General features: G+C 41.7%; 2 protein-coding genes across 5 annotated transcripts in view; both read right to left on the reverse strand.

The window, feature by feature from the left end:
• Positions 1–2,424: 2,424 nt before the first annotated feature.
• LOC127648312 (nuclear factor 7, ovary-like) lies at positions 2,425–35,713 on the reverse strand. 4 transcript variants are annotated; one of them, XR_007971153.1, is made up of 7 exons: positions 35,163–35,713; positions 31,950–32,045; positions 31,620–31,853; positions 31,517–31,539; positions 31,329–31,447; positions 29,343–29,984; positions 2,425–2,922 (listed from the first exon to the last, which is right to left on the reverse strand). XR_007971153.1 is itself a non-coding variant. In XM_052132970.1 (6 exons), the coding sequence occupies exons 1-6, from the start codon at positions 35,541–35,543 to the stop codon at positions 3,003–3,005; spliced, it is 1,398 nt and encodes a 465-aa protein (XP_051988930.1). In that variant the 5' UTR covers positions 35,544–35,713; the 3' UTR covers positions 2,427–3,002. The 4 variants fall into 4 exon arrangements, 3 of the variants coding, with proteins under 3 accessions (XP_051988930.1, XP_051988928.1, XP_051988929.1); XM_052132970.1 differs by lacking the exon at positions 29,343–29,984 and having other exon boundaries at positions 2,427–3,547; XM_052132968.1 differs by lacking the exons at positions 29,343–29,984; positions 31,329–31,447; positions 31,517–31,539; ... (1 more) ...; positions 31,950–32,045; positions 35,163–35,713 and adding exons at positions 5,589–5,707; positions 5,777–5,799; positions 5,882–6,115; positions 6,212–6,307; positions 11,975–12,587 and having other exon boundaries at positions 2,431–3,547.
• Positions 35,714–53,836: 18,123 nt separating this feature from the next.
• Positions 53,837–72,089, reverse strand: part of LOC127648188 (nuclear factor 7, ovary-like) — a 26,858-nt gene continuing 8,605 nt past the window's right edge. Inside the window, exons 3-7 of the mRNA XM_052132770.1 lie at positions 58,154–58,249; positions 57,823–58,056; positions 57,718–57,740; positions 57,530–57,648; positions 53,837–55,560 (exon numbers count right to left, since the gene is read on the reverse strand). Of these exons, the coding sequence (XP_051988730.1) occupies positions 55,100–55,560; positions 57,530–57,648; positions 57,718–57,740; positions 57,823–58,056; positions 58,154–58,249 (933 nt within the window). The 3' untranslated portion in view covers positions 53,837–55,099. The remainder of the gene's footprint in view (positions 55,561–57,529; positions 57,649–57,717; positions 57,741–57,822; positions 58,057–58,153; positions 58,250–72,089) is intronic.

The following is a 72,089-nucleotide window of genomic DNA, read 5'->3' on the forward strand; positions in this document are numbered from 1 at the left end:
TCACATCATAGCCTAGCTACACACCTTTAGCTTGCTGTTTTTTCCTTGTCCTCGGTTTTCCTCTTTTTACCAGAGGGATGTGTCCTTTTTTGTGTCATTGCTGTGTTGCTGTAATTATGCTGCTCTTTAATCAGCTAACTGTCTGACTGCAGCCCGTTAAACATAATATTACATTTAATATTGTGCTTTTGTGTAACTACCATTGTCCATTGACATTACACACACACACACACACACACACACACACACACACACATATATAATTATTTTTATTGCATTTTAACAAGAACAAAAAAGAATTTACATACAAGAGTACATATAACCATACATGTCAAGGGTAAAAAATAAAATAAATACATATAAAATAATAAAAAAAAAGAAAGAAAGAAAGTAAGAAAGGCATTTTTTACAGAAAAAACGTATACTTATGAAATAGCTGTAAAGTTTTCCTTGCTTTTAAGTTTTTACTTTTGGATATTGTTTCTAAATATATTTTAACATAATTTTAAATTGTTACAAATTTGTCATTTTTCCACTTGACTTTATGAATATAATAACAATTATAATAATTAAATCAAATATAAACAGAATATTTTTATCACCATCAAATGAAAAACATTTTAGCGTAACATCAACTTCTTCAAAGTTAACAAGAATCATAGTTTTACTTTGTGAATAATTATTGAGTTCTTTCCAAAACATTTGGATCTTGGGACACTCCCAAATAAATGATTAATAGTCTCAGGGGAAATTTGACCAAAAACACAAATATCTTCCATGTTCACTTTAAAACGCTGCAGCACACGTGATTTAACTGCGTAAACATGATGGACAATCTTATATGAAACCTCTTTCACTTTATTTGTGATGCAAGACTTATGAGGTGTCATCCAAATTTTACTCCAATCAAACCGTAAATTGAAATGATGACTTTACATAAGAGTCAATTAAAGTAATGCTTGTTTGTGGAAACTTGCAGGTTTAATGGGTATTTTGTTAATATCATAATCACATTTCAATATGAACTCTATACCAGCTACTTTTTGAAATATAAATGTAGGTGTTGTATATCATATACTTTACTTATTTTTTAAATAATTTTGGAGCCATTTTATTTTAAATATCATGTTAGAGGTCTTAAAATCTAAAACATTCAATCCTCCTTCAATTTTTGATTACAAATATTTTCTGTTTTAATATAGTTTGATTTGTTCTTCCAAACAAATCTAAAAGGTTTGGTGTCTATACTTTTAATGAATGATGGGGTGTATCTAACACTTGAGCAGTATAAACCCTCCGCTTTAACCAGTAACACACGACCAGTTAAAGAGATATCTCTCATCAGACAAGAACTCAAATGATTGAATGACAGGAGCGAAGTTTAACTCACTTCTGACTTCCATATTTTTAGCTAACTTGATCCCCAAACTTCTTTCACGGGAATATCGCATACTGCTGTAAAATTACAGGAACCTAGTGCCATAAGCTCACATTTATTCATATTCAGGGAAAGACCAGATACAGATGAAAATAACTGCAGACAATTAATTGCTTTTTCAATGTCAGTATAGTCTCTTAAAAAAAGGGTGTCATCGGCTAATTGTGTGCATTTAATCTCTGTATCTTCTGTTCTGATACCACGAAAATGATCTTTCTTAATATGAATGGCCATAACTTGTGTAACCAACAAAACAAGCAATGGACTAATCGGGCAGCCCTGTCGAATCCCCCTTTTATTTATTTATAATAATCAAGCTTTTATTTCATGTGCTCTTGGGGGCCCCTGGTGGCCACGGGAGACCTAAGCAGCCGCTTAGTTCGCTTATGCCTTGGGCTCTGTGTCAATCACGTCACAAATTAAATACAATTGTAAAACGAATTGCGGTGATCAACAGTACAATATTATTTCTCAAGCATAATGAAACCAATAATTTTCTTAAACAGTATAATTGTTAGAAAGTCCGCCCGGAACGGAAAACCGACAGTGGACCCGACGGACTGATATCAGAGTTGCTACTTCCGTTCAGACCAGAGGCGCCGAGAGCGTCAAATCCACCAGAAGTCATTCATTTCTATTTTAATATTTTATATTATATTTTTTCTATTTTAATGTGTGTATGTGTAGAGTGTGTGTGTAGAGAGAGAGAGAGAAAGTGTGTGTCTGTTTGTTTGTGTGTGTGTGTAGTGTGTGTGTGTGTGTGTGTGTATAGATTATTTCCATAGAATTAAGTGTGTTGAATCGTGAAATGACACACATCAGCTAATACTCAAAGTTTTCATACACTTGGAGTAATAAAGTCTAATGTAGGTTCACACACTCATACAGCCGGACAGGGCTTCTGTTAGAGCTGATATAGTTATTTAAACAATATTAAGACACATATACTAATATAAAACACTTTCACTGTCATTTATTAGTTCTGCATGTATTGATCAATATCATGTCAAAGCATCAGACTGCAGAAAACACACTGATGGACATTATGCAGAAATCAGGGGTCATAAGAGGGTCAGAGATGAGATCAGAGACACATGAGGATGTTTATAACAGACACATTATTTAAGACTGGCTGGAGGTGACGACATTACTTTCATATATGTATAAATATAAATATGTAAGGCACTTTTGTCTTATTGATGAAGTTGTTCATTTCCACGTACTGTAAAACACAATATAATACTTTTGTATAATGACTGTTACTGTAAGAAAAACTCTGAATTTTGAGGATTTCATGATTTTATTTAATCTTAAATTGTCTCATATTGTCATCAAGCGGTGTATCAAGACATAAAACAATTCAATCTAACCTTGATCACGCCTAAATAATTATGATTATTGGTTATTATACATCAGAATATACATTCATAAGACATGAAATAATGTAAAGAAGACAGAAAACTGATAATAAAGTCTAAAATCACCTCCTATCAGTCCTTTACAAAGATCAACAATTCACAATGATTTCACTTAAATTCTCTTATTTTATCATCGATAATCACAATCAGTCAGAACTGTGATTTTCTGTCACCATCAGTTTAACTGGTAAAATCCTCAGAGGAGTGAAATCAAAACTACAGAAGAATGGCAAGAGTGTGTGTGTAAATGTGTGTGTGAATGTGTGTAGATGTGTGTTAGTTACAGGATCAGAGAATGACACTTTTCCTCCGTCATAATCCAGATGAACTCTCAGACGCTCAAGATATTGTGTGACATGAAACACAGTGGAGGGATTATTGATGTATAGTGGGAATAATCCAAACTCATCATACTGCACACTCCAGACATCAGTGCTGAAGAAAACACTTCCCTTCCTCTGGTTTGATGCTGTAGTTACTCCAATAATCCAGAGTATATTGTCTTTAACCTCCACATCCCAGCAGTGTGTTCCTGAATTAAAACCCTCTGAACCCAGAACACACTCATAATAGTCAAATCTCTCTGGATTATCAGGAATCGGTTGAATGTTCAGGCTGTATCTCACCCTGGTCAGATCATGAGACAGGATCAGGCGTGGATTTGCAGTGTTTGGATCCAGAATCACAGGAGCTGATGACAGAAACAATTGTTAAATATGTAACAGGGTTAAAAAGGTGTTTCCACTTGCCTTGTCTATTATAAGTGTATGTGCCTTTAATTATAATCGACCCGCACTATCTCTGTTCATTGGCTGGTGTCTTGTTGAGAACTGGTTCCGGTTAGGTCATTCATTTTCGCGCCAGTCAAGAGAGTGTTTGTGGTGGGTGAGTGCTCTGCGAAAATGTATTTTATTTTTATTGCTGTTCTTATATTTTTACATGTATGAGAAGGTATTTGGCTTTCTTGCTGCCAAATCATATTGTAATTGTTAATGTGCACCCTTCATTACAGAACCTTTAAGAATGCTGTGAAACTGATCACCACATTTGAATGTGTTTTAACAGAAATAAATAATCCACCCAAGGCGTGAGATGGTGTTGGTGGTCTCTATTATTACACACAACGCAGATATGAAGTTAGGAACCGTTACACATACTGTGACATTTTCTGAATATACACAAAAACAAAGTATCAATTTGAAATGTTTGAGGGGTGACATGATGGGCACATGTGCTCTTAGAGGGGTTCAGGTTAGGGTCTGGATGATCGTTCATACATGCTGCACCGCGTCTCGCTGTTTCTTCAGTGTCTCACGGAGGACTGGCACATTTTTACACACTGGGTCAAGTTAATAAGAGCTTCAGGTTTCAAAGATGCATGCCGGGACACCTGTGTCCTGTTTCAGTCGTGGCACTGTATCTAGATCGTGTGTGTGTGTGTGTTTTTTATCCTAATAATAGATTTAATAATTAAGTTCAGGTTGCAAAGATACAGAAGCCCCGAACCACAATGTGAAAAACAAACAAACAAACAAAAAATTATTTGTTTCTCAGTTCTTTGCCTAAGTCAAAAATATGTTTTTCTCTTTTTAAAAATGTTTTTTTTTTTCTCTTTAAATTTTTTTTCTCTTCACTTCTGCAGTCGACAGTGTGTTTCAAAAGCATAGACAACTTTATATTAAAATATATTATTATAATTAAATTCCAGCATGAAAGTCTGCACATGACATCTGTGAGAGCATTAAAAGCACAAGATTACATGTTTACTGATAGCGGCACCTGCTGGCCAATGTTGGTACCGCATTACTTTATTGAAGAGAGAAAATTACTGAAGCTCAAAGAGGCCTTGCGTTATTATTATCTTTCTGTCTCGTTTTCTCGTGATAACAAAAAGTTGTTTTTGCCTTTAATTTTCTATACAGTTTTTAATTGACCTACAGGATTTACAATTAAAAGTTTATTACAAGGTATGAAGGACAATGAGAGATCCTTGGCAGAAAAGTACAATTTATTATATGTAAATGTAAAGTTATGTTAATTCATTACACTTTGCTTATAAAATATTCACCTGCCCTATCCAAGAGTCTTCTAACCAGTCACCTTTCACATAGACTAAATCAAACATATTAATAAACACCAGCACGTCACAAACACTTAATAAACGCTTTTTCATCAATAGAGTTGATGAAAGGAGGGGACACAGGGGCAGGTCTAGGGGAGGGGTCACAGGGGCAGATCTAGGTACGCCCCTGTGTCCCCTCCCCTGTCCCCCCTAGATCCCCCTGTGTCTCCTCCCTAGATCGCCCCTCCCCCTAGATCCACCCCTGTGTCTCCTCCCCTAGATCTGCCCCTGTGTCTCCTCCCCTAGATCCGCCCCTGTGTCCCCTCCCCTAGATCCACCCCTGTGTCCCCTCCCCTAGATCCACCCCTGTGTCCCCTCCCCTAGATCTGCCCCTGTGTCTCCTCCCCTAGATCCGCCCCTCTGTCCCCTCCCCTAGATCCACCCCTGTGTCCCCTCCCCTAGATCCGCCCCTGTGTCTCCTCCCCTAGATCTGCCCCTGTGTCCCCACCCCTAGATCCGCCCCTGTGTCCCCTCCCCTAGATCTGCCCCTGTGTCCCCTCCCCTAGATCCGCCCCTGTGTCCCCTCCCCTAGATCCACCCCTGTGTCCCCTCCCCTAGATCCGCCCCTGTGTCCCCTCCCCTAGATCCGCCCCTGGTTTTATAGACTCACTCTTGTGGACAATGTCTTGCATCTTCTTCCAGACTCTGAATGTCAGGTTGTCCAAGTAATGTGGCACATGAATGAGAGCTCCAGATGTCATCTGTGAATCCGGCTGTGAGATCTGGGCTCTGGAAGAACATTCAGGAGTCAGTACTGCAGTGACTTTCACTTCACAACCATAGAGAGGAGACACTTACCTTTCCATTGTCACATTAAAGTTCTGCAAAAGACAAAAAAACACTTGATGATCTCCTCAAATGATCAATAAGAGCAGAAATCAATGATGAGATTTTGACGTTCACCTTTAGAAATGACACATCGTCATTGGATTTCATCATTTCCTCCATGTGTTTGATTGTGTGTGAAAGAGCTGAGATGTGTGTGTTCATCTCCTCAAGCTTCTTCTTCATCATCTGACTCTTCTGCTCCTCTTCCTCTCTCAGTGAAGTGATTGTAGCTTCTTCTTCATCTCGGAGAAACTCATGAAGCTTCTTAAACTGCTCTTTAATCTGACGCTCTGTGTGCTCAGCTTGAGTCTGAAATCACATCAAATTCACTTCAATCAGTTCTGCATTCACACACATCACATCATTTATCACCAAATGTGTTTGATTCTTCATCTGTATCCTCACCTTGATGTGTTGAACTGCTTCATCACACTTTCCTTTAATGATTTCAGTGTGTTTGAGTTTCTTTTGTAAAGACTTCAGTGTTGTATTGAGTTCCTCCTGCAATTCAACAAAGTGAAAATCTGTGAAACTGAAGCTGCTGAGAGATGATCAGAATATGTTCATGAGGTCGATTATATGATGTATATTGTTTTTGTCATTAAAAATACATTTAGATATTTTTGTGAGGTTGAAATCCTTGAAAACTGTAATTAGTTTGGAAGAATCTTGAATTATTATTTCTATAACGAAATGAAGTTTTGTTTAAAATATCAATAATTCAAAGTGAGTGTGTCGTCAGCAGATCCTCGTCCAGGGATCGACAGAGTCTTCAAACTCAAAACTGCATAACAGGGTGAAAGAGAGAGAAATGAAATCAATAGTCTGCTATAGGGAATAGAGAGCGATCGATCAGTGTTTAAAGGAGGTACATAAATAAAAGCTAAAGACCGGATGATTAAAGTTTTCATTCAGAGATAGTCAATGACATGCATCAGCTGCATAAAGATAAAGATCTCCAATACACACGGGACGCCCCCTATAGCAGGACATATATACTGACAGAGCACTTTATTAGGAGCACTATGATCTTAACTGAGCTCCTGACCTGCATCTGCATGATTTATGCATTGCTGCCACACGATTGGCTGATTAGATAATCACATGTGTAAGTAGGTGTGCAGGTGTTCCTAATAAAGTGTTTGTGACTCTATTTGACTGAAAACATTTACACATTTAAAAAAAGACGAAGAACAACAACCATTTTAAGTGTTGGAGTAAAAATGAGTTCAGGCTCATCTTGTGCAGTTGCTGACTCTCATAAAAACTCAGTTCATGATTTCAATGTAAATAATCTCGAGACATCACTTCATGTCATCTAACACTGAGATGATCAGATATCTGTTATAAATCATGGAGCACTTTCAGAATAAATACATACAAGTTAAACTCAATCAACAGCATTTGTGACATAATGTGTATTACAACACAAAATAATAATTGTGTTTGTGTGTGTATGTGTGTGTCTAAGGAGTGATGCGCATTAAAATGGTGGACGTGACTCTCATGGAGAGTACGTCACGTGAGATTTCTGGCCAGAGAATTTGGCTGCAGATGTGGGCGGAGAGAAGCTGGTTTAATGGCGTCTGCCTGTTTACCGCGTGTCTCCGCTTGCAAGATAACTTAGGGACAAAGCTGAGTTCTATCACCAAGTTATCTACTAGTCAAATGTATGTGGTATGTTTGTGAGGGGTCGTGTGTGTGTGTGTGTGGTTAGTACGAGAGAGAGAATAAAGTGGCGGCACCGCAGCCGGTTTCGCGATCGTGGGAGAGAATAACAGCTGTTAGTTTATCACTCATAATAAACCGGCTCGTAAACCGTCTCACGGTCTTTGACTCTTTAATGGATAAAATCAGTGTGCCGATGGTGGAAATACACAACAGTCCAACGTGGTTGGATTACAACACAGCAAATCTCATTTGTGATAACAGTACGTTACAGTAATACCATGAGTATTATTAACAGCATTGACCGGACTCAGCAGCCCATAAACTTGCTATACAAGCAATGACCTTGATACACAAGAATAACACACTAAAACATTCTATCTCTGCCCAGACGTAACCTCTTACTTCAACCGCATGAGGACGCAGGTAGAATATGTGTTCATCCATCGTTTGACTCCGACTCGGTTCCTCGAGGCTGGAGTGTTGACGGGAGGCCGTTTCCTCGCTCTGTCGGCAGGCGGTACGGCTGCTGATTCTCGGCAGGCTGGCGGAGAAATTAGCGATGTCAACTTGACTGAAGAGGGAAGAGAAATCTTCTAACTTCACTTCTGCAGGCAAACGGATGAAGATGTGGATTGCTCGGCTGTCTCCTTCAGATCTGTTTGAGTGTTCGGTGGAACACAGAGTGATCAACTCGTCCAGTGAGATGGAGATTGTATGGCCACAGTTTCAAGTCGTACATTACTTCCTTGTGCAATGAGGCTACACCTGAGAGCAGCGATGAGATGTGTCTATGTCCGGCATGCAAAGTTGCTGGAAGCAATGCCCAGAATGATCTCAGAGGTATTTCTGCTCCCGATGACATCATGGTTGAGGGGCGTTCTGTCGTGCACCTTATCCAATAAGAGTTGACAGTTCGATCCTTTGGAATTTCACACATAGGTGTAAAGTGAGCAATGCTTCATGGGAGTTGTCGTCTGTTTTGTACTCCCTTTGTTTGATTTTGGCACGGTTTTTATCAGTTAGATTTATGACAGTGTTTGTAGGACCTTGCCTAGCAACCCGGCAAATTTGGTTGCTTAGGAGACCTGACTGGAATCACTCAGCACGCCCTTGATTCGAACTCGCAACTCCAGGTGTGATAGTCATCGTCTTTACTCGCTGAGATACCCAGACCCAAAAGTAAGTGCTTTTACAAATTTACAAGCTTCACATTTCTGACTTTAAACCCTCCAAACCTTGACACCATTCACTTCCCTTGTAAGGGCCTCTTTACCCGTTTTTCTTTATTCACACATACAGGTCCTTCTCAAAAAATTAGCATATTGTGATAAAGGTCATTATTTTCCATAATGTAATGATAAAAATTAAACTTTCATATATTTTAGATTCATTGCACACCAACTGAAATATTTCAGGTCTTTTATTGTTTTAATACTGATGATTTTGGCATACAGCTCATGAAAACCCAAAATTCCTATCTCAAAAAATTAGCATATTTCATCCGACCAATAAAAGAAGTGTTTTTAATACCAAAAAAAGTCAACCTTCAAATAATTATGTTCAGTTATGCACTCAATACTTGGTCGGGAATCCTTTTGCAGAAATGACTGCTTCAATGCGGCGTGGCATGGAGGCAATCAGCCTGTGGCACTGCTGAGGTGTTATGGAGGCCCAGGATGCTTCAATAGCGGCCTTAAGCTCATCCAGAGTGTTGGGTCTTGCGTCTCTCAACTTTGTCTTCACAATATCCCACAGATTCTCTATGGGGTTCAGGTCAGGAGAGTTGGCAGGCCAATTGAGCACAGTAATACTATGGTCAGTAAACCATTTACCAGTGGTTTTGGCACTGTGAGCAGGTGCCAGGTCGGTGCTGAAAAATGAAATCTTCATCTCCATAAAGCTTTTCAGCAGATGGAAGCATGAAGTGCTCCAAAATCTCCTGATAGCTAGCTGCATTGACCCTGCCCTTGATAAAACACAGTGGACCAACACCAGCAGCTGACATGGCACCCCAAACCATCACTGACTGTGGGTACTTGACACTGGACTTCAGGCATTTTGGCATTTCCTTCTCCCCAGTCTTCCTCCAGACTCTGGCACCTTGATTTCGAATGACATGCCAAATTTGCTTTCATCCGAAAAAAGTACTTTGGACCACTGAGCAACAGTCCAGTGCTGCTTCTCTGTAGCCCAGGTCAGGCGCTTCTGCCGCTGTTTCTGGTTCAAAAGTGGCTTGACCTGGGGAATGCGGGGATGTTTCTACTCCAGACTCAGTCCACTGCTTCTGCAGGTCCCCAAGGTCTGGAATTGGTCCTTCTCCACAATCTTCCTCAGGGTCCGGTCACCTCTTCTCGTTGTGCAGCGTTTTTGCCACACTTTTTCCTTCCCACAGACTTCCCACTGAGGTGCCTTGATACAGCACTCTGGGAACAGCCTATTTGTTCAGAAATTTCTTTCTGTGTCTTACCCTCTTGCTTGAGGGTGTCAATGATGGCCTTCTGGACAGCAGTCAGGTCGGCAGTCTTACCCATGATTGCGGTTTTGAGTAATGAAACAGGCTGGGAGTTTTTAAAAGCCTCAGGAATCTTTTGCAGGTGTTTAGAGTTAATTAGTTGATTCAGATGATTAGGTTAATAGCTTGTTTAGAGACCCTTTTCATGATATGCTAATTTTTTGAGATAGGAATTTTGGGTTTTCATGAGCTGTATGCCAAAATCATCAGTATTAAAACAATAAAAGACCTGAAATATTTCAGTTGGTGTGCAATGAATCTAAAATATATGAAAGTTTAATTTTTATCATGACATTATGGAAAATAATGACCTTTATCACAATATGCTAATTTTTTGAGAAGGACCTGTATAAACAAACACACAATTTCTCCAAAAAAACTCCACAGATAAGTCCTGGCATTAACCACCACTTGATATCTGGGTAACTTCCCCCTTTTCGATATGTTCTCTTACATTTTTACCACTTTGTCCATGTTAAGATGTGGATTGCTCGGCGTGTTCGGTGGAACACAGGGTGATCTCAACTCGTCCAGTGAGATGGAGATTGTATGGCCACAGTTTTAAGTTGTACGTTACTTCCTTGTGCAACTAGGCTACACCTGAGAGCAGCGATGAGCTGTGTCTATGTCCGGCATGCAACGTTGCTGGAAGCAATGCCCAGAATGACCTCAGAGGTATTTCTTCTCCCGATGACATCATGGATGAGGGGCGTTCTGACAATTCGATCCTTTGGAATTTCACACATAGGTGTAAAGTGAGCAAGGCTTCATGGGAGTTGTCGTCTGTTTTGTACTCCCTTTGTTTGATTTCGGCACGGTTTTTATCAGTTAGATTTATGACAGTGTTTGTAGGCCTCAGTAAGTCTTTACGACTGTGTTAGGCATGCCTTTGTCTTGTATCTGAATACATGAGGCCCAACACTACCTTGCCTAGCAACCCGGCCAATTTGGTTGCTTAGGAGACCTGACTGGAATCACTCTGCATGCCCTTGATTCGAACTTGCAACTCCAGGTGTGATAGTCATCGTCTTTACTCGCTGAGATACCAGACCCAAAAGTAAGTGCTTTTATAAATTTATAAGCTTCACATTTCTGACTTTAAACCCTCCAAACCTACCATTTTTCTTTATTCACACATATAAACAAACACACAATTTCTCCAAGAAAACTCCACAGATAAGTCCTGGCATTAACCACCACTTGATATCTGGGTAACTTCCCCATTACATTTTTACCACTTTGTCTTTGTTAATATTGTCTAATTTTTATCATATAAACCAACAAGCAACACCTGCAGATCGTGCACATTCAGAACTCATTGGTGGATGTGCCAACCCATATCTCCTCTGAACAGGATTAAACACATTTTCTGTTAATCAGTGTTCAATTTGATTGAATGATTGTGTGTGGAGATGTTTTCTGGGGGCGGCTGTAGCTCAGGTGGTAGAGCGGGTGCGCCACTATTCGCAGTTGGCGGTTCAAATCCCGGCCCACATGCCGAAGTGTCCTTGGGAAAGACACTGAAACCCAAGTTGCTCCCAATGGCAGGCTAGCACCTTGCATGCAGCTCTGTCGTCATTAGTGTATGTGTGTGAGAAATGGTAAATGGGACACAGTGTAAAGCACTTTGGTAATCGCTAATGTTAAAAACAAAATGCGCTATAAGTGCAGACCAGACCATTTTCTTTATTTTAGTTGCATGGGCAATGGAAACTCTAAATTTTATCATTTTAAAAACCCACTAACATCATTCCAAAGCAGCCCAAATTTTGACCACCCGCACAAGCACATTTTTCCCCACACAAATCTATAGAAAGTAGCCCAATTGGGAAGGAACCTGCCCAGTCTGGCAACACTGCAGATGTCTGATGAAGGATCTGAGGGTTTATTCTCATAAAGTTGAGACTTTTTTTTTTTATCATAAAGAGTGCAGATAAATTACATACATGGTTTATCCTTGGATGTCTCAAGAAATTTTTTAGTACCTTGTAAGATGGAAGAACTTCACAGATGGGTTTGAATTTATGATTGGTGTGTTTCTCTGAATCTCTGCACACGAAACACACCGGCTGTTTATCATCCAGACAGAAGAGTTTGAGTTTCTCTCTGTGTAAACTGCAGATCTCCTCACACTCTGATCTCTCCTTTAGGAATGAATCACACAAGTTCTTCAACACCAGATTACAAGGAGGGTCTTGATTTGAAGATCTTTTCCTGCAGATGGGACACTCTTGAGTTCTCTTGGTTTTCCAGAACTTTTGAAGACACTCTTTACACAAACTGTGACTACACGACAGAAAAACAGGATCCTTGTAGATTTCACAGCACACTGGACAAGAGAGATCTTCCACAGATAGAGAAGCCATTTTTACTGTTTGTAAAAGCTCAACGATCTGAACTTTACTTTCACTTTCTGAATTGTTGCTTTCAAGAACGAATAACCATCAGAATCATCAAAGATCTGCTGTCTACTCTGAAACTAACTTCACAAAAATCCTTGTTGAAAGTATTTCCCTTAGTTCTGCACTGATTACTGATCCAAATATTCACAGAAGAGTCAGTACGACAGCAAAGAGAGAAATGAGACAGTCACTTCCTGGTGAGTGTTGTATGAGGGAGGAGTTTCTGTGTTTGTGATCTCTGAATCTATCTTGTGTTCTTTGAATCTTTGTCTCATTTAACTCTGATCATTGGATCATAATGTTGTATATTCACATATATCCTCATTACAGATATACATGTGATTTATTAAGAGATTTATTCATTCTAGGGCTTAAATGAAAAAAAAAAAACACATGTTCAGCTTCTGAGGCGCTATGCAGGAAGAAAGGAAGAGAGCTCCCCCTTTATAAGGATCGGATACTTATAACGTCAATTGCCTTCAGAGCAGGCGACAAGATGGCCCTAAGAACAGTGAGGGCCAAATTGTCCCAGGCCATCAGATGCACACGCACAGAGAACCCACAGTCACTTCCAGGACAATGACAGGAAAGTGAATGGGTGCCAGAAATTTTAGTCCAAACTAGGGGTGCACCGATTGATTGGCCACCGATTGATCGCAATTGGCCGATATTCATCTTAAATCCATGAACGGCGATTGGCCGATCGTCCCTAAATTTAGGGCCAATCTTTTTTGCAGCAGGCAGAGATTCTAATGAATGAACGCTTTCTCAGCCATTGATGCATGACAGAATGGCCTCTGGAGGGTGAGTTGTTATTGTCTAAACTTTCAGACATGCTGTAATTCAGATGAATATGCCGGTTTGGTTTTAAAAATGTGTAAGAATTACACGTGTATGAATATTAAGCTGCCCATTTTCTCGAGTTGATACGGTAGTAATTCTGACTCGCTGCACAGTGAGCAAGAAGAGGATTAAGAAGCTGCTAATGGGTATAAAAAAGGATTAAACAACAAATAAACATGCAAATGCATCACGTGAGTCGTGACAATCAGACGTTGTGTTGAGCTATAGAGACTGTTAGACTTTTAGCTTCACTCCCTTCAACATGAGCGCTCTCGGTGTCAATCAAACATGCAGCTCTCTAGGTGCTCTCAATACTTCATCAGTCAGTCATCCCAGCGCTAATCTGTGAGGATCCTAATTTAAATCAGATTAATATTAGTCACAATACCACTAATCACAGATGTAACTGTTTAACCTTCAATAACGGCACCGCTTCGTCATGCATTTGCTTAATAATGAACGATTTGTGTTACAAGACGCCAAAGACAGTAAACAATCATAAATATTAATGATTTCTCACTGGAGCAGTTGTAGAGCTTGTAATGGATATTTGTCTTGTTTTTGAATGTATCTCTGCTGTGTGTGATGCTCTCGTGGTTTTTACTGGTTGCCAGTATGTCACAATGATATTGTGATTTGAATTGACAACAAAACTATTAATAACTGTTTTCAATACAAATAAATGTTAACAATTCATAATTAATGTAATTTTAATGTAATTTTGGTAATATTTTATAAAAAAAAATCATTTCTTAACATTAGTTAATGCATTAGGTATCATGAAAAACAATGAACTATATATTTTTAGTGTGTGTGTGTGTGTGTGTGTGTGGGCAGGTTTAGCTATACTTGTGAGTGCCACATTTTTGAAAATGTCCTCACAAATATAGTAAAAGTTGAGAAAATAGACTCGTGAGGGCCTTTTAGCTGGTCCTCACAAGCAAAAAAGGCTCATAAATCACCTAAATTGTGTTTATCTTTAAATCTAATCACTTTGTAAAGGTGTTGCAACCCACCCCACCCCTGCCATTGTTTGGCTAGCTGTATTAGCACAGTGCTTTAAAATTAGCAGGGGAAATGTATCACAATTTGCCAGAGAAACTACAATTTAATCTAATATAAGTCAGATGATTTTATCTGTAATAGTATTCATTTTAAACAAAATATAGTCTTGGACAAAAAATGTACTTTCTGACCTCAAAATCAGTTTTTTTCTCAATAAAATCAGCATGTGCCTGTTTCCAGCCTTGAGCACCACCGTGTGGGATCAGAGAGGAAGTGGAAAAACATGTGTACAAATGGTTTTACCATTAAAATTGGGACTGTTGTAATTATAGTCCCACATAAACTTACAAAATGTATATCAGGGAAAGTTTCTTGCTGGCATGGTGTAGAGTAACTGCTAACAACGTTATAGTAACTTCATGCTAAATATGTATTTAAATTAATAGGTGTCATTAATGTTCCTTTTATTACGCTACTATGAACATTGTTAATGCTTTGTTATTACTCTAACTAATAAACTAATCCATAATACACAATAAACTGTTCAGCATTGTAGCTAATATGAGTAATGTTCACGTAAACATGTTAGCTTGTATTACCATATATAGCCTACATAAAAATGGTTATTTGTTTTATTTGTGTACTATTATGTGCTTTTCTGTGTAGAGTGAAATTGTTTTCCTATTTAGAAATATAAATGTAACTTATTTGATATAACGAGAAAAAAGGCACCACCGACAGCAGTAAAAGGAAGAGAAAAAAAGAGAGCATCAAAAACTAACAGGAGTGGAAATGTCCCGCCCCTTACTGAAACGGAAGAAATGATTGGTTAGCAAATATCCAATCGCGTCTGAAATGAACGTTCTGATTGGTGGATCAGCTCAGTCCGACTCTCTGTCTTGCAGTGCTCCCCAGCGCATCTCTGTGTGTTTAAAATAATAATAAAACACAATTCACTGAACGGCGCTGCGGCATCGCGTTATTAGATTGAACTTCCGGGTCAAAAGTCTACTCGCTGTTCTGGCGGTCACACGTATCATCACTTATTTCTGGCGGGCATACGCAAAATCCTAAAACAGATAGGAGGGCATATGACGTATATATGCCCTAGACTACATGACCAAAAGCTGTTTCTCTGGATTTCTATCATCACCTCTTCTAGGCACTGATCCCTCTTGATTGAACGAGTCTTGTGACGGAACAAGCAACCTTACCAACCTTGACCACCAGGTGCCACCATCAGTAAACATGTAATCTTGTGCTTTTAATGCTTTCTCTCTTTTTTATAAATGATTTTTTTTTATTATTATTATTGTATTATTGCATAAAACATATATATACATTGAATAACAACAACAGTGATATATTGCTAACAAAGGGACACATACGATATCACATCTAAAGATTACATTTTCAATGTGACATGCTTAAGGATGTTATATGTTTTTGAAGCCTTGGCGTTCAGAGGTTTAGTCATATTATTAAGAGAGGCAAAAAGGGATTTTACATCAGCAGAAAACCTAAAATTAGGTTTGTGACTCTGTCTTCTAGGTAAATTTCATCTTCACAAAGCCAAAGTAACAATAAAGAACAATCAAACTGAGCATCATTACAATGAATATCTGAAAGAAAAATCATAGTCTCAAGGGTTACACATTCTTAAAAAACCCGTTTAAAAGCTGATTGCAAGGATAATATTTGTGAGTAATTTTGAAATGAAGTTCTCTAATTTTATTTGGGATAAGAGGTTTGTAAGGAGAAATCCATAAATTGCTTAAATTAGAATTTAGGTAATAAATACTCCATTTTGAACAGGCTTTAGAGAGAATTACTTGATCTGAGACAATAGCATTTCTAATGCAAGAATTATTACATTTCTTGTCTAGAATATGAATACCATTAATTGAAAGTGTAGGAATATGATTAGACAAGCTAGCATAATTTAGGTGTGCTCTAATGAAAGATTTTAAGCTAAGTGGGATACTTTTAACCACCTTATTGAAGTCTCGTATAGAAAACGGAGCACCCTTCAGAGGAATAAATTTATTAAATGAGACAAGTTCCCCTTGATTATTGAAGAGATCAGAAATAAAAATGACATTTTGTGCCACCCACTCTTTCAAAAAAAGTGATTTGTTGCCAGACAGAACATTTTCATTATTCCAGATAATACAAGTGTGGGATGATAAATGATGTTTAAATGCAATCTTCCAGGATTCAAGAGCTTGTTTGTGAAAATTAGAAAGTTTGATGGGTAATTTGCAACATTTAAAATGACAAGATAATAAGAATTTAAGGTCACCACATTTTTCAGATTAGGGATCCAAAACCAGGGTAAGTTACTATTAGAGATACATTTCTTTATCCAATTAATCTTAAATGTCTGGTTGATAGTCTGAAAATCCAATGCATTAAGAGTTTATAGATTTGATCATTGTTTTATCAACATATAACGATGGAGCAGGGTATATTAAACGTGATATGCCCTCAGCTTTAGTCAATAAGACTCTCCTGTAAATTGTTAAATCTCTCTGCAGCCAGCAGTTAAATATCTTTCTTGTTTTGTCTAATTTTGGCTGAAAATTTTGGAGAAGGCATTCAGAACCTGATTTACATATGTCAATCCCAAGATACCGGACACAATGTTTTACCTTAATTCCACAAACAGATGTTTTGTCTGAATCATGCACATACATGATTTCAATCATCCTGGGATTCACTACAAACCCAGAAGCTTTAGAGAAAAGATCAAAGCTACTTAAGGCAACTGAGACCTGTGATTCATCTCCAAGGAAGAGGCATGTATCATCAGCTAATTGACTGATTGTTAAAGTGTTTTCTCCAACCTTTATGCCTTCAATGGATGAATGTTTCATGTATAAGCTAAGAAGTTCTGCAGCCAGAAGAAAAAGAAAGGGAGAAATGGGACATCCCTGACGGATACCTCGACCAACAACAAAACAGGGAGAAGTGCCAGAAGCTAAAGAAACAGAACTATTAATACCATTATAAAGTGCGTATCATATTTAAAAATGAACTACCAAAACCAAATTTAGGCAGTGCTTCAAAGATAAAAGGATGCTCAACAGTGTCGAAGGCTTTATAAAAGTCAATAAAAAAAGATAATAGCCTCTTTGTTAACTAATTCAGAGTAATCTAGAATATCTCAAATTAAACTAATGTTGTTGGAGATGTGCCTCACTTAAAAAAAACAAAAAACAGATTTGGTGCTAGAAATAATATCAGCTAAACAATGTTTGAGTTTATCTGAATATATGGATGCCAATATCTTATAATCTGAATTTAAGAGAGTTATTGGGCGCCAATTATCTAGGTGTTTTAATTCTTTATTAGGTTTGGGTATGAGGGATATGAGACCCTGCTTCATTGATTCTGCCAATGCGCCATTCACAGCACATTCATAAGCGCTTCATAGAGAAGGTCTTTAATAGAGCCCCAGAAGACTTTAAAGAACTCAAGAGGTAAGCCATCGGGCCCTGGAGATTTATTGTTTGGCATTCTTTTCACTATATTATAAAGATCATCTTTAGTAAAAGGTTTCTCGCAGAGCTCTCTGTTGTAATCATTAATTTTGGGAATCACAGATTGAATCAAGAAAATGGATGAAGCATGAGGGTCAAATAAAGTGGATTAAAGTTTTTGATAAAACTCAAAAACATGAGAGGATATCAAATAAGGGTCATTAATTAAATTGTTATTAATGTAAATAGATGAAAGTTTCTTATTGTTTGTATGTTTCTTTTCTAGATTAAAAAAATAAGTAGAATTTTTCTCTCCGAACTCGAGCCATTTCGCTCTTGATCAGATAAACGCACCCCTTGCTATTCTAGATAAATGTCATCCAATCTATTTAGCAAAATATAAAGAGATTCCTTGTCATCATCACTAAGACTTGTGTTCTTCAGGATCTCACTCATCTTTATAATTACATTTGAAAATTCCCATCATTCTCCTTTTTCCAATTTTAACAGAGAATTTCCTGCATTCAAACTTAAATTGCTCCCATTTAGTGATGGCCGAGACACCAGCCAGAGATTTAATGTTCTCTGCGACAATATGAATCAGATAAAACAATCAGATATCAGCCACAGATCTATTAAAGTATCTATACGCATCGAATACATTTAAACTCTGACAAAGTTTTCCTACAAGGGGGTTAACACCATCAGAAACCTTTCTTGGTGGATATCTATCAGCAACCAAATCAGGCACCTCGTTAAAATCACCACCAAGTAAAACAAAGGCAGAAGGATATTTCATTTTTAGATTAATTGTTTTAGAAATTATATCATCAAATAGAGCTACATTTAACGAAGATCTGTTGAACCCATATATGTTAACCATTATAAAAATACTACTATCTATATGGGTCACTAAAATTAACCATCTCCCCATCCCTGAAGAAAAAGATTCAGTGACCTTTAAACCCACTATTAAGTAACACAGCGACCCCTCCTGATGAACTGGACGCGTGACAGAACAAAACAGTGCTCCCCCACTGGTTACGCCAGAGCTTTTCATCCTCAACACATGAATGTGTTTCTTGCAGAAAGTATATGTCCCTTTTCTCAGATTTACAAAACAAAAATAAGGCTTTTTGTTTGGTAATATCACAATCACTGAACATTCAATGAAAAACAAGAAAAACTTAATGAGAACATTAGACTAGAACAGTACAGACTACAAAGAGTCTAATGAAATTACACAAACTTAAAACTTAACCCTTCTTAAAGGATATGCAAGACTTTGGTTTCAAACCTCCAACACAAGTGCAATAAGGCAGATCGAAATACCCTATCATGGACCCGTACAAAAAAACCCCAATACAATCGAAATGGTAGAAATTACAATAACTTCTATTAAATAGTTGTTAAAAAAAAGGCATGTTTAGGAAGCTTGCAATGCCATAATAAACGCAACAGATCCATTAAATCCAGCTTTCTTTCCTTCCTTCCTTCCTTCCTTTTCCACCAGTGGCCAAAGTCTATTTCTTGTCTCTTTGTCCTCTTGTGTCAGATCTTCCAAGATACGGATTCTCTTTTGTTTCAGAAGTTCAGAACGTTTGGCTGATGTCCATATTGCATCGCAACATGTGCGGGATAGAAATTGCACGATGATGCGTCGAGGATTAACGCTACCAGACTTTGGACCGAGCCGATGTGCGATATCAACCATGTCCTGGAGCTTCTCTGCGGTGTACGGAGAGAGATTTCTGAATAACTCAACGATGACCATCTTAACATTCTCCCCTTCACACTCAGGAATCCCGGCTACACGGAGGATCCATCTGCGTTTGTAACCATCGAAGTTGCAGCATTTCTCTTTGAGAACTTTGTTCTCACTTTCTAACATCGCAACCTTTGTCTGTAGACGGATCACCTTCTCCGTCACGTCTTCCACCTGCTTACTCATAGCTTCAAGCGAGCAAGTAAGCTTACAAACTGAGGCTGTGTTTTCTTTCACAGATATCTCGACTGATTGCAGCTTAATCAATGTCTTGCAGATTGCTCAATTTTTCAATGACTGTCAACAATACAGCATTAGATACAGCGTCGGGAGAGTCAATACGATTTTTCTTCTGAGCAGGGGACTTACTAGGAGTGTCAGGGAAAGCGTCAAACTGTGGTTCAAGGCATCTTGCATAGTTGTGCACCTTCAAGTTGTCGCTGTTAGGAAAAGCCTCAACCGAGGCTGTCTCCATTTCATCACACATGTCTTTAGCAAGCAAGCCTCTTGATTGTGCGAGAAAATACATTTACCAAAATTTAAGAAAGACGGGACCGGCTATCGTTATAATTTGGTCTAAAGAGGGTATATTAAGCTTTCACTGCATATTACAGATAAACTTGAGCATAGAAGTTAAAAAAAACGAAGTCCTGAATATGAAAACAAGAGTGCTACAATTTTTGTATTAACTCGGAGACATTTTGCCGCCTCCCTCCATCATAGCCTAGCTACACACCTTTAGCTTGCTGTTTTTCCTCTTCCTCGGTTTTCCTCTTTTTACCAGAGGGATGTGTCCTTTTTTGTGTCATTGCTGTGTTGCTGTAATGATGCTGCTCTTTAATCAGCTAACTGTCTGACTGCAGCCCGTTAAACATAATATTACATTTAATATTGTGCTTTTGTATAATTACCATTGTTCATTGACAGTATATATATTTACATATGAGTGTGTGTGTGTAGTGTGTGTGTGTGTGTGTGGATAGACTATTTCCATAGAATTAAGTGTGTTGAATGGTGAAATGACACACATCCACTAATACTCAAAGCTTTCATACACTTGGAGTAATAAAGTCTAATGTAGGTTCACACACTCATACAGCCGGACAGGGCTTCTGTTAGAGCTGATGTAGTTATTAAACAATATTAAGACACATATACTAATATAAAACACTTTCACTGTCATTTATTAGTTCTGCATGTATTGATCAATATCATGTCAAAGCATCAGACTGCAGAAACACACTGATGGACATTATGCAGAAATCAGGGGTCATAAGAGGGTCAGAGATGAGATCAGAGACACATGAGGATGTTTATAACAGACACATTATTTAAGACTGGCTGGAGGTGACGACATTACTTTCATATATGTATAAATATAATGTTATAGTGTTAGTATACACTCACCTAAAGGATTATTAGGAACACCTGTTCAATTTCTCATTAATGCAATTATCTAATCAACCAATCACATGGCAGTTGCTTCAATGCATTTAGGGGTGTGGTCCTGGTCAAGACAATCTCCTGAATTCCAAACTGAATGTCAGAATGGGAAAGAAAGGTGATTTAAGCAATTTTGAGCGTGGCATGGTTGTTGGTGCCAGACGGGCCGGTCTGAGTATTTCACAATCTGTTCAGTTACTGGGATTTTCACACACAACCATTTCTAGGGTTTACAAAGAATGGTGTGAAAAGGGAAAAACATCCAGTATGCGGCAGTCCTGTGGGCGAAAATCCCTTGTTGATGCTAGAGGTCAGAGGAGAATGGGCCGACTGATTCAAGCTGATAGAAGAGCAACTTTGCCTGAAATAACCACTCGTTACAACCGAGGTATGCAGCAAAGCATTTGTGAAGCCACAACACGCACAACCTTGAGGCGGATGGGCTACAACAGCAGAAGACCCCACCGGGTACCACTCATCTCCACTACAAATAGGAAAAAGAGGCTACAATTTGCAAGAGCTCACCAAAATTGGACAGTTGAAGACTGGAAAAATGTTGCCTGGTCTGATGAGTCTCGATTTCTGTTAAGACATTCAGATGGTAGAGTCAGAATTTGGCGTAAACAGAATGAGAACATGGATCCATCATGCCTTGTTACCACTGTGCAGGCTGGTGGTGGTGGTGTAATGGTGTGGGGATGTTTTCTTGGCACACTTTAGGCCCCTTAGTGCCAATTGGGCATCGTTTAAATGCCACGGCCTACCTGAGCATTGTTTCTGACCATGTCCATCCCTTTATGGCCACCATGTACCCATCCTCTGATGGCTACTTCCAGCAGGATAATGCACCATGTCACAAAGCTCGAATCATTTCAAATTGGTTTCTTGAACATGACAATGAGTTCACTGTATTAAAATGGCCCCCACAGTCACCAGATCTCAACCCAATAGAGCATCTTTGGGATGTGGTGGAACGGGAGCTTCGTGCCCTGGATGTGCATCCCACAAATCTCCATCAACTGCAAGATGCTATCCTATCAATATGGGCCAACATTTCTAAAGAATGCTTTCAGCACCTTGTTGAATCAATGCCACGTAGAATTAAGGCAGTTCTGAAGGCAAAAGGGGGTCAAACACAGTATTAGTATGGTGTTCCTAATAATCCTTTAGGTGAGTGTCGAATACATTGTTTGTTACGGTGTTAGTTCAGTATACATTGTTTGTTACGGTTATTTCATGTATACACCATGTGCTCTTATTAGCCAATCAAATGTGGCTACGTCATTACATAGGGATTAGTTCTGCTTGTTTACATTTAGCATCAGTATGCTCGTAGGCTCCGGTGCGGATGGTTGTACATAAACCCATCAGCGCTGGGCAAGAGCATAAAACCCCCGTTATATACGTTCGCTATGTCTTAATCAGTAAAGTTAAATTCCTGAACAGATTCTATTTGTTGTGTGCTTCTCTTCACGCCTCCACAGACACTGAGAAACTAACACGAGAAACACAACAAGTGGTGTCAGAAGCTGAGCGTGATTGACAGTCATCAGCGACTTGTGAGTGTTGTGAAGTGCTGGGACATCCTTTGTGAATCGATGTACATTATTATCACTCCCAAACGCTGTTGTGAAGAAGTATTAAAGACTGATTAACCTCGTTTGGTCGCCGCATTGAACATAAACTCACGACAATAAGGGCTGCACGGAGTTTCCTTTTCCCCATCGGAGAGGCGTGGCGCTGGCAGTCTGCCAAAGCTAGCTGCTGTTGGCTGCCCGCCAACTTTCACAGACACTACTAAATAGCCCTGCAAATCTACATCGAAGCTCAAAAACCACAGAATATATATATATATTATTTATAGATATTTAAAAAAAAAAAAAAAAAAAAGAATTCGCAATTCAAGCTAAATTGTAATACAACATGGATGTGAGTGAGCCCGAAGTCCAACTTGGAGCATCAGCTGCTTCAGACCCCCCACAATGGCTACAGGCTGTGCTGTCACAACAAAATAAGCAACTCCAACATGCCATTTCGCCTCTGCTCCAAAGATTGGAAGCGATGGAGGCTAGTTTGTTTGCCCTCACACAGCAGCCTCATACCAGTAAGGTAACACGTGGTCCCCGCCAACATGACGACTCTACCACACTTGCAGCTGCCCCTGATAGAACCGTTATGACAGATGGAGATGCTACAGGGCCTTCAGATGCTGAACAGCTTTTTGCTGCTGAGCTTGCGGTCATTGATAGACACGTACAGAGCCCAATTAGTCCAACTTCCTCCACACCTGGCCCTGATGTGAGACCTAGAAGCCATGCACAGGGACCCAGCCATTATAATGGCTCTTTCAACTTGGGCCCAAACATGCACATACCTTTAACTCCTGCAGCGCCCAACCATCACCTCACAACCCCTCGTGGTAGAGCTTCAGATGGACCTAAAGCTAAACTTGACACTTACAATGGTAAGGATGACTGGGACTCCTTCATCATCCCTTTTGAGCGCAGAGCTGTCATTTACAGATGGAGTACAGTAGAGAGAGTGGATAAACTCCATGAATGTCTACGAGGAGCTGCTGTTAGATATCTGTGCTCATTACCCGAACACATACGTGAAGATTACTTTCTGCTGAAAGAACAGCTGGCTTTCCGATTTGGCCAGAAAGAGCCTCCTCCCACAGCACGGAGGAGACTTGGAGAACTGCGCCAGTCTAAAGAAACTGTATCGGAGTTCGCAGAGGAGGTTCACAGGCTGGTCATTTTAGCTTATCCTGGAGTTGACACTGAGCTCAGGGAGCAAATTGCTGCTGATGCTTTTCTCAAAGGCCTGCGCAACCAGAAAGTGGCATACGAGGTTATGAACCGTGAACCCTGTATCACTGGATGAGGCACAACGGCTAGTATCATCTTATGAACACAATTTCAAAGCCACACTCGGACGAGACTTTGATCTGAAGGGGAGGACACGTCGAGTATCCTGGGCTGATCAAGACATGGACTCTGATGAGGAGCCACCGGCCTTGCAGTCACATAGAGTGCAGTCACAGCCGGGTTATGTTACACAACACCAGTTGCAAACACTCATTGATAAAGTTGATAAGCTCCAACTAGCCATAGGCCGCCTGCCTCCTTCCTCTTCTGTTGCTCTTCCTTCTTCTGTAAGACCCACCCAACAAATAAATTCCAGTATGGCAGTTCAGTCAGAAAGAGGACGTGCAGCTCAGACCTCTTTCAAGTCAAGCAGATACAGACAGCAAAATGCCAGCCCCACCAGAGCGTCTAGCGGGTCATGTTTCCAGTGTGGAGAAGAGGGACATTTCAAACGAAACTGCTCACGGTCCCCCAGTCCATCTACAAGTCCCCCTGCAAATACTGTGGCCAGAATGGAGCCCTCAAATCAAAATCACTCCGAACAGGCAGAGCAGAGTCCGTCTATTGTGCATGTGAGCAGAGCTGAGTGTCGAGGGCCCAGTTTAATGATTTTGCTGACTGTTGATGGCGTACCAGTTAATGCGGTTATAGACACGGGTGCTGAGGCTACAATAATGTCTGAAGAGACGTACAGCAAATTACCCGCTAAATCACCTTCAGGACTGAAAAATGTGTGTCTCCGAAATGCAGAAACTGGAAGGGAGATGTCAGCAACAGGCGGAGTGAAAGTGGAATTCAGAATTGGCACAAAGGTGTTGGAGTGGACAGTATGCATTGCACCAATTCGTGATGCCCTGCTCCTGGGCTTAGATTTCTTAAAAGCTGCTGATTTCACCATACATGCCTCTGGTAAAGTGTTTATGGGCTCTGAACTCATGCCAGCCTATATATCCGAAGGCAAGGGCCCAGACTATGCCATTTCGAGAGTGATGTTAGAAAGTGATGTTACTGTGCCGCCAGAGTGTGAATGTTTAGTTTGGGGTGTGGTAGACGACCCAAAACCAGGCTCCCTGGTTCCAATAACTGCTCAGGTACCTGTTGCCACAGGGGCAGAAGCACCAAACTTGTCATCTTCTGACAACTCTGTGTCGGAAGAGCCTCTAACCCTTCCTGTAACGGACTCTAACGGTGACAATAATCCCAGTGGAAAAGAGGGGACAAAGACAAAAAGGGGGCTGTTCTAGAGCCTGTTAGCCTGGCTGATGGAGTGTCTTCAGGCAGCATCATGATTAACATGGAACAGAGGATCCCAGTCAGGCTATGCAATGTCACAGCTTCCAGTAGACCCTTATTACGAGGAGTCTGTTTGGGTGTGCTCATTGAAACATATCCTGATGCTCGAGAGGAGGAAGATAGAGCCTGCTTAGTTCCAGGTGATGCTCCATTGTATGCAAAAGGCGGGAACTCAGTGCCACAAGATCTTGACAATGAGCCGCCTGATGAGCATGACATAAGGAGGGTGTCGTCACCAAACTCTCTTGACCTTCCAGAGCACCTCAGACAGTTGTTTACTTCTGCAAGCGAAACGCTCACTGAACAGCAACAAGAGATGTTAGTAGCTTTGCTTAGTGAATATCAAGCAGTTTTTGCAGCAACAGATGATGATCATGGGAAGTTTTCTGCTTTGCAGCACAGCATAGACACTGGAATGTCTAAGCCTGTTCGACAGCCAGTACGACGTACCCCTTTAGGGTTCTGGAATGAGGAGGAAACACATCTTAAGAAAATGCTTGATTCCGGTATTGTTGTCCCCTCAAGCTCAGAATGGGCTTCCCCTATTGTCCTTGTAAGGAAAAAGGATGGGGGGTTCGCTGGTGCGTAGATTATCGCCAGCTTAATGATCTTACCATCAAGGACGCATATCCCCTACCAAAAATAGAGGAATGCCTGGACGTGCTGGGTGGTGCAAAGACATTCTCAACACTTGACCTTCAGTCAGGATATTGGCAGATTGAAATTAATAAAAAAGACAGATCCAAGACTGCTTTTGTGATGAGGTATGGGCTATATGAGTACACCAGAATGCCATTTGGTCTGTGTAATGCACCCAGTACATTCCAGAGGGCCATGGAGCTGGTTCTACGAGGGTTGCAGTGGGACACTTTACTGATATACCTGGATGACATAATCATTTTTGGTGAAGATGTGGAACAGTGTATGGAGCGCCTCGCAGAGGTTTTTCAGAGGTTGCAAAAATATGGACTAAAGCTGAAGCCCTCAAAATGTCAGCTGCTAAAAGATGAAGTCCTGTTTCTTGGTCACGTTGTGAGCGACGAAGGAATTAAGACCAATCCAGCCCTCATTAGTGATGTTAGAAACTGGAAGTCCCCAACCAGTGTCCAGGAACTCCAGTCTTTCCTGGGTCTGTGCAACTATTACAGGAGGTTTGTTGCCAAGTTTTCTGAAATCACTACACCCTTGACAATGCTACTCAAGAAAGGGAGTCCTTTCTCCTATGAAGAGGAGCAGAGAAAGGCCGTTGAACATCTTAAAAGGAGCCTCACAACTGCACCCATCTTGGTGTTCCCAATTACATCTGGACAGTTTGTCTTGGACACTGATGCGTCCAACCAGAGCATTGGAGCAGTGCTCTCACAGTTACAGTGGGGGGAAGAGAAAGTTATCTCTTTTGCCAGCTGTCTCCTCACACCAGCTCACCAGAGGTACTGTGTCACACGTAAGGAACTCCTAGCAGTTGTCAGGTTCACTAGTTCTGCCACTATTTGCTGGGGTCTAACTTCTTACTCAGGATGGATCACAGCAGTCTAACTTGGCTATACAGGTTTAAGAGACCAGAAGGCCAACTGGCTAGGTGGCTCGAAGAACTCAGTCAGTACAATTTTGTCATCGAGCATAGGCCAGGTACACACCATTCCAACGCTGACGCTCTTTCCCGAAGGACTCTGAATGAAGAACCTTGTGACTGTTATCAAGCAGGAAGAGAGCTAGATAGCTTGCCATGCAAGGGCTGTCGCTTCTGCCGTAAACTCCACCATCACTGGGCCAGATTCGAGGAAGATGTCGATGATGTCATCCCCTTGGCGGTAAGACGCACACACTCCCTTGACCCTCAGAATGAGGGTAGTTGCACTAACACTCCCAGTGACCTTAATGAAGTAGTGATGACAACTCAGGTCTTTCCTCAAACTGGCTGCAACCGCTAAGTCCAGAAAGTCTCAGGAAAGAACAGTTAGCTGACCCAGACCTTTCAATTCTCCATAAATGGATGTCTGATGGCTCTTTACCTGCTAAGGAAGAGGTCATGATGCAGAGCCCAGCGGTTCGCAAGTACTGGCTGTGTTGGTCTCAAGTAGAGATACGAGATGGGGTCCTCTATTACCGGTGGGAGGATGTAAATGGAGGTATGTCATCTCTGTGCTTACTTGTTCCTGTTTCCCTGAAGAATGAGGTTCTCCAATCCCATCACAATCCAGCACAAGCGGGTCATGCAGGGGAGGAGAAGACGCTTATGCGTCTCCGCAGGTGTTACCAATGGTACAATATGGGGAACGATGTATGCCTTTTCGTCAAGAAGTGCCCACAGTGTAGTTCCTGTAAAACAACCAGTCCAATGGGGAGGGCCAGGCTCCAGAACTAGCAGGCTGGAGCACCTATGGACAGACTCCACCTTGATGTCCTAGGACCATTCCCTGAATCCAAGTCAGGCAACAGGTACATTCTAGTTATAATCGATCAGTTTACCCGCTGGGTAGAGGCATTTCCTGTCCCTGAACAAGGAGCTGAGACATCAGCAAAGAGTTTGGTGTTTGACTTCATATCACGCTTTGGGGCTCCCCTCGAGATTCACACGGACCAAGGACGGAACTTTGAGAGTTCGCTGTTCACAGAGGTTTGTCGCCTGTTACAAGTAACTAAGACCTGGACCACACCATATCATCCAGCTTCCAACGGGCAAGTGGAAAGGTTCAATAGAACGCTCTTGCAGATGATACAGTGTTATGTGGACCAAAGTCAACGAAATTGGGATGAACATCTTCCCTTACTCACTGCAGCGTACAGGAGCACTGTGCATTCAGCGACAGGCTTCACACCAAATCAGCTGATGTTGGGGCGAGAAGTTTTCCAGCCACATGACATCTGGCTAAGGACGGCTGAGGTTACCAGGGAAGCCAAAGGTACACCTGAGTTTGTCCAAGAACTGCAAGCTAATCTGCAGCAGGCTCATCAAGTAGCGCGCCAGAACTTGCGCTTCGCTCAGACTCGCCAGAAAAAGGTCTATGACTTACGAGCCAGAGAGAAGTCCTATCAAGTAGGTGATCTTGTATCAGTGAGGGTCAGTAACAGGAGAAAGGGTTACAGTCCAAAACTCCAACCCCCATGACAAGGGCCATTGGTCGTCACAGCACGGCTTGGACCAGTGCTCTACTGAGTCAGGGACAGACGAGGTGAGAAAGTACTGCATCATGATCGCTTACAACCCTATCTAAGTGACCACATACCTGCCTGGATGCAGCGTCTGCAACACAAATATACCTGCACCGAGGAAGGCTCCCTGGTTCCAATAACTGCTCAGGTACCTGTTGCCACAGGGGCAGAAGCACCAAACTTGTCATCTTCTGACAACTCTGTGTCGGAAGAGCCTCTAACCCTTCCTGTAACGGACTCTAACGGTGACCCTAATCCCAGTGGAAAAGAGGGGACGAAGACAAAAGGGGGCTGACTTGTTCGAGCCCCAAGTCGATTATATGGACTAAAGAAGAAAATAGAAGACAACAAAAAGTTAACTGTTAACCCTCAGTCGTGCAGAAGGGACACTGCAGAGCTAAGAGGGGGGTGGTGTTATAGTGTTAGTATAGAATACATTGTTTGTTATGGTGTTAGTTCAGTATACATTGTTTGTTACGGTTATTTCATGTATACACCATGTGCTCTTATTAGCCAATCAGATGTGGCTACGTCATTACGTAGGGATTAGTTCTGCTTGTTTACATTTAGCATCAGTATGCTCGTAGGCTCCGGTGCGGATGGTTGTACATAAACCCATCAGCGCTGGGCAAGAGCATAAAACCCCCGTTATGTAAGTTCGCTATGTCTTAATCAGTAAAGTGAAATTCCTGAACAGATTCTATTTGTTGTGTGCTTCTCTTCACGCCTCCACGGACACTGAGAACTAACATGAGAAACACAACAATAAATATGTAAGGCACTTTTGTCTTATTGATGAAGTTGTTCATTTCCACGTACTGTAAAACACAATATAATACTTTTGTATAATGACTGTTACTGTAAGAAAAACTCTGAATTTTGAGGATTTCATGATTTTATTTCATCTTAAATTGTCTCATATTGTCATCAAGCGGTGTGTATCAAGACATAAAACAATTCAATCTAACCTTGATCACGCCTAAATAATTATGATTATTGGTTATTATACATCAGAATATACATTCATAAGACATGAAATAATGTAAAGAAAACAGAAAACTGAAAGAACAAGTTCTGATAATAAAGTCTAAAATCACCTCATATCAGTCCTTTACAAAGATCAACAATTCATAGTGTTTCACAATTCACAATGATTTCACTTAAATTCTCTTATTTTATCATTGATAATCACAATCAGTCAGAACTGTGATTTTCTGTCACCATCAGTTTAACTGGTAAAGTCCTCAGAGGAGTGAAATCAAAACTACAGAAGAATGGCAAGAGAGTGTGTGTAAATGTGTGTGTGAATGTGTGTAGATGTGTGTTAGTTACAGGATCAGAGAATGACACTTTTCCTCCGTCATAATCCAGATGAACTCTCAGACACTCAAGATATTGTGTGACATGAAACACAGGGGAGGGATTGTTGATGTATAGTGAGGATAATCTAAACTCATTATACTGCACACTCCAGACATCAGTGCTGAAGAAAACTCTTCCCTTCCTCTGGTTTGATGCTGTAGTTACTCCAATAATCCAGAGTTTATTGTGTTTAACATCCACATCCCAACAGTGTGTTCCTGAATTAAAACACTCTGAACCCAGAACACACTCATAACAGTTAAATCTCTCTGGATTATCAGGAATCTGTTGATTGTCGCTGCTGAGTCTCACACTGGTCAGATCATCAGACAGGATCAGATGTGGATTTGCGGTGTTTGGATCCAGAATCACAGGAGCTGATGAGAGAAACAATTGTTACATACTGTGACATATTCTGAATATACACAAAAACAAAGTATCAATTTGAAATGTTTGAGGGGTGACATGATGGGCACATGCGCTCTTAGAGGGGTTCAGGTTAGGGATGGGATGATCGTTCATACATGCTGCACCGCGTCTCGCTGTTTCTTCAGTGTCTCACGGAGGACTGGCACGTTTTTACACACTGGGTCAAGTTAATAAGAGCTTCAGGTTTCAAAGATGCATGCCGGGACACCTGCGTCCTGTTTCAGTCGTGGCACTGTATCTAGGTCGTGTGTGTGTTTTTGTTTTTTATCCTAATAATAGATTTAATAATTAAGTTCAGGTTGCACAGATACAGAAGCCCCGAACCACAATGTGAAAAACAAACAAACAAACAAAAAATTATTTGTCTCTCAGTTCTTGAAATAAGTCAAAAATATGTTTTTCTCTTTTTAAAAATGTTTTTTTTCTCTCTTTAAATTTTTTTCTCTTCACTTCTGCAGTCGACAGTGTGTTTCAAAAGCATAGACAACTTTATATTAAAATATATTATTATAATTAAATTCCAGCATGAAAGTCTGCACATGACATCTGTGAGAGCATTAAAAGCACAAGATTACATGTTTACTGATAGCGGCACCTGCTGGCCAATGTTGGTACCGCATTACTTTATTGAAGAGAGAAAATTACTGAAGCTCAAAGAGGGGTGCGTTATTATTATTTTTCTGTGTCGTTTTCTCGTGATAACAAAAAGTTGTTTTTGCCTTTAATTTTCTATACAGTTTTTAATTGACCTACAGGATTTACAATTAAAAGTTTATTACAAGGTATGAAGGACAATGAGAGATCCTTGGCAGAAAAGTACAATTTATTATATGTAAATGTAAAGTTATGTTAATTCATTACACTTTGGTTATAAAATATTCACCTGCCCTATCCAAGAGTCTTCTAACCAGTCACCTTTCACATAGACTAAATCAAACATATTAATAAACACCAGCACGTAATAAACAAACATTTAATAAACGCTTTTTCATCAAAAGAGTTGATGAAAGGAGGGGACACAGGGGCAGATCTAGGGGAGGGACAGAGGGCGGATCCCTAGATATGCCCCTGTGTCCCCTCCCTAGATCGCCCCTGTGTCCCCTCCCATAGATCCGCCCCTGTGTCCCCTCCCATAGATCCGCCTCTGTGTCCCCTCCCCTAGATCCGCCCCTGTGTCCCCTCCCATAGATCTGCCCCTGTGTCCCCTCCCCTAGATACGCCCCTGTGTCCCCTCCCATAGATCTGCCCCTGTGTCCCCTCCCCTAGATCCACCCCTGGTTTTATAGACTCACTCTTGTGGACAATGTCTTGCATCTTCTTCCAGACTCTGAATGTCAGGTTGCCCAAGTAATGTGGCACATGAATGAGAGCTCCAGAAGTCATCTGTGGACCCGGCTGTGAGATCTGGGCTCTGGAAGAACATTCAGGAGTCAGTACTGCAGTGACTTTCACTTCACAACCATAGAGAGGACACACTTACCTTTCCATTGTCACCTTAAAGTTCTGCAAAAGACAAAAAAACACTTGATCAATGATCAATGATCAATAAGAGCAGAAATCAATGATGAGAGTTTGACGTTCACCTTTAGAAATGACACATCGTCATTGGATTTCATCATTTCCTCCATGTGTTTGATGGTGTGTGAAAGAGCTGAGATGTGTGTGTTCATCTCCTCAAGCTTCTTCTTCATCATCTGACTCTTCTGCTCCTCTTCCTCTCTCAGTGAAGTGATTGTAGCTTCTTCTTCATCTCGGAGAAACTCATGAAGCTTCTTAAACTGCTCTTTAATCTGACGCTCTGTGTGCTCAACTTGAGTCTGAAATCACATCAAATTCACTTCAATCAGTTCTGCATTCACACACATCACATCATTTATCACCAAATGTGTTTGATTCTTCATCTGTATCCTCACCTTGATGTGTTGAACTGCTTCATCAAACTCTCCTTTAATGATTTCAGTGTGTTTGAGTTTCTCTTGTAAAGACTTCAGTGTTGTATTGAGTTCCTCCTGCAATTCAACAAAGTGAAAATCTGTGAAACTGAAGCTGCTGAGAGATGATAAGAATATGTTCATGAGGTCGATTATATGATGTATATTGTTTTTGTCATTAAAAATACATTTAGATATTTTTGTGAGGCTGAAATCCTTGAAAACTGTAATTAATTTGGAAGAATCTTGAATTATAATTTCTTTAAAGAAATGAAGTTTTGTTTAAAATATCAATAATTCAAAGTGAGTGTGTCGTCAGCAGATCCTCGTCCAGGGATCGACCGAGTCTTCAAACTCAAAACTGCATAACAGGGTGAAAGAGAGAGAAATTAAATCAATAGTCTGCTATAGGGAATAGAGAACGATCGATCAGTGTTTAAAGGAGGTACATAAATAAAAGCTAAAGACCGGATGATTAAAGTTTTCATTCACAGATAGTCAATGACATGCATCAGCTGCATAAAGATTGAGATCTCCAATACACACACGGGACACCCCTATAGCAGGACATATACTGACAGAGCACTTTATTAGGAACACTATGATCCTAACTGAGCTCCTGACCTGCATCTGCATGATTTATACACTGCTGCCACACGATTGGCTGATTATATAATCACATGAGTAAGTAGGTGTGCAGGTGTTCCTAATAAAGTGTTTGTGACTCTATTTGACTGACAACATTTACACATTTAAGAACAACAACCATTTTAAGTGTTAGTTTGAGTAAAAATTAGTTCAGGCTCATCTTGTGCAGTTGCTGACTCTCATAAAAACTCAGTTCATGATTTCAATGTAAATAATCTCAAGCCATCGCTTCATGTCATCTAACACTCAGATGATCAGATATCTGTTATAAATCATGGAGCACTTTCAGAATAAATACATACAAGTTAAACTCAATCAACAGCATTTGTGACATAATGTGTATTACAACAAAAATTAATAATTGTGTTTGTGTGTGTTTGTGTGTGTGTGCAAGGAGTGACGCACATTAAAATGGTGGACGTGACTCTCATGGAGAGTACATCACGTGAGATTTCTGGCCAGAGAATTTGGCCGCGGATGTGGGCGGAGAGAAGCTGGTTTAATGGCGTCTGCCTGTTTACCGCGTGTCTCCGCTTGCACGATAAATTAGGGACAAAGCTGAGCTCTATCACCAAGTTATCTACTAGTCAAATGTATGTGGTATGTTTGTGAGGGTCGTGTGTGTGTGTGTGTGGTTAGTACGAGAGAGAGAGAGAGAATAAAGTGCCGGCACCGCAGCCGGTTTCGCGATCGTGGGAGAGAATAACAGCTGTTAGTTTATCACTCATAATAAACCGGCTCGTAAACCGTCTCACGGTCTTTGACTCTTTAATGGATAAACTCAGTGTGCCGATGGCGGAAATACACAACAGTCCAACGTGGTTGGATTACAACACAGCAAATCTCATTTGTGATAACAGTACGTTACAGTAATACCATGAGTATTATTAACAGCATTGACCGGACTCGGCAGCCCATAAACTGTACAAGCAATAACCTTGATACACAAGAATAACACACTAAAATATTCTATCTCTGCCCAGACGTGACCTCTTACTTGAACCGCGTGAGGATGCAGGTAGAATGTGTGTTCATCCATCATTTGACTCCGACTCGGTTCCTTGAGGATGGAGTGTTGACAGGAGGCCGATTCCTCGCTCTGTCGGCAGGCTGGCGGAGAAATCAGCGACGTCAACTTGATTGAAGAGGGAAGAGAAATCTTCTATCTTCACTTCTGCAGGCAAACAGATGAAGATGTGGATTGCTCGGCTGTCTCCTTCAGATCTGTTTGAGTGTTCAGTGGAACACAGAGTGATCTCAACTCGTCCAGTGAGATGGAGATTGTATGGCCACAGTTTTAAGTTGTACGTTAATTCCTTGTGCAACGAGGCTACACCTGAGAGCAGCGATGAGCTGTGTCTATGTCCGGCATGCAAAGTTGAGGGTCGTTCTGTCGTGTACCTTATCCAATAAGAGTTGACAGTTCGATCCTTTGGAATTTCACACATAGGTGTAAAGTGAGCAAGGCTTCATGGGAGTTGTCGTTTGTTTTGTACTCCCTTTGTTTGATTTTGGCACGGTTTTTATCAGTTAGATTTATGACAGTGTTTGTAGGCCTCAGTAAGGCTTTACGACTGTGTTAGGCATGCCTTTGTCTTGTATCTGACCACATGAGGTCCAACACTACCTTGCCTAGCAACCCGGCCAATTTGGTTGCTTAGGAGACCTGACTGGAATCACTCAGCACGCCCTTGATTCGAACTCGCAACTCCAGGTGTGATAGTCATCGTCTTTACTCGCTGAGATACCCAGACCCAAAAGTAAGTACATTTCTGACTTTAAACCCTCCAAACCTTGACACCATTCACTTCCCTTGTAAGTGCCTCTTTACCCATTTTTCTTTATTCACACATATAAAGAAACATACAATTTCTCAAAAAAAAAACTAACAGATAAGTTAGTTTTTAATAAGTTAGACACAGATAAGTCCTGGCATTAACCACCACTTGATATCTGGGACATGTTTTCTGGGGTCGGCTGTAGCTCAGGTGGTAGAGCGGGTGCGCCACTAATCACAGTTGGCGGTTCAAATCCCGGCCCACATGCCGAAGTGTCCTTGGGCAGGACACTAAACCCCAAGTTGCTCCCAATGGCAGGCTAGCACCTTGCCTGGCAACTCTGTCGTCATTAGTGTATGTGTGTGAGTGTGTGTGAGAAATGGTAAATGGGACACAGTGTAAAGCACTTTGGTAACCGCTAAGGTTAAAAACAAATGCGCTATATAAGTGCAGACCAGACCATTTTCTTTATTTTAGTTGCATGGGCAATGGAAACTCTTAATTTTATCATTTTAAAAACCCACCAAAATCATTCCAAAGCATCCCAAATTTTGACCACACGCACAAGCACATTTTTCCCCACACAAATCTATAGAAAGTAGCCCAATTGGGAAGGAACCCGCCCAGTCTGGCAACACTGCAGATGTCTGATGAAGGATCTGAGGGTTTATTCTCATAAAGTTGAGACTTTTTTATTTTTGATCATAAAGAGTGCAGATAAATTACATACATGTTTTATCCTTGGATGACTCAAGAAAAAATGTAGTACCTTGTAAGATGGAAGAACTTCACAGATGGGGAGAAATTTGTGGTTGGTGTGTTTTTGTGAATCTCTGCACACGAAACACACCAGCTGTTTATCATCCAGACAGAAGAGTTTGAGTTTCTCTCTGTGTAAACTGCAGATCTCCTCACACTCTGATCTCTCCTTTAGGAATGAATCACATAAATTCTTCAACACCAGATTATGAGGAGGTTTATCTCTTGAAGATCTTCTCCTGCAGATGGGACACTCCTGAGTTCTCTTGGTTTTCCAGAACTGTTGAAGACACTCTTTACACAAACTGTGACTACACGACAGAACAACAGGATCCTTGTAGATTTCACAACACACGGGACAAGAGAGATCCTCCACAGATAGAGAAGCCATTTGAACTGTTTCTAAAAGACGATCTGAACTTTACTTTCACTTTCTGAATGTTGCTTTCAAGAATCACCAAAGATCTGCTGTCTACTCTGAAACTAACTTCACAAAAATCCTTTCTGAAAGTGTTTCCCTTAGTTCTGCACTGATCATTGATCCAAATATTCACAGAAGAGTCAGTACGACAGCAAAGAGAGAAATGAGGCAGTCACTTCCTGGTGAGTGTTGTATGAGGGAGGAGTTTCTGTGTCTTTGTGATCTCTGAATCTATCTTGTGTTCTTTGAATCTTTGTCTCATTTAACTCTGATCATTGGATCATAATGTTGTATAATCACATATATCCTCATTACAGATATACACATGATTTTTTTAGAGATTTATTCATTCTAGGGGTTAAATAAAAAAAACAACACTTGTTCAGCTTCTGAGGCGCTATGCAGGAAGAAAGGAAGAGAGCTCCCCCTTTATAAGGATCGGATGGCTTAAATAGGCTAATCCCAGTAGAAACAGGTGTAGCAAGGTTATAATAATTTTTAATTTTAATTGAGTATTTATTTCTATTTAATTAAAATTGTTATATTAACAATATAACAGAGAGCAGCAGGTCTGTTAGGAAGCATTTATAGATTGGATATTTTGAGGTATAAGATTATTGTCCTTTCATCTCTTACTCGTATTGTACCCTCATGCAGCACAGTACAACAGCAGCTGTATTTACATTAAAATACACGAGCGCACACGCGCAGACATACACATGTGAGCGTTTGAAAGCAGTCGGCTGTACTCATATGGCATGCATGTACAGAATTGCGTCAGTACTCTGTTCTGCCGATACTTTTAACGTCGATTGCCTTCAGAGCAGGCGACAAGGCGGCCCTAAGAACAGTGAGGGTGAAATTGTCCCGGGCCATCAGACAGGCAAAGCGCGCACACGCCCAGAGAATCCACAGTCACTTCCAGGACAATGACAGGAAAGTGAATGGGTGCCAGAAATTTGAGTCCAAACTAGGGGTGCACCGATTGATCGGAATTGGCCGATATTCATCTTAAATCCATGAACGGCGATTGGCCGATCGTGACTAGATTTAGGGCCGATCTTTTTTGCAGCAGGCAGGGATTCTAATGAATGAATGCTTTCTCAGCCATTGATGCATGACAGAATGGCCTCTGGAGGGTGAGTTGTTATTGTCTAAACTTTCAGACATGCTGTAATTCAGATGAATATGCCGGTTTGGTTTTAAAAATGTGTAAGAATTACACGTGTATGAATATTAAGCTGCCCATTTTCTAGAGTCGTTATGGTAGTAATAGCAAGAAGAGGATTAAGAAGCTGCTAATGGGTATAAAAAAGGATTAAAAAACAAATAAACATGCAAGTGAGTCGTGACAATCAGACGTTGTGTTGAGCTATAGAGACTGTTAGACTTTTAGCTTCACTCCCTTCAACATGAGCGCTCTCGGTTTCAATCAAACATGCAGGTCTCTAGGTGCTCTCAATACTTCATCAGTCACTCATCCCAGCGCTAATCTGTGAGGATCCTAATTTAAATCAGATTAATATTAGTCACAATACCACTAATCACAGATGTAATTGTTTAACCTTCAATAACAGCACCGCATCATCACGCATTTGCTTAATAATTAACGATTTGTGTTACAAGACGCCAAAGGCAGTAAACAATCATAAATATTAATGATTTCTCACCGGAGCAGTTTTAGAGCTTGTATTGGATATTTGTCTCATTTTTGAATGTATCTCTGCTGTGTGTGATGCTCTCGTGGTTTTTACTGGTTGCCAGTATGTCACAATGACCTTTTGATTTTGACAACAAAACTATTAATAACTGTTTTCAATACAAATAAATGTTAACAATTCATACTTAATGTAATTTTATTGTAATTTTGGTAGAATTTTATAAAATGTTTTCATGTCTTTAACATTAGTTAATGCATTAGGTATCATGAAAAACAATGAACTATATATTTTTAGTGTGTGTGTGTGTGTGTGTGGGCAGGTTTAGCTATACTTGTGAGTGCCACATATTTGAAAATGTTCTCACAAATATAGTAAAAGTTGAGAAAATAGACTTGTGAGGACCTTTTAGCTGGTCCTCACAAGCAAAAAAGGCTCATAAATCAGCTAAATTGTGTTTATCTTTAAATCTAATCACTTTGTAAAGGTGTTGCAACCCACCCCACTCCTGCCATTGTTTAGCTAGCTGTATTAGCACAGTGCTTTAAAATTAGCAGGGGAAATGTATCACAATTTGCCAGAGAAACTACAATTTAATCTAACATAAGTCATATGATTTTATCTGTAATAGTATTCGTTTTAAACAAAATATAGTCTTGGACAAAAAATGTACTTTCTGACCTCAAAATCAGTTTTTTTCTCAATAAAATCAGCATGCGCCTGTTTCCAGCCTTGAGCACCGCCGTGTGGGATCAGAGAGGAAGTGGAAAAACGTGTAAAAATGGTTTTTCCATTAAAATTGGGACTGTTGTAATTATAGTCCCACATAAACTTACAAAATGTATATCAGGGAAAGTTTCTTGCTGGCATGGTGTAGAGTAACTGCTAAGAACAATGTTATAGTAACTTCATGCTAAATATGTATTTAAATGAATAGGTGTCATTAATGTTCCTTTTATTACGCTAATATGAACATTGTTAATACTTTGTTATTACTCTAACTAATAAACTAATTCATAATACACAATAAACTGTTCAGCATTGTAGCTAATATGAGTAGTAATGTTCACGTAAACATGTTAGCTTGTATTACCATATATAGCCTACATAAAAATGGTTATTTGTTTTATTTGTGTAGCCTACTATTATGTGCTTTTCTGTGTAGAGTGAAATTGTTTTCCTATTTAGAAATATAAATGTTACTTATTTGATATCACGAGAAAAAGGCAGCACCGACAGAAAGATAATAAGAGAGCATCAAAAACTAACAGGGGTGGAAATGTCCCGCCCCTTACTGAAACGGAAGATTTGATTGGTTAGCAAATATTGAATCGCGTCTGAAATGAACGTTCTGATTGGTGGATCAGCTCAGTCCGACTGTCTGTCTTGCAGTGCTCCCCAGTGCATCTCTGTGTATTTAAAAAAATAACATAAAACACGATTAACTGAACCGCGCTGCGGCATCGCGTTATTAGATTGAACTTCCGGGTCAAAAGCCTACTCGCTGTTCTGGCGGCCACACGTATCATCACTTATTTCTGGCGGGCATACGCAAAATCCTAAAACAGATAGGAGGGCATATGACGTATATATGCCCTAGACTACATGAGCAAAAGCTGTTTCTCTGGATTTCTATCATCACCTCTTCTAGGCACTGATCCCTCTTGATTGAACGAGTCTTGTGACGGAACAAGCAACCTTACCAACCTTGACCACCAGGTGCCACCATCAGTAAACATGTAATCTTGTGCTTTTAATGCTTTCTCTGTTGCTATATAGTTGAATAATACATTTATTATTTATTTAAGGGTTTGCAAACCGTAATCAAGACAAAATCAGGTTACATATGTTTGATATGGCATTCGTTGTCCTGTAACAACTGGAGTTATTTTTTTGGTCTTTTTTAACACTCATATTCTGTTTGCTCATATGTCAACGATGCATATAGACTACAATGTATTTATAAATTATGTGTTTTGCACTTATAATTGTTAAAGGAATTGTTATTTTAACCCTTGTGCATTGTTCAAATTCACTACCCTTTCGTTATGTTCGTGGCTGAAAACAGCCACTACTTTAAACTGCTGTAAAAATTTATCAGATAAATATATTTAAATTTTTTTTTTTTTGCATAAATCTATTAATCAACCTCAGTCCTGTTCAAAACTACTAAATTTTTAAAAAAAATTCAGGATTTTAACTCTTTAATTGCCAAATTCATAAATGATGTCACTGATTTGGGGGGGAAAAAAACACAAAATGACGTATTTTTTTTTTCATTTTTTTTTTTCATTTATTTATTTAAGTAGGGACCATGCACAATTTTTTACATAAAATGTCCATTTCATGTATTGTACCGGATTTAGCCAGAGGCTATTTTTCATCCGTAGTCCCCCAAACGAGACAAAGCTAACAAAACATTACACAAACAATACCTATATTCACATACAATACATACATACACACATACTGTCAAGGCCATAGAAAAACATTAATAAATCAAACAATTTAACTACAACAATCTCAATGGTTACATAATTGGTTCCGTATTAAAAAGGATTTTAACTTCAATTTAAAAAACCATGAGCTTTACACCCTTTTATGTCCTCTGGTAGGGCATTCCATTGATTAGTGGCTTTCACTGCGAAAGATGATAGTCCAAATGCGGAACGACGAAAGGGAACCAGACAATTGCTCATAAGTGATAGTCTGGTAGATCTCACAGAGGTTTCACAGCGAAGATTAATAAATATTTTATTATATTTTATTTTTCAATATAAAATGTGATTGTGGACTGGATTTTTTTTACCTTTTATCACAGTCTTGGACATGTCAAAGATTAGAAACAACATTGGTTTCGATGCATTGTTAGTTTTTGTGCAGCATCAGATTTTAACTTTTTCTCCCTCATTTACTGTTCGTGGCTGTTTTTGCCCCATTGACTTCCATTATAACCACATTTTTTGATTGCAAAGCCATGACACCATATAGTCATGCATTTTTGATTGTTTGTGGTTTTCCCTGTTGGGAAGAGGTAAAATTTGTAATTTTTACTGTTGATAACCACGTGGCATCATTAACCCTTTAGAGAGGCCTGTGCAAAAAAAAGCTTAGTTTCTGGCTTTTACATGGAGTTATATGGAGTATAATAGCATATTAAAGTGTGTGTGTGGGTGTGTGTGGGTGTGTGGGTGTGTGTGGGTGTGTGGGTGTGTGTTGGTGTGTGTGTGGGTGTGTGTATGTGTGTGAGAGAGAGAGAGAGAGAGAGAGAGTGTGTGTGAGAACTCACCTTGTTATTTTTAGTATTTTTGAAGCTGCACATGACAATGAGAATAATCAGGCAAACATTGTCAAAACACAAACAGTATCTTCTAAATTTATCTCTAACAAGCACATGAATTCAAGTAAAATTTAACAGGAATAGGATGCATGTAGTAACAAATGTGTAATGGCACATACCTTGTCTAGATTGTCGACACCTCCCTTGCAGCGGTTGTAATCTGCGATTATCTCTGGCTTCTTTTTTTCTTTCTGGCGTCTTTTACATGGAGTTATATGGAGTATAATAGCATATTAAAGTGTGTGTGTGGGTGTGTGTGGGTGTGTATGGGTGTGTGTGTGTGTGAGAGAGAGAGAGAGAGTGTGTGAGAACTCACCTTGTTGCGTCTGAGAAAATCAAAACATGCACCTCAGCTCTCAAAACTACATGGAGTAAACAAAAACAAAGTGCCTTTTGATGGTGAGAAATGCAGAGTAATCAAAAACAAAGCAAGTGGATTTAAACACTTGCATGCAAGCCTGCTGGTCATTTGATGGTCAGAAGAGCAGCAAGCAACATGAGAAAGGGCTTGACTTGTAGTGAAGTTTTAGAGATGATAAGGTGTCGACAATCTAGACAAGGTATGTGCCATTACACATTTGTTACTACATGCATCCTATTCCTGTTAATTTTACTTGAATTCATGTGCTTGTTAGAGATAAATTTAGAAGATACTGTTTGTGTTTTGACAATGTTTGCATGATTATTCTCATTGTCATGTGCAGCTTCAAAAATACTAAAAAATAACAAGGTGAGTTCTCACAATCTCTCTCTCTCTCTCTCTCTCTCTCTCTCTCTCTCACACACACACACACACACACACACACACACACACACACCCACACACACACCAACACGCACCCACACACACCCACACACACCCACACACACACTTTAATATGCTATTATACTCCATATAACTCCATGTAAAAGACAGAGGGACCAAAAAAGAAGCCAGAGATAATCGCAGATTACAACCGTTGCAAGGGAGGTGTCGACAATCTAGACAAGGTATGTGCCATTACACATTTGTTACTACATGCATCCTATTCCTGTTAAATTTTACTTGAATTCATGTGCTTGTTAGAGATAAATTTAGAAGATACTGTTTGTGTTTTGACAATGTTTGCATGATTATTCTCATTGTCACGTGCAGCTTCAAAAATACTAAAAAATAACAAGGTGAGTTCTCACACACACTCTCTCTCTCTCTCTCTCTCTCTCTCTCTCTCTCACACACACACACACACACCAACACACACACCAACACACACCCACACACACACCAACACGCACCCACACACACCCACACACACACTTTAATATGCTATTATACTCCATATAACTCCATGTAAAAGCCAGAAACTAAGCTTTTTTTTGCACAGGCCTCTCTAAAGGGTTAATGGTGCCACGTGGTTATCAACAGTAAAAATTACAAATTTTACCTCTTCCCAACAGGGAAAACCACCAGCAATCAAAAATGCATGACTATATGGTGTCATGGCTTTGCAATCAAAAAATGTGGTTATAATGGAAGTCAATGGGGCAAAAACAGCCACGAACAGTAAATGAGGGAGAAAAAGTTAAAATCTGATGCTGCACAAAAACTAACAATGCATCGAAACCAATGTTGTTTCTAATCTTTGACATGTCCAAGACTGTGATAAAAGGTAAAAAAAATCCAGTCCACAATCACATTTTATATTGAAAATACGTCATTTTGTATTTTTTTTCCCCAAATCAGTGACATCATTTATGAATTTGGCAATTAAAGAGTTAAAATCCTGAATTTTTTTAAACATTTAGTAGTTTTGAACAGGACTGAGGTTGATTAATAGATTTATGCAAAAAAAAAAAAAAATATTTATCTGATAAATTTTTACAGCAGTTTAAAGTAGTGGCTGTTTTCAGCCACGAACATAACGAAAGGGTAGTGAATTTGCCCACAGTGTACTGTTGAGTTTTTGAAAATTTTCAAAACATTTTCCTAAAATATGTGTGAAAATAAGATTTGTCACCAAAAATCATTCCATTAGCTGAAACACAGAGAAAGTTATGGCCAAAAAACAACTAAAAAAAACACCCTAGTGGCTGAAAACAGCCCGAACAGCACACAAGGGTTAATATTTATTTGACATTCTTCATCTGGAACTCTTCACTTCTGCAGTAGACAGTGTGTTTCAAAAGCATAGACAACTTTATATTAAAATATATTATTATAATTAAATTCCACCATGAAAGTCTGCACATGACATCCCCATTCAGTCACGAGGATTTAATTTATAAATTATCTTTTCTTTTAGAAATGAGATTACTTACACAATATTAACATGTTGTACCCCTAACACTTCAAAAGGACCTACATAATAATAATTTCCCATGTTTCCCGTTTTCCTTAATAAATCCCTTCACTTCCACCATGTAACACTGAGCAAACGGAATACGAGTGTTTAGAAAGACCAACAATTTCAAACAATAAAATAACTATGTATCAAATATGTAACAAAAACATGGACTTCAGTCTCCTTCAAAGCCAAAATACATTTTCTGGCTTGAATGGGCTTCAGTACAGCAACCAGATCAGATTCCTCAAGAAATGTTAAATCTGCTGGTGTTTCCACTCCAAGAGATGTTTTAGTTGTGACTGGGAGGTCTGGTAATGAAGCAGCAACACCACTGCTAATATTTGAGTGTTCAGCCCTGATTCATCCCTGAACCAAAACAACAAGAAAAATGATTAAACCACCTGTATGAAAAACAGGTCCTGGTCCTCAGTCTCATTCAGTGTGACAACATGCTATGCTTCAATTGAATCACCAGTTTCTCATTTATCATATATGATGGTAAAGGATAGAAATCTGCCAGGTCACTGATGTTCACACATTGCATTATTTCACTCTTGTTTTTCAATTCATGCACATGGTACTCAGGAATGAACTCCGCTCCAAATGTTCTCAGCAGAAAATGAACAACTTAATCTTTTATCAGAATAAGTGTTGGAGCATTATTTATTATTGGTTATTCACTGTCACGGGTGCACAGGTGATCACTTCCATTTCTTATATTATTTCCTTTTGTGGATTGTTTGTGGCTGTGTGTTTGGAAGGGGCAAGCTGCGGGAGCCAACTTTCTGTTGACCGTATTGCCTTCAAGAAATCATGTCTGCATATGTCAAGCTAAAATAAAGGCGAAATCAAGGAAGATCATCAGTCTATTGTTTTTCATAACGATATGTCGACCGAGTGCGAGCGAGTCACGAGCCATCCCGCTACATAGCCTCTTCGTGGCTATTGGATGCCGCGAACATTAGTCAACAGAAAACGGCGCTTGTTTTCAAGGATATTACATTCAAGCCTGCATTGGAACGCACTTGTGGATTGCAAGAGGAAACGGACAAGGCACAGCACTTGGACCGGTATGTGAATCAGATTATTATTTATCTGCTTGCTGGTTGTCTATTGGAGACGCTACTTTGGTTGTGTTTGATGTGGAGCGCGGATCCGTTTGTTTGGATAAACTACGGTGGATTGGAAAGTGCGTAGTTTATGTCAAGTGTGTTACACGCAGGCTGGGATATGTACAATTGTGTGTCGCGATTGAATGGATTGCCTTGAAAGTTGTATGTGTCGCTAAAGTTGTTTGATGAGTGAAAATGGAGGAAGATGAGGCTGTTACGCTTACAGAGAGTAAAAGGGAGCGTAAGCTCACCGCAAAGGCTTGGGAGTTAAAGATTAAATCACTACAAAGGACCGTAAATCCAAAGTGGATAAAGTAAAAAATGTGATTGCTTCAATGAAAGAGCTTATGCAAAATGATGAAAATTCATCCAATGTTTGTTTTTTGCTGGAAACACTGAAGCTGTTGAGAGATGATGTCACTTTGTTGCATGAGAGTGTGATTCCTTTACTTCCCGCTGAGGAACAAATAAAGCAAAATGAATGGTATGAATCAGTTTTTCGGTTCAACAAAGGGTTTATAGAAGATGTGGAGCAATGGCTGTCTGATCTTAACCCTATGAAAACTTTACTGATTCCTATAGCAGCAGCATCTGGACAGAGCAATGAAAATCCTCTGTCATCTCATTCAGTAATAGATGGAATACCAACAATGATTATGGCGGTTCAAGGGCAATCTCTTTCTAGTGATTTGTTGGCTGCTGCTGCAACCTTCTGATGCAAATTTACAAAGGATTCTGGACCAAAGTGCGGAACGTAATGCATTGACGCGTGAGCATTTCATGGATGAAATTAAACCAACAGATAGTATTTCAAATGTATTCAGCAAAAAATCAAGGAGCTCTTCTTCTGGTTCACGATCTAGTAGATCATCTACTTCATCTGCTCGTCTTCAAGCTGAAGCTGAAGTGGCGGCTTTATTAGCCAGTCAGCAAATGCTGCAACAGAAGCATGCTGTGGAAGAAGAAGAGGAGCGCTTAAGAAAGAAAAAGGAACAAATTGATCTTCAAACTAAAATAGCTGTGTCTATGGCTAAAGCCAATGTGTATAGGTCTGCTGCATCAGAACAAAGCATGCATTTGGTAGAAAGTAAATCAAGAAAGGAAAAGGATGAAACAATCTGCTCTAATTCAATGGCAGTGGCATCAGTTCAAGTTGACACATATGTCAAGTCACAGTCTCTGTCTGTTAATAATTCAACAGGAGGTGCAAGAAATAAGGAAAGTAATTCTCAGTTTCAGCCTGTGCAACAACCGAGGTCCATAACACTATTTCAGCCAACTGCATCTGTGAATGGGCAGCTACTCGGTAACCATAGTAGCAATGTACCTGTTTCAAGACAATCACGAACTGATGGAGAACAAGGAAATATATTGCGTCTTATGGAAAAACAAAATGAAATTACTGCCATGTTGGTAAAACAATGTAACATTTCATTACTTCCTCACAGAGATATTCTATTCTTTGATGGAGATCCTTTACAATATCAATGCTTTATATGTTCATTTGAGGAGGTTGTGGAAAGAAGAGCAAACAACTATGGTGATTGTTTCTACTTTCTTGAGCAGTATACCCGAGGTCAACCTAGAGAACTTGTCCGAAGTTGTCAACACATGACTTCCACACAGGGTTATATGAAAGCTAAGACCCTACTTAAGGAACATTTTGGAAACGAACTCAAAATCTCTTCAGCATATATGGACAAGGTGCTCTCCTGGAAGTTCATAAAACCTATGAATAAAAAGGACATTACTATATTGGTTTGGTTAAGATCTTTTATTTTTCATTATACTAAGTCCGTGCATGGGCTTAGTTATTTGGCTTAAGGTTAGAACATTAAACCAGGTAAAAATTTCTCTTTGGCTAAAATATGATTTGTAAAAACATGGTTCAAATTGTTAATTCATTTTATAATTAAGATGACTTGAAATATTTGGTACCTGGTGTGTTGTGGGAATGGACCAGTCTAGTGACAAAGAGATTCAAACAGGAAGTTGATCTGTTTTATGGGAATTCTAAAGGAAATGAGACTGTACCAACTTTGATGCATTAGAGGGGACATAGGAAAATTTAATGTCTTGATTAATGTGATTTTTGGTTTAATATAGTTATTTTGCATTAACTAAAATGTAGTCATGGCTCTAAATTTAGTTAAATGTATTCTGTTTATTGCAAGGTTTGTGTTGGTATTGTTGTGAACAGTTGTATGGGTTTGTTTCCCCTTTGTTTGTTTTCATGGTGCTGGCCAATTCTTATAAATTCAGTGTATGGTTTATCTAGAGGAGAGTGACTTATTTTATCCTGGGGAAGGTGGTGTTGAATTTTGTCCTCTGTCAGTTTGAGAGGCTAAGCCCAATTATGTCTTCTGTCAACCCTGGATATTACCTGTGATGTAATCTGGAGGAATACAATTTCTTTAACTTTTTTTCTTCCCTCTTTAATGAGGTTCGATCACTTCTTATCTTGTGTAAGCAAGATTTAATAAACTGTCACAATTGAAGACCGCTTCGCTCCTAGTTTTTTGGCAATGGACTCATTCTTTTGTGGTGATTTGCTAATACTCATGGCAGATCCGTCACAAGGATGTTCGTTATATGAAAGAGTTAAATTTGGCGACTAACATGCAAATAATTCTTTCAAAGTTGCCCTTTAAGCTCAGAGACAAATGAAGAGCAGTGGCGTGTGATCTGCAGGAAAAACATAAGGAACCAGCAGCATTTAAAGACATTGTGAATTTTGTAGAAAAGAAAGTAAAAATTGTGACAGATCCTGTGTTTGGAAACATCTTAGAGGCTCCCTTTGGTGGAGGTCGAAGTATGATTCATTCCAAGACTAAGGGAAGTAGTTTCGCTAGTACTGTTACTGTACCAGGTATGGAAGACCTTAGGAAAATCAATAAAGGAAGTGTATCCTGTCTTTGTTGTGGCGAAGAACATTTCTTGAATTCCTGTACTGTGCTTGCTAAAAAAATCCATAAAGAGAAGATGGACTTTTTGAAGAAGAAAGGAATCTGTTTTGGCTGTCTATGTACAGGCCATATTAGCAGAGATTGTAAGAAGCGCATAACATGCAGTGTGTGTGGCTCTAAACATCCCAGCATCCTTCATGTTTTTCAACGAGATAAAATAGAGGAACCAAAACAAGTAATGGGCAGTGCTCTTATCTCTCTTCAGTCCAGTAGTCTTACTGGGGCCGGTAAAGATGCTTGTGCCTTGTCCATTCTTCCAGTTTGTATTAAATCTAAGAATGGAAACAAAATTGTGGAAACATATGCCTTTTTAGATCCAGGCAGTTCAACGACCTTTTGCACAGAGAGTCTTATGAATAAGCTTAATCTTTCTGGCAAAAAACGGAATATTCTGCTTAAAACCATGAATCAAGACAAATCGGTTTCCAGTTATGTTCTCAAGGATCTAGAAGTTGCTGGATTGGATCAGACACATTATTGTTCACTTCCTGAAGTGTATTCCCAGAAAAGTATGCCAGTTTCTAAATCCAATATTCCCATGCAGAGTGATCTTGTTCGATGGCCTTATTTAAATAGCATACACTTGCCCTCAATTGAAGCAGGAGTTGAGCTTTTAATTGGAGCAAATGTACCAGAGGCACTTAAGCCATGGCAGGTTGTTTGCAGTCAAATGAATGGACCATATGCGGTAAGAACCATACTTGGATGGACAGTGAATGGACCACTTAAAGGAATGGAAAGGAATGGAACTTGCTGTAATGACCAATCTCATGTGACTGTTAACAGGATCTCTGTCTCAAAATTGGATAAGCTTTGGGAACAACAGTTTAAAACCGATTTCCCTGAAAATGATCTGGATGAATTGGTAGGGATGTCTAAAGAAGACAATCAATTCATTGATCTCATATCTCAGTCTGTAAAACTGATAGATGGCCATTACTGCATTGGTTTGCCCTCAAGCATAAACATGTGGTCCTACCAAATAATAAAATAGTTGCAGAACAGTGGGCTTTGAGTCTGCAAAGAAAATTCCGAAAAAACTCTGCATTTCAAGCAGATTATACTGCTTTTATGGAAGATGTGATTTCCAAAGGATATGCGGAAAGGGTACCTGTGGAGGAACTTGAAAGGCATGATGGTCGGTGTGTGGTACATACCTCATCATGGGGTTTACCATTCAAAAAAGAAAAAGATCAGGGTTGTTTTTGACTGTAGTGCCTCATTTCAGGGAGTGTCATTGAATGGCCAACTACTTCAGGGACCAGACCTAACAAGCTCTTTAATAAGTGTTTTTACAGGATTCAGAATGGAGTCTGTCGCCTTAATGGCTGATATTGAATCCATGTTTTATCAAGTGAAGGTTCCTGTGGAGGATTCTGACCTTTTGAGGTTTCTGTGGTGGTCAAATGGTGATCTGAGTAAAGACTTGCAGGAATTCAGAATGGTTGTACATCTGTTCGGAGCTTCTTCATCCCCAAGTTGTTCTAATTATGCACTTAGGAAATGTGCAGAGGACCATGGAAGTTTGTTTAATTGCAGGACAGCAGAGGTCATCCGGAAACACTTCTATGTTGATGATTGTCTTACTTCAGTGCCCACAGAATCTGATGCTATCCAACTATACAAGGAGCTTCATGCAATGTGTGCTAAAGGTGGATTCCATCTGACCAAATGGATGAGCAACAGTCGAGAGGTTCTGAATTCCATACCAGAAGAAGACAGGGTGAAAGAGGTAAAGGACCTTGACTTGAAGCATGATGTGCTTCCCATGGAAAGAGTACTAGGTGTACAGTGGTGTGCCGAATCTGACACCTTCAGATTTAAGGTAGTAATAAAGGACAGACCTTTTACCAGAAGAGGGATACTTTCAGTGGTTAGTGCCATATATGATCCTCTTGGATTTTTGTCTCCAGTAGTTCTTTCTGCAAAGAAGATTCTTCAAGATCTTTGCAGAGAAAGGGTTGGATGGGATAGTATTATACCCATCAAATATGTACAGAAATGGAGAAATTGGCTCGAAGATCTTCATGGCTTGGATAAATTTGAGACCAAAAGATGTTTGAAACCTGTAGAGTTTGGAGAAGTCACAGTAGCTCAGTTACATCATTTCTCGGATGCCAGTGAGGAAGGCTATGGCGTTGTGTCTTACCTGCTTCTCCATACTAGTCAGAACATTGTACATTCTGCCTTCTTGATGGGTAAGGCTCGAGTAGCACCAGTGAAATCTACCACCAGTCCCCGTATGGAACTTACAGCCGCCACTCTTGCTAGTCGGATGGACAGGCTATGGAAAAGAGATCTAAGGATGGAATTACAAGATTCTGTGTTTTGGTCTGACAGCACTGCTGTGCTAAAGTATATTCAAAATGAGTCCTCTAGATTTAAGTGTTTTGTTGCCAACAGAGTGTCTGAGATCTTGAGAGCATCCCAAGCGGCTCAGTGGAGATATATAAATTCTGCCAACAATCCTGCTGATTTTGCCTCAAGAGGGCTGAAGGTGGATATTTTACTTCGGGAGCAGATGTGGACATTTGCTATTGGATGCCACGAACAATAAGTGTAAGTTCTCCAAACTCCATTGAGTCTACATTATCTGTCACAAGGAACTGGGCTTTTTTGTATAACATACCTCTGTACATTACTTCTGCTGAGACTTTGGTATTGTTCTCTGTGAAACCAAACTGCCTCACTGCATTTTGGTCAGAATCACCATACAGCTCTGGGTAAAATGCTGTGCTATCTTTAACTTGTAAAATTAGATGGCACATTGACCCTTCTGACAGATATGTCTGGGACATTTGATGTCTTTCAGAGAGAGTGAGGCAGAGGTTTTTGAAATGTTTTAAGTTCCTAGCACATATTTTAAAGTAACTGTGCTTACTTTCAAAGCGCATTGTCCACAATCTGATCAGAGGGCCAGACTTTAATGTCTTTCAGCTGCAGGGTCAACAGTCAAATATCATCCAGTGGATCCTTCACCTTGTCACACACAATCACAGGGAGAAGTCCAGTTCTGAATTGCCTGTCCAGAAAGCTTAACCCCATTGGAGCTGACCTCACATGGCTTACTCAAGGCATCAGAGGCACTGCGTTTGAATCGCTTAATACGTCTATTCAGAATTGAATAGGTGACCCATTTCTTCTGCTTAATGAAGTACTGCAGGTAAAGGACCAAATCACAGGAAAGGATACCCTCAAAAATGCCATGGCCTAAACAAGATGGTAGACCAGGCAAGCAAACATTGACGTAATTCAAGGAATTAAAAACTGAATTAATTGTTATACCTTCAATGTTTTGTCATTCCTCAGACTTTAAAACGTGTACTGCAGAATTGTAACTTGCAGCAGTGTGTTCGGGACCATTTGCATTTGGATCCACCTGAAAATCGCTTCTTGTTATTCAGCAATACCTGCAGAAATATTCAAAAACACTTAAATTTTCTCAGATCACCTATCTGCCCCTGACCAACGATTTTGCCCAAATTGACCAGTGAGACCCCCTGACCACCCTGTGGGGGCAGGGCTGTCCACAGACCCACTATCTGCCCCCTGACCAACTATTTTGACCAAATTGACCAGTGAGACCCCCTGACCACCCTAGGGGGTGGCGGGGCTGTCCACAGACCCACTCTCTGCCCCCTAACCAACTGTTTTTCCCAAATTACCCCTGAGACCCCCTGACCGCTTGTGCCACGCCCCCAGAGTCCCACACACCCACTATCTGCCCCCTAACCAACTATTTTTCCCAAATAGGTATTTACGCTTTGTGAATTCACAGGCCACATGTTTGGTGGCCGCTGTACCCGCACACACCCTTAAAATGGCGTATTTTGAAGGTGAAAAAAATAATAATCACAGGAGAAGTCTGCCCTCTTTGTATGTGATAGAGGGGCACCAGATGTGCAACCGAGCGAAATTTATCAGGGAGCGAAGTTAGAGCACATCCCATGTACAATTTGTACCATGTATTTTCACAGCGGGTCCGTGGACACGACTCAGAAAGGTCCAAACAACTCCAAATCGACAACTATAGCTTCTCAGGGGTCCCTGAGTCAGGTCCTACATTTTGGAGGCCCTGGGGGCTTGCTAAGTATTAAAGCCTCCGATGAATACACTGTTGCACATGGGCCTACATTTGAGACTGTCTCATTGATTCCTATGATAGGCAGAGAGATCTGTTGAAAATAATGAAAAATCCTAGGCCTTAGTGCTCTTAGTATGTCGATAAGGGGCACTTGACGTGTCACCATGTGAAATTTGGGGTCCGTTGGAGCTCAGGGAGCAAAGTTAGAGCCCGTCCCACTTACCATTTCTACCATTCATTTTCACAGTGGGTCCATGGACACAACTCCCGAGAGGTCCAAACGACTCCAAATTGAAATCTGTAGCTTCTCAGGGGCCCCCTAGTCAGTGTGCAAAGTTTCAAGTCCGAATGACTTCATTAAGTCATGTATGAGTGTCATGTCAAGTCATGTATGACTTAAGTTTAGTCATGTACTCTGAGTGCTGCCAAAGGGATTTGTAAAACAAAATTGAATGTAAATGTTACTCTTAAGTGTTTAAAATGAATAGCCCATGAACCTGCTGTTGAGTCTCCATAGAACAAATTGCTTATGGACACTTTCATTTTTTATGCTAATTATACATATTTTTGAGTTGTAAGTTGCATAAACATGTTGTATTGTGTATTCTGTACAGGAGAACAGGTTTCAGCTTCCTAAGTCTATCCAGAGCTGAGATCTGGACATACCACCTAAGATTTATCCCATTCCCAGAAATAGTGGTTTCGTAGACACTGGAATGTGATGGTTTTGAAGGGCTTATGTTGTTCAGGGGGCTTCACTGAGTCACCTAAATGTGATTTTAAGTCATATATGTGATCCTTGAGTTATAAAAATTATGTCCACCAAGTGATGATTTTTGGCCCATTACATTGACTAGAAGTGGGACTACCCATGTGCAATTTATTTGCATTGGCTGAAATCATCACTTGGTGGACATCAGAAGTTTGACGCATACACCTATAGAATCAATTGTAAATGGGCAGTTAGTCAGTTTGTGGTTACACAACTAGGTCTTTCAGGTCAAAGTGAGCAAAATAGTTGGTTTGGGGTCTAAAAGCTTGGTGAAACACAAGTTTCAGCTTCCTAAGTCTATCCAGAGATGAGATCTGGACATTCCACATACAGGTTTCATGGACAGTTGAATTGTTATGTTTTGATGGGTGCACTATGTTCAGGGGGAGTCCTACAGTAACTTAAATGTGATTATATGTCATAAATATGATCCTGGAGTTGAAAAAATGAGGTCCACCAAGTGATTATTTCAGCCAATGCAAATAAATTGCACGTGGGTAGTCCCACTTCCAGTCAATGTATTGGGCCAAACATAATTGATTGGTGGACATCATTTTTATAACTCCAGGATCAAATTTATGACTTAAAATCATATTTAGGTGACTGTAGGACTCCCCCTGGACAAAGTGCACCATACAAAACATACAAATTCCACTGTCCATGTGTTGGTGGATACAGGAGAAATACACAAATACAATCAATTGCTAATCGGCAAATAGTCTGTTGGTGGACATACAGCTTTACAATCAATTGGAAATGGGCAGTTAGTCTGTTGGTGGACATACAGCTATACAATCAATTGGAAATGGGAGTTAGTCTGTTGGTGGACATACAGCTATACAATCAAATGGAAATGGACAGATAGTCTCTTAGTTGACATACAGCTATACAATCAATTGATAATGGGAAGTTAGTCTTTTGGTGGACATACAGCTATAGAATCAATTGTATGATTGAATGGGCGGTAAGTCAGTTTGTGGTTACACACCTAGGTCTTTCAGGTCAAAGTGGGCAAAATAGTTGGTTTTGGGTCTATGATAGTGTGTCTGTGGACAGCCCCAACCCCTACAGTGTGTCCGGGGTTCTCATTAGACAAATTGTGCAAAATTGTTGGTTAGCGGGCAAATAGTGGGTCTGTGGACAGCCCTGCCCCCTTCGGGTGGTCTGGGGGTATCTTTGGTCAACATTGGGAAAAACAGTTGGTTAGGGGGCAGATAGTGGGTCTGTGGGCAGCCCTGCCCCCTCAGGGTGGTCTGGGGGTCTCATTGGTCAATTTGGGAAAAATAGTTGGTTAGGGGGCAGATAGTGGGTCCATGGACAGCTCCGCCCCCTCAGGATGGTCTGGGGGTCTTATTAGTCAGTTTGGGAAAAATAGTTGGTTAGGGGGCAGATAATGGGTCCATGGACAGCCCCCGTCCCCTCCGGGTGGGCAGGGGGTCTCGCTGGTCAATTTGGACAAAGTAGTAGGTGAGAGGGATGATAGTGGGTCTGTGGACCACCAGGGTGGCACAGTGGTTTTTGGGGTCTTTGGGGGGCATTGCATCCCACTCCCCCATTAAAAGAACACAATGCATCAAATTGAATGGGGGACAGCACTGCCCCGAGAGGTGCCCAACTGCCATCGATATGAATGGTGAAGGCCCCCATTCATTTAAGCCAGAGGTGGTTAAATTAAAAATAGTAGCCTACTTGATTAAACAAATAATTTACACCATAAAGATGCACTTTTGATCAAATGTTTTTACCGTATAAAATTTTTACATCTTTTACAGTCATGTACATGTTTTTAACTAAAAAAGTTTTCAGGTTTTCACCCATAAAATGCTTTTGTGTGCAGAACTACTTTCTTACGCCATTGTTTAAGCATCTTTCATAGAAACAGCCCAAACTTGTGTTTCTAGTTCGGTAGAAGAGCAGAAAAGATGTGACTGTAATGATGAGTCAACAGGGTTGAGATCCAAGTGCAGATTTTAATAACATAAATTAAGTAATACAGACAGGCAGGGGTAAATCACCAGCAGCAGTAATATCAGAGGCAGGTATTCAATAAACAGGCAAGAGATCGGGGCAGGCAACAACAGGTCAAAACCGGGTAAATAGTCCAAGATCAAACACAGGAAATGCAAAGAAAACAGGGAACACTCAGTAATGTCAGCCAGGGCAAAACAAGACTTCACAATGTCAGAGAGTGAGTGTGAGAATTAAATATCTGACAGGATTGGACACAGGTGAACAGGTAATCAATGACAGGTAAGGGGATTATGGGACATGGAGTCCAGAGAGTTAAAGTCAATCTCCAGGTGATGGAGCTTCTGGTGGTGAGCAGAAGGAACAACAGAGGCAGAATTCGTGACAGTGAGCGAGCGGTGGATAGAAAACCTTTGTCCCGATGTTGATGTAAATAATTTTTTACAACATTCATCATACAATAAAATAACAGGGTAACAGGTGCATTTTATGACCACATATTGTGCAGAGGCGTACTGCTGGAGGGGCGCAATAAAATGCCCCATAAGGAACATCAGAGAAATAGAAAAGAAAATCTGTGATTTTAAAACTTTTTTAATGATTTTAACTGACCAATAGCACGACATTACTGACCTCAATAGTAAACAAACAAGCACAAATAAAATCACAAATCCAGTAGAAATTTTATTGATTATTTGATGATTCATATTTGATCGCTTGGTTTAGTTTTGGATTAAATTATGATAAAAAGTTGAATACCATGAATTTTGTAATTGTTGTTATTGACGAAACCCTCTTTAATACTCATTTTCTACTGTATATATACTTGAATGTTTGTGTTGAATTATTTCACTTCACTGAGAAGATATCACAGACACAGAAGTTGAGTGGACGTGTTTAAGTGTATGTCACGAGATATTTCTCTGGAGAGTTTTAAATGACACTTAAACATGTGTTTAATGCACAAGTAAACTCTTCACAACATATTCAGACACTTAAAGACTTCATGTGTGCATTATGAAAATAATACTGCTGTTAATGGAGTATTTCTACAATGACATCTGTAACTGAAACCTTCTGCTTTTGTGTGATGCTGCATCCACACAGATAAAAGAATAAAGTCTAAAATCACCTCATATCAGTCCTTTACAAAGATCAACAATTCATAGTGTTTCACAATTCACAATGATTTCACTTAAATTCTCTTATCATCGATAATCACAATCAGTCAGAACTGTGATTTTCTGTCACCATCAGTTTAACTGGTAAAATCTTCAGATTATCAAAACACCAGAAGAATGGCTAGAGTGTTTGTGTAAATGTGTGTTTGAATGTGTGTAGATGTGTGTTAGTTACAGGATCAGAGAATGACACTTTTCCTCCGTCATAATCCAGATGAACTCTCACACGCTCAAGATACTGTGTGACATGAAACATAGTAGAAGATTGCTCTAGGTATAGTGGGAATAATCCAATCTCATCATACTGCACACTCCAGACATCACTGTTGAAGAAAACAACTCCCTTCCTCTGGTTTGATGCTGTAGTTACTCCAATAATCCAGTTTTCATTGTCTTTAACCTCCACATCCCAACAGTGTGTTCCTGAATTAAAACCCTCTGAACCCAGAACACACGAATAACAGTTAAATCTCTCTGGATTATCAGGAATCGGTTGTCTTTTACAGGTCTTCCTCACACTGGTCAGATCATCAGACAGGATCAGACGTGGATGTGCAGTGTTTGGATCCAGAATCACAGGAGCTGATGAGAGAAACAATTGTTACATACTGTGACATATTCTGAATATACACAAAAACAAAGTATCAATTTGAAATGTTTGAGGGGTGACATGATGGGCACATGCGCTCTTAGAGGGGTTCAGGTTAGGGTCGGGATGATCGTTCATACATGCTGCACCGCGTCTCGCTGTTTCTTCAGTGTCTCACGGAGGACTGGCACATTTTTACACACTGTGTCAAGTTAATAAGAGCTTCAGGTTTAAAAAATGCATGCCGGGACACCTGCGTCCTGTTTCAGTCGTGGCACTGTATCTAGATCGTGTGTGTGTTTTAGTGCAAGTGTCACAAAGATTTAATGTTCTGAACAAATTCAGGTTGCAAAGATAAGGAAGCCCTGAACCGCAAGGTGAAAACAAATAGTGTCTCAGTTCCTTCCTGAGCCTAAAAAAAAGCATTCCAGCATGAAAGTCTGCACATGACATCTGTGAGAAAGCATTAAAAGCACAAGATTACATGTTTACTGATAGCGGCACCTGCTGGCCAATGTTGTTATCACATTCCTGTTTTTTGAAGAGAAAAAAAAACATTGTGTCCCCTCCCTTAGATCCGCTCCTGTGTCCCCTCCCCTAGATCTGCCCCTGTGTCCCCTCCCCTAGATCTGCCCCTGTGTCCCCTCCCCTAGATCCACCCCTGTGTCCCCTCCCTTAGATCTGCCCCTGTGTCCCCTCTCCTAGATCCCCCTGTGTCCCCTCCCCTAGATCCGCCCCGGTGTCCCCTCCCCTAGATCCACCCCTCTGTCCCCTCCCCTTGATCCGCCCCTGTGTCCCCTCCCCTAGATCCGCCCGTGTCCCCTACCCTAGATCCGCCCCTGTGTCCCCTCCCCTAGATCTGCCCCGTTTTTGTCTATGCTTTTGAAACACACTGTCGACTGCAGAAGTGAAGAGTTCCAGATGAAGAAAGTCAAATAAATATCCAAATATTGTTGGTCTGTCTAAACATGACAGTTACACCAATGCAAAATGCCTAAACGCATTGGTGAGGGGTGAACGCTTAAGGCTTAGGAAGGTTTTTTTTTCAGCGTTTGTTTTCTTGCAGTTCAGGGCTTCCATACAAAGAGGAGACTGTTACAATTTTTAACATTATTCCAGATTAAGTTTCAGCGCTAGTTTCCTTAATGACTCGTGCGTGACACGTTTGGGTTAATGTGTTCATTACACTAAAGCTGTCAGACACCCAACACAAACATCTGTTTAAAACTATATAAATAATTCCAGCAGCAGGGCCGGATCGAGGGGAGGGGAAAAAGGGGCGGATTTAGGGGAGGGGACACAGGGGCACCAGCTCCAACTGAAATCTGATTGGCCCCTTCAGTGCCCCTGTCTGGGAAAAGCATTTGTCATTTTCATTCTTGCGCAAGCCTGAACATCATGACATACTGTGTTGACAGAAAGATTTGTGTGAATTACAGTAGATCTTGCATCAGGAGTGCTACGTTAAAGAAAGTTAAACTTTTACGAAATATGTCTGGAGACCCCTGTGTTATACTGGCCTGTTTCTCGCTGCATGCAGTGACACAGAAGAGCAGCACACATCTGAAGCACATTTAACATGTACTGCAGTAAAATAACTTAGAATTCTGCTCCAAATATTGCGTTTGTGCTTAGATTAAATATCAGCTGTATCTGGAGAAATAGCACGCCTGTTTTCATTTATTATGGTATATAACACACTAATGCCCCTGTGTCCCCTCCCCTAGATCCGCCCCTGTGTCCCCTCCCCTAGATCCGCCCCTGTGTCCCCTCCCCTAGATCTGCCCCTGTGTCCCCTCTCCTAGATCTGCCCCTGTGTCCCCTCCCCTAGATCTGCCCCTGTGTCCCCACCCCTAGATCCGCCCCTGTATCCCCTCCCCTAGATCCGCCCCTGTGTCCCCTCCCCTAGATCCGTCCCTGTGTCCCCGCCCCTGTGTCCCCTCCCCTGGTTTTTTGACTCACTCTTGTGGATAATGTCTTGCATCTTCTTCCAGACTCTGAATGTCAGGTTACCCAAGTAATGTGGCACATGAATGAAAGCTCTAGAATTCATCTGTGGACCCGGCTGTGAGATCTGGGCTCTGGAAGAACATTCAGGAGTCAGTACTGCAGTGACTTTCACTTCACAACCATAGAGAGGAGACACTTACCTTTCCATTGTCACATTAAAGTTCTGCAAAAGACAAAAAAACACTTGATGATCTCCTCAAATGATCAGTAAGAGCAGAAATCAATGATGAGAGTTTGACGTTCACCTTTAGAAATGACACATCGTCATTGGATTTCATAATTTCCTCCATGTCTTTGATTGTGTGTGAAAGAGCTGAGATGTGTGTGTTCATCTCCTCAAGCTTCTTCTTCATCATCTGACACTTCTGCTCCTCTTCCTCTCTCAGTGAAGTGATTGTAGCTTCTTCTTCATCTCGGAGAAACTCATGAAGCTTCTTAAACTGCTCTTTAATCTGACGCTCTGTGTGCTCAACTTGAGTCTGAAATCACATCAAATTCACTTCAATCAGTTCTGCATTCACACACATCACATCATTTATCTCCAAATGTGTTTGATTCTTCATTCTGTATCCTCACCTTGATGTGTTCAACTGCTTCATCACACTTTCCTTTAATGTTTTCAGTGTGTTCAAGTTTCTCTTGTAAAGACTCCAGTGTTGTATTGAGTTTCCCCTGCAATTTAACAAAGTGAAAATCTGTGAAACTGAAGCTGCTGAGAGATTATAAGAATATGTTAATGAGGTCGATTATATGATGTATATTGTTTTTGTCATTAAAAATACATTTAGATATTTTTGTGAGGTTGAAATCCTTGAAAACTGTAATTCCCCTGCTGTCGCTCTCTCCACGATGTGTCAGAGAAGCGTCACTAGGGGTCTCTCTTGAGCGCCGATATTCACCTCTGATCTATGAAAAAAGGCCAATGAGAAGTTGGCAGCCGGTATTTGCATATCCCGTCCCCGGACATAGGGTATTTAAGCGGGGCGTATACGGGAGTTCATTCAGAAAATGTCTTCTGAGCCGATGGTCGTGTCAGCAATTGCTGCGAGTTACACACCAGTTCCTGTGTTCCTCTGCTGCATGCTGTTGGATCTTACGGCGCATAACAGCGGCTTTCTTCTGTTTGCACGGCTGTGCATTCCTGCCCCTGGGCGCTTCGACAGCGCAGAATAAAGAACTCTCACAAGTTTTTTTCCTAAAAGAGTGATTTTATTTAAAAGAGTAATTTCCTCTAAAAGAGCAAAACACAGCGGCGTTGAATGTCCTTTTAAGGATGCGTCTTTATATAGATGCCCTTCCGCCCCTGTGTTGTTCCTGGATGCGGTAGAGTGCTCTCCGCTTCAGACGGCCACAGGCGTTGTCTTGTGTGTCTGGGTAGCGATCACACCGAGGCTGCGTTTGTGGATGGTTCATGTTCTCACTGCGAGAACATGACCATGACAACGTTGCGGTTGCGGCTCGCTTACAACCGTAAGCAAGTCACTCCAACCGCCCCCGCGTTGCTCCTTCTTCCCACGGGATTGAGGACGATGCAGTTGGCCGCCGGGTACACCCCCTCGGACCACCCGCACCCCGGCAGGCTCGTTGACTCCCGTCCGTGCTTGAGGTAATGGCGACTCGCCTTACAGCCAGTCAGCCTACCCTCCTGAGACCGAAGCAGATGAGCTCGCCGCGGCATCAGAGGGCGCGGTATCTGACGCTGAGGACTCCCCTGGGCTGCCGCTTTCGGGCCTGCATGCCCAGGCTGAGGTCGACGCGCAGATGACCGACATGCTTTCCCGGGCAGCCAACAGCGTGGGCTTGGATTGGAACCCTCCATCCTCCCCACAGCCATCACGGCTGGACGACTGGTTCCTGGGGTCTGGACTCTGCTCACAGCCTCGCCCCACCCCAGTCCCGTTCTTCCCGGAAGTGCATGATGAGCTAACGTCTTCGTGGAGAGCACCCCTCTCCACTCGTCACACTGCCACCTGCTCATCCGCCCTCGCCACCCTCGACGGTGGAGCGCGCCACGGGTACACGGCGATTCCCCAGGTGGATAGGGCAGTTGCGCTCCACTTATGCCCCGGAAGCCCTACCACCAGGCGGGGCCACCCTGTACTCCCTTCCCGGACATGTAGAGCAACATCCTCACTGACCGCGAAGGCCTACAGCGCCACCGGACGCGCCGCTTCCGCCCTGCATGCCATGGCTCTCCTGCAGGTCCATCAAGCCAAGGCACTGAGAAACATGCATGGGGTGGCCCTGATCCCAACACGCTGCAGGAACTGTGCTCATCGACCGACCTCGCCCTGAGAGCGACGAAGGTCACAGCGCAGGCGCTCGGGCAGGCGATGGCCATGCTCGTGGTCCAGGAGCGTCAACAATGGCTGAACAAGACTCGCTTTCTCAAAGCCCCTGTCTCCCAGTTTGGCCTCTTCGGCGACACCGTCGAGGACTTAGCCCAGCAGTTCTCCATGGTGAAGAAACAGACGGAAGCCATCTCTCACATCATGCCTCTCCTTTAACCTGCCGCCACGGCCCATGCCCCGTCTGCTCGCCGAGGGCGTCCTCCCGCGGCCAGGAAACCTTCTGCTCCACCTCAACCCAGGCCCAGCTCTCAGCCCCAGCGTCGAGCAAACCACGGGAAGCGCACGCCCCCTGTCTCATGGACCCCCTCGAGGACCCGGAAGGCTCCCAGGCGCTCCTGAGACAGCCCACCCAGAGTCCAAGACGTTAGCTCCGGAGGTGATATGACCGCTCCGTCCCCCGGTGGAGGGCCGGGAGGAGAATCTTGTGTTTTTTCATTTGCCGCACCCCCCCAACAGGGGCTGCGGTACCCAAATTCTCAATAAAAGAGCTATTTCCTTTGTCTCTGGGTCATCTGGCCCGCAAATGCCGTTCTCACGGCACTCTGCTTTCAGGCCTCAACAGTCCCGGTTCCCTGGACGTGGTGTCACCGCCTTCAGCCCCATGACTGTTCCCCGACCGGCCGGTTCAGACGAGCTCAGAGGACGCCAACACCAGACCTCCTCTTCAGTCACGAACCCGCCCCCTGCTGGGTGCGCGAAGCAAGGAAAGTGCTTTGAGTCTATTCTCAGCACCGGAGCCTCGGGCCGCTTCACTGCTTCCTGACGCCGCATTACCTGTTCTGCACCGCTGCGAAGTCCCACCGGGTACGTCCAAAATACTCATCCCCTTGGTGCCCCTAGCACAGAGTTTAGAGGCATGGCTTTCACTGCCCAGACCGTCACGCTGGCTGCACCGGACCATTCGACTCTTGATACGCAATTCAGTTTGCCAGGCCTCCGCCCCCCTTCGTGGGCGTTCATTTTTCCTCAGTACACGGCGAACATGCCCAGTCCCTGCATGAAGAAATCGCCTCCCTTCTAATCAAGGACGCGATAGAGCCTGTCCCTCCAACCGAAACGAAGAAGGGTTTCTACAGCCCTTACTTTGTTGTACCCAAGAAAGGCGGCGGCTTACGACCGATCTTGGACCTGCGAGTTTTCAATCGGACCCTGTCCAAACTCCCGTTCAAAATGCTCACCCAGAAACAAATATTATCTGGCGTCCGGCATCTAGATTGGTTCGCAGCGGTAGACCTGAAGGACGCGTACTTCCACATCTCGATTCGCCCTCGACATCGACCCTTTCTACGGGCCGCGGCACGCACAATGTGAAAGTTACCACCGCCTGCCGCCAAACCTTCAAACCCTGTACAGACATCTGCTTTTTACGGGCAGGGGTACCCTTGCAGCAGGTGTCCCGACGCGTTCTGGTCATAACCGACGCCTCCAAATTGGGTTGGGGTGCCGTGTGCAACGGGCACGCAGCCGCAGGCCGTTGGATCCGGGCCCCGCTGCGTTGGCACATCAACTGCCTAGAGCTGCTGGCTGTTTTCTTTGCCCTGAGGAAGTTTCTCCCGTTAATTCGAGACAAACATGTCCTAGTCAGGACAGACAGCACCACAGTGGTAGCCTACATAAATCGCCAAGGCGGAGTACACTCCCTCCACATGTCACAGCTCGCCCGTCGTCTCCTCCTTTGGAGTCAGCAGCGACTCAAGTCACTGGGAGCCACTCACATCCCCGGCAACCTCAATGTGATAGAGGACGCGCTGTCAAGACAAAGCTTGCCCAGTGGAGAGTGGATGCTCCACCCCAGTCGGTCCAGCTGATCTGGGACCGGTTCAGCAAGGCCCAGGTAGACCTGTTTGCCTCCCAAGAAACCTCCCACTGCCCGCTCTGGTATGCCCGGACAGAGGCTCTCCTCGGGACAGATGCTTTGGCACACAGCTGGCCCGCGGGGCTGCGCAAGTACGCATTTCCCCCAGTGAGCCTTCTTGCACAGGTGCTATGCAAGGTCAGGGAGGACGAAGAGCAAGTCATTCTGGTGGCTCCCTACTGGCCCACCCGGACTTGGTTCTCGGACCTCACGCTCCTCACGACAGCCCCTCCCTGGCGAATTCCCCTGAGGAAGGACCTTCTTTCTCAGGGACGGGTAACGCTCTGGCACCCGCACCCAGACCTCTGGAACCTCCACGTCTGGTCCCTGGACGGGATGCGGAAGATCTAGCCGGCCTACCGTCATAGATACTATCAACCAAGCCAGAGCCCTCTACCAGGCATCTTTACGCCCTAAAGTGGCATCTGTTCACAAACTGGTGTACTTCCCGGGTTGAAGACCCACAGAAGTGCGCGGTTAGGTCAGTGCTCGTGTTTCTACAGGAGAGGCTGGAGAGGAGGCTGTCCCCCTCCACCCTCAAGTTGTATGCCGCTGCCATCGCGGCTCACCACGACACGATAGATGGCAAGTCTCTTGGTAAGGCTCCTAAAAGGTGCCCAGAGGCTAACTCCCTCCCGGCCTAACCTGTTCCCCTCCTGGGATCTCTCTATCATCCTCACGGGCCTCCAGAGACCCCCCCTTTGAGCCGCTAGACTCAGGGCCATCTCTCTCAAGACTGCCCTGCTGATCACGCTCGCCTCCATCAAGAGGGTTGGGGACCTGCAAGCGTTCTCTGTTAGCGACGCTTGCCTGGAGTTCGGTCCGACAGACACATACGTGATCCTAAGACCGCAACCGGGCTATGTGCCCAAGGTTCCTACCACACCCTTCAGAGATCAGGTAGTTATCTATTTGGACCGCACGCAAAGCACTAGACGCTCTGAGCAGCTCTTTGTCTGCTTCGGGGGACAGCAGAAAGGGAACGCTGTCTCCAAGCAGAGGCTTGCCCACTGGGTTGTCGACGCCATTTCATTGGCTTATCACACCCAGGCCGTGCCCCCCCCCCTTGCGGGTCCGAGCTCACTCCACTAGGAGTGTTGTGTCCTCGTGGGCACTGGCCAGGGGCTCCTCCCTAGCAGACATCTGCAGAGCAGCAGGGTGGGCAACACCTAACACTTTTTCGAGATTTTACAATATCCGAGTTGAGTCAGTATCGTCCCGTGTTCTCTCAGGTCCGAGCCCGTAGAACTCGGTAACACGCTGACGATCTGGCCGGGTGAATCGCTTGCGCCTGGCGGCCTTTCCCTCAGCCGAGGTAAAATAGTGCGCCTTCGTTCCCAGGAGATCCCATCTTCGGGTCCCTGGTTGACTCCTCCCTAGCCCTTGTGGGTCCGCAGTTCAGCGGAGGAACTCGCCGACCCAAGGCACTACGCGTACCCAATCTACCCTGTACTGGAATAGGTGCTCCACAGGTAAGGCCTCCTGTTCGGACTCCCCCTGTGTGTAATTCCGCGGTACTGTCCCCTCACGAGCGGACCCCCTTGTCTCCTTTAGGCAGTTACAGCTGCCTCGGTCGCCGTGCTGTACGCTTCCCCCCTCTACGAGGCTGGATCTACCACCGCACCAACTTTTCCACATAGGCCCTAAACAGGCCATGTGATGTATTCGCCACTCTTTGCCTCCCCTGCAGGGTAGGTGTGGCCTCCGCAGGGTCTTCTCCCCCTGAAAGAAGGGCTAAGACCCCCTTCCCTTAATGAATGTAAGGGCCCCGGCCGTAGTTGCTCTATGCAAGAAACATAGCGAGAAAAGAGGCCCAGCCAGGCTTGGCTCGTTCCCAGGTTGGCGGCCATCACCTTGTTCCCACCTCCAGGGTAACCAGAAGGATTCTGATGGCTTTAATGGGGAATTGGGGAAGGGTATGTGCAGTCTGATACAGCTGGTCGCCTGTGCACGTAAGAATACCTGCCCGCTCCTGTATCAGCAGTTCACGTACACGGCTCAGCGCATGGCACATTTAAAAGTGGACCCCTAGTGTCGCTTCTCTGACACAACGTGGAGAGAGCGACAGCAGGGGAACGTCTAGGTTACGTATGTAACCTCTGTTCCCCGATGGAGGGAATGAGACGTTGTGTCTTCCCCGCCACGTCGCTGAGCCGAGCCACTGTTGTGGCCGGACCATTTCCGGCTCCTCAGAAAAATCCTGAATGAACTCCTTTATTCGCCCCGCTTAAATACCCATATGTCCGGGGGCGGGATATGCAAATACTGGCCAACTTCTCATTGGCCTTTTTTCATAGATCAGAGGTGAATATCGGCACTCAAGAGAGACCCCTAGTGTCGCTTCTCTGACACAATGTCTCGTTCCCTCCATCGGGGAACGGAGGTTACATACGTAACTTAGACGTTAGTTTAACTATAACGAAATGAAGTTTTGTTTAAAATATCAATAATTCATAGTGAGTGTGTCGTCAGCAGATCCTCGTCCAGGGATCGACCGAGTCTTCAAACTCAAAACTGCATAACAGGGTGAAAGAGAGAGAAATGAAATCAATAGTCTGCTATAGGGAATAGAGAGCGATCGATCAGTGTTTAAAGGAGGTGAATAAATAAAAGCTAAAGGTCGGATGATTAAAGTTTTCAGTCAGAGATAGTCAATGACATGCATCAGCTGCATAAAGATTGAGATCTCCAATACACACACAGGACGCCTGACCTGCTGAGCTCCTGACCTGCATCTGCATGATTTATGCACTGCTGCCACACGATTGGCTGATTATATAATCACATGAGTAAGTAGGTTTGCAGGTGTTCCTAATAAAGTGTTTGTGACTCTATTTGACTGACAACATTTACACATTTAAAAAAAGATGAAGAACAACAACCATTTTAAGTGTTGGAGTAAAAATGAGTTCAGACTCATCTTCTGCAGTTGCTGACTCATAAAAACTCAGTTCATGATTTCAATGTAAATAATCTCGAGCCATCGCTTCATGTCATCTAACACTCAGATGATCAGATATCTGTTATAAATCATGGAGCACTTTCAGAATAAATACATACAAGTTAAACTCAATCAACAGCATTTGTGACATAATGTGTATTACAACAAAAATTATTTAATCTATTTTCACATTTTCTTAAAAAAAGAAAATCTTTGTTCCAGTGACGCATTTATGGGGCCAATCCACAAATATTAAAATAAACACTGTTTCAAAGCTATAGAGACAAGATATGAACAAAATACATGTTGACATGATAAAAATCACTTAGTAATCTTTTCTGTGTAAGTTTTAGCATATTTTACTATTTTGTTGCCATGACAACGTAACGTCATAAACCTTGTAATCCCACAAAAAATGGCAATTGGAACAACTTTTTTAACACAGGTTTTTAAAGAAGTATTAATATAGGTCCTTTAAAAAATTATAAGCTTCACATTTCTGGCTTTAACCCCCCCCATTCATTTCCATTATAAGGGCCTCACTGTACCCCAAAGTGACCTGTAGGTGGTTTTTATCAAATTAAGTATTTATCATAAAGAGTGTTGCACATTTTATTATTGAATCAAGAAATACTGTATATGTGTAGATAAATTACATACATGTTTTCTCCTTGGATATGGCTCAATATCATTTTTAGTACCTTGTAAGATAGAAGAACTTCACAGATGGGTTTGAATTTATGATTGGTGTGTTTCTCTGAATCTCTGCACACTAAACAAACAAGCTGTTTATCATCCAGACAGAAGAGTTTGAGTTTCTCTCTGTGTAAACTGCAGATCTCCTCACACTCTGATCTCTCCTTTAGGAATGAATCACACAAGTTCTTCAACACCAGATTACGAGGAGGTTCCTCTTTTGAAGATCTTCTCCTGCAGATGGGACACTCCTGAGTTCTTTTGGTTTTCCAGAACTGTTGAAGACACTCTTTACACAAACTGTGACTACACGACAGAACAACAGGATCCTTGTAGATATCACAGCACATGGGACAAGAAAGATCTTCCACAGGTAGAGAAGCCATTTTTACTGTTTCTAAAAGCTCCAAAGATCTGATCTTTACTTTCACTTTCTGAATGTTGCTTTCAAGAATGAATAACCATCAGAATCACCAAAGATCTGCTGTCTACTCTGAAACTAACTTCACAAAAATCCTTGTTGAAAGTGTTTCCCTTAGTTCTGCACTGATCATTGATCCAAATATTCACAGAAGAGTCAGTACGACAGCAAAGAGAGAAATGTGAGGGTGGAGTTTCTGTGTCTTTGTGATCTCTGAATCTATCTTGTGTTCTTTGAATCTTTGTCTCATTTAACTCTGATCATTGTATCATAATGTTGTATTTACATTTTTCATCAGACATCCAACCTTAAAAGCCGTCAGCACATGGAGCATCCTCATTACAGTTATATATGGCATGCTTTTGTTCTGATATCGGAAAAACGTCTTATTTACTTTGAAAGAAGGGAAACCACCACACCATAGATCTGCTATACAATGCCTACTAGGCAATACAGGGTAGTCAAAGGTATTGCTGGAGCCACACCTTCATATTGAGTAATAGGAAGGGAGGTGGAAACAATAAACCAATGGCTCTGTTGTATCGTAGATACCAAGGAAAAATTCAGATAATTTTTTCCTTCACACAATTCATAATGTTCTTCTTGATGACACTATTTCTTATGTCACAAAGTCTTTAAGATATGCTGGTGGTTTGCTCTCTCTTACTGAATGTCGTAGACATCCAGAGGATGCACTCTCAGGCTCATTTCTATCTGCAGTTTGAGTCAATTCAGGCATTCTTTGAGCACTGGGTGAATCTGGCAATTGATTTCTTTGACATCCAGATTTCGAACTCTCAGGCTCCCAGTTATCTGAAGATTCAAGTGTTGACGACGTACTGAATGATTCAGGCATTTTACTATCAGCATCCATTGACACAACATCAGACTCATAAGGTTCACCCAGGGCTGCTTGAAAGTCTGTAGTCAGTATCTCTTTTTGTTGTTGACTGAATAATTGATCCACATGACGTCGCACTATTTGGGCACTTCCTATTGCTACTTTATAGGATACCGGTCCTGTGATTTCCTGAATTACTCCCTGCACCCATTTTGGTCCATACCCAAAGTTCCTAGTGTACACCGTATCTCCTACTTCAAAATAGCAAGATTTTGCATGTTGGTCATTTGTTCTTTTTTAACTTGTTGTTTCAATTCAATTTTGCTGGTGAAGTCAGGATGCATTTTGTCTAGAGTGCATCGCAATTTCCTCCTCATCATCATTTCTGCAGGTGACAATCCCGTTGTAGACTGGGGTGTAATACGATAACTAAACAATGCTCTATGCAACATGGTCTCCATAGTGTTCCCAGAACTTTTTTTCATGAGGTCCTTAAAAGTTTGGACTGCCAGCTCAGCAAGACCATTAGATGATGGATGATATGGGGCAGAAGTAACATGCGTTATGCCATTTCTAGACATAAATTCTTTGTTCACTTCACTTACAAAACACTGAGCGTTATCAGACACCATCATTTCAGGAATGCCATGGGTACTGAAACTCTTTCTGAGGCACTCAAGAGTATTCGCTGTTGTTGCTGAATTTACTGGATATGCCTCAATCCACTTAGAATGGGCATCAACTAAGATTAAAAACATCTTCCCCAGGAATGGACCAGCATAGTCCATATGCACTGTTCTCCATGGCTGTCGTGGCCACTCCCACGGATGAAGTGGTGAACCCACAGGGGCTTTTCTCTGTTCTTGACACACAGTACAATCTTTTACTCGGGCCTCAATGTCAGCATCTAAATTTGGCCACCACAGGTAACTCCTGGCCAGGCCTTTCATCCTTGACATACCTGGGTGAGACTGATGTAGCGGTTCCAACAACCCCGAACGTCCTTGCTCTGGAATGATGATGCGAGCTCCCCACAGCACACACCCGTCTTGAACACTGAGCTCTTGTTGTCTCTGTTTATAAGGTGCAAATTCATTTGTATTATTGTGATCAGGCCAACCTTTAAGCACATACTCACGCACTCTAGAGAGGACAGGATCTCGAGTTGTCCAGTGCTTGATTTGCTCTGATGTCGTCAAAGGACTTACAGTACTGTCCAACATCAAGACATAATCCTCCTTCGATTCTTTCTCTGGAATCTCTGGAACAGGAAGACGACTGAGGGCATCGGCATTTCCATTGTCCTTGCCCGCTCTATAAGAAATGACATACTCATATGCCCCCTACATCACTGCCATCTCATAATTCTTTGAGAGAACATCTGCGGCACAGCTTTCAGTTCATTCAATAAACTTAGTAAAGGTTTATGGTCTGTACTGATCACAAATTTACAGCCATACATATATTTATGGAATTTCTTTACCCCGAACACTACAGCTAAACCCTCCTTCTCCAGCTGTGAGTAGTTTTTTTCTGCTACTGTAAGTGTTCGTGATACAAACCCAATAGGTCTCTCCGTTCCATCTGCCATACGATGTGCCAACACGGCTCCCACACCATATGCTGAGGCATCACAAGAAAGCACCAATTCTTTCTTCTCATCATAGTGGATTAACACACGTTTAGACTGCAGTATCTCTTTGGATTTTTTAAAGGCTTGCTCTTGTTCCTTTTTCCAACCCCAGGGGACATCCTTCTTCAAAAGCCTGTGCAATAGGGCAAGCAGTGTTGAGAGGTTTGGCAGAAACCTGTTATAGAAATTCAACAGTCCCAAATATGCTTTCAGCTCTGTTACTGACGTTGGTCTTGGTGCCTCTTGAACTGCTTGGACTTTTTCAGAAACTGGATGAATACCAGTGGCATCCACTTTGTGTCCCAGAAAAATGACTTCCTTTTCCAAGAATTTACACTTTCCCCTCTTCAACCTCAAACCATACTCCTCCAACCACTGCAACACTTGATCCAGTGTCCTCAAATGCTCCTGATCATCTCGTCCAGTTAGCAAGATATATACAGTGACCTTTTGAATATCTTTCAGGACCCCTTCCACAGTCTTCTGGAATATTGCTGGACTGGAACTCCGAAAGGTAGTCTGGTGTAAGTAAACAATCCTTTGTGTGTATTCACAGTCACATATGTCCTTGATGTCTCATCTAACACAATCTGTTGATATGCACGACTCATATCTAACTTGATGTATTTTTCACCTCCAGCTAAAACTGCAAACATGTCCTCCATTCGAGGAATGGGATACTGCTCCAGTGACGACTCTCTGTTAATGGTTACACTGTTGTCTCCACAAAGTCTTACTGACCCATCTGGTTTTACAACAGGCACAACAGGTGCTGCCCACTCTGAGAATTTCACAGGCTCTATAATATGGTCTTTAATCAGGCGATCAAGTTCGGCTTCACTGGGCATCGGATTAAAGTGATTTTTCAGCAAACTCACCAGATGCTCATAACTTTTTGATCCCGGTCTCTCAGGACTCAGTTAATTTCTCATTAATGTGTACGTCTGAGCTCCCACACAGCTCAACAATATGGATTGTTTTTTCTCTGGTTCTTCAACATCATTAGCCACGAAAAAATTATAAAATATTTCACAATAGGCTCGATGACAAGACAGAGACACCAGCCAATGCTGGTTAGTGGAGCAATGCCTCAGCACCCATTACCGGTCAGCGATAATAAAGGAAACAGAGCGATCACCTGGTCAAGGGCTTTGGTGCAATGACACTAGCCAATATGGCAATAAACATTGTACGTTCATGTTCACACCTTCACACCTTTTTGTCAGTGATCAACCTCTGTAAAGTTGTGGGAAGATACATGCAGGTTGTAAAACTTGGCAACGGTGTTAGGAGAAGCCGAACAATGCAATCAAACAAATGTCATAGAGACACGCCCTTCGTCCACGCCTAGGAGGAGGCTATCCTCCTGGTCGAATCTTAGCCCTGAAGGGGGTTGCTAGCACTTTGGGAGCATAACCTTGCCTGGACTTAAAAATGGCCTTTGATAGGCCTGGTCTGAACTCTATTGTCACGGTCCTGTCTCTGGCAGTCTAGGTTTTGGTCTGACAGGGCCGTGGCATTATCCGTCTAAGTCTGTTCTTGTGTAAGGGTGCGGCCTCTGCTTTATTTCAGGCCGCATGCTCTTCAGTCTGTTGTGTTTCATGTATGGAGTATGGTGTCTGGGTCCTGACTTCCTGTCTAGTTCTGTTCCGGTCTGTGTCAGGACCTGGACATTCATACACCTTGTCTGTCTGTTATTGACGTGAGTGCATTGCATTTGTGTCATCTTGGCTGCATGCACTCATGTCAATAAACTTTGTTGCTCTTTGTGTCTATCTCTTTTGTCCATGCTGCGCACCCGGGTCACAAGCTGTCTTCATGTTTGTGCTGAGGTTCAGTCACTGCGGTAAAGTGTCGGGTGTGCATGTGGCCGAACTCTCACACAAGTGTCCTCTCTCGTTGTGTTTGTCGATTGGCATGAGTGTATATCACCTTATTGTCTGGGCGATGTGTGCTCATGCCAATTGGATGTTTTGCCTGCTTGTGAGAGCATGTGACTTTGTTATTGCTTCTGCTTTTACTGTTTCAGTAATAACACCTACCCTGAGTTAACCCGCTAGATTTCTCTCCCTATTTTATTCTCCTCATGTTTGCTGTACGTACTGTAATAGTGCCAGTTCGTCTTGTTATTTGTAGATCCTGTAAGTTCTTGTGTGTTCCTGTCAGTCCTGTTCATCTTCCTGGTTACAGTTCGGTCCGGTTGGTCCGGTCACCCATTTTCCCTCTGCCCCAGTATGGATTATTGTTTCCCTACAGGGCAGTTTTAGTTGTTTCCCCTTGTGGGATTTTGTGTTTGTTTGTTAAATAAAGTATTTTGGTTTTGAACTCTGTGTTTGGGTCCTCATCTCTGCTACACACTGTGACATTTAAACAGATGTTATTGATCAAAAGGTCCTGAAAGTCCTCAAAAAGTTTGACTGATGCCAAAGTGATTGACAGCACAGTCTTCAGTGAGAGTTACACATTTTAATGCTTCTAGTGGCTCAAACAGGAGACTGTAAGTTCCTTCAATACCAGCTCCAAGTCCTAGACTGGGACAGATGTCTTTTATCTCACAATAATCTACTGACTAGGGGTGTTTGCCTGCCAATATGCCCTTTATTAAGTCAAGAGTAGCTGCTGTAGCATCGACATGAGTGTGGATAGAGTGAGTCCTACATTCAAACGCTCTTGTATGAAATAGAATATGGTCTGCACAGTGCAATGCTTTGGGTCCTCACCTCAGGAGGAGCACCTGTTAGCAAAGAGTTGCCACTTTATGGCAAACAACAACCTCATTGAGGGGCCCCGGCATGTAGTACAGTGTTTAACACCAGCTGCGACCACCATATAGTGTCAGAAGGGCCCCATTCAGTGGCCAGACATGCAGTGTCCATAGCTCTGGCTGAGGATGCCAGATCCTGCCCTGAGCTTGTGAAAGCAGATCCATCTTCAAATACATTTCCTGTTGGGGAGCAAAGAGCACCTCTACCATTTCTGGTAATTTTTGCCATTTGTGAACTAAGGCATCCAAGCCTAGTGGAGCTTGCATTGTCATGGAGTACCAGAGGTGACAATGCGTAGTCTCCGTGTAGGCAAACAAGTCCAACTAGAATAACTTGAATACGTACAATGTTGTCTGAAATGTTTAAGGGTGAAGTCTCCATTCACCTGTTCTGGGACACTGACACATGAATAAGGCATGGCCGGGGACATGCATCGCACGGATCAATGCAGACATAACTTGCTTCAGAGAGAATTTCCAAGTTCAGCATTGGGCATGACCAGGGCTTGAGTTGAGGGGAGTGTGAGGGGATGGCATCCCCCTTGTTGAAAGAAATAAAAAACATTACCCCACTTATAAAACTACCATCCTCCTTATTATCCCCTTTAAATTAACTGTGTCATGTATTACCTGTAACTAATTATGCAAGTAAAATATTTTAATTCTATATGTTGAAAAATAATCAGAATTAGATATTTTGGGTTGCCAGCTATTAAAAAACACAATCCCCCAATCAGATCTTTACAGTTGCACAATTTGGAATTTTGTTACGCTTTAGTTGCACAATCTGGAAACCATGACCTTACGAGCTCTCTCTCCATTGATCAGGACTCAACAGAATTAAGTAAGATATTGCTATGAAAAGTGCACAGTTACAACATACAGTATACATGTTTTTAACTAAAACATTTTCAGGTTTTCACTCTGTAAAGGTAAATCAGGAGATGGGAACAGTGAGACAGGTAAGCCCGTTTATTTATGCTGTGAGACAGGTAAGCCCGACAGGCAGC

The sequence above is a fragment of the Xyrauchen texanus genome, chromosome 8 (genome assembly GCF_025860055.1).
Source record: "Xyrauchen texanus isolate HMW12.3.18 chromosome 8, RBS_HiC_50CHRs, whole genome shotgun sequence".
In the NCBI taxonomy this organism is placed as follows: Eukaryota; Metazoa; Chordata; class Actinopteri; order Cypriniformes; family Catostomidae; genus Xyrauchen; species Xyrauchen texanus.

What these genes read in the sequence shown, in the direction of transcription:
- LOC127648312 (XM_052132970.1), bottom strand. Translation starts at nt 35,543, where the DNA reads ATGGCTTCTCTATCTGTGGAGGATCTCTCTTGTCCCGTGTGTTGTGAA. An exon ending in ACGATGTGTCATTTCTAAAG is followed by an intron (nt 31,540 to 31,619) that starts GTGAACGTCAAA and finishes TGTCTTTTGCAG; the next exon opens with AACTTTAAGGTGACAATGGA. An exon ending in TTTAAGGTGACAATGGAAAG is followed by an intron (nt 31,448 to 31,516) that starts GTAAGTGTGTCC and finishes ATGTTCTTCCAG; the next exon opens with AGCCCAGATCTCACAGCCGG.